The sequence below is a fragment of the Uloborus diversus genome, chromosome 8 (assembly GCF_026930045.1).
Source record: "Uloborus diversus isolate 005 chromosome 8, Udiv.v.3.1, whole genome shotgun sequence".
Lineage (NCBI taxonomy): Eukaryota > Metazoa > Arthropoda > Arachnida > Araneae > Uloboridae > Uloborus > Uloborus diversus.
The window spans coordinates 9,337,957-9,410,045 of NC_072738.1; positions in this window are offsets into that span (position 1 = coordinate 9,337,957).

The following is a 72,089-nucleotide window of genomic DNA, read 5'->3' on the forward strand; positions in this document are numbered from 1 at the left end:
TTACACATTTTGCCCCAATGATAAGAAAAAGAAAATAAATTGCGTTTTGTTTGCTTTGGATATCTAAGTGTCATTAAAGATTACTGACATACAATAGGGAAAACACTATAAAGGGCAATAACTGGATACTAATGAAATAAATAAATAAAAAAATCTCATTCCATAATTCTGATATTTCTTTCGAAGGCGTGGTCTCTGTTTGAGAAGTCGTTTGACCCAATCAGTCGTTTCTAGAGTTGACCTTTGCTTGACCTTGGCCCTGATAAGAAGCTGATAACAGCGCGACCCGTAATTTTGATACCGAAAAAAAAAAAAAAATACTAATAAATATCGCCGAAGGACTGAATGAAAAAAAGGCTATTTTCTCCTAACCTACTGAAAACAGGAAAATAATAAAGAAAGCCATAAAAAAGAATGAATGCTTTTTTGGCAGCGGCATTAAGATTACCATTCCGGGGGGTGGAATTTGGAACACTTGATGTGGTAGGATCGTCAGCTTGATGGGGCAATGGCTATTTTCGAAATCGGATGATGCGCTCTTTGGTGCCGCCTCTCCCTCAATTTACCCTCGTAAATTAGATTTCAAGTTATGTTTATTTATCAAGAGGCAGCGTTTTCTTATTTTTATTCTTTGAGACATAAATTATATAGCATGAGATTCGGATTTTCTTTTAATCCGAGACATTCAGAATGATGGATGGCATTGCTCTTTAGTAGCCTTTCGATTAAAGGTAGGTTTATTGCTCTTTACACTAAGGTCTTTAAAATGACGCTCATTGGAGCAGCATTTCATAAAAAGAGACTTAGTTTTGAAGGAAATGAAAATTTGTAAAATATGATTAAAAAAATGTTATGCCTCATTAAATATCTAAAATGCTAACTGAAAACTAATGAATAAAAGTTTCTCAATGTGCGCCACGTAAAATACATTTTGAGAGAAAACACATGAGATTAAGCTTTAATTTAAATTAAAATGTGTCACAAATCCTAGAAAAATGTTTTAAAGAATTGAACTTTTGTACTTAAATTTCTAAGTGGAGTTTAATAAATAAGTTTTCCTGAGCTTTGTGAAATACGTTATGAAAAAGAATTTAAATTTAAATAAAATGAAAATGCGCTGTAAATGGTGCAATCTCTTGCAACGGATTGAGTTTTTATGCCAATGAAACATTCGAAAGTAAATCCGAGTTTTTATACCTATGAAATATTTAAAAGTAGAAGTGAGTTTTGCGCATATGAAATATTTAAAAGTAGAAGTGAGTTTTGCGCATATGAAATATTTAAAAGTAGAAGTGAGTTTTGCGCATATGAAACATTTAAAAGTAGAAGTGAGTTTTGCGCATATGAAACATTTAAAAGTAGAAGTGAGTTTTGCGCATATGAAACATTTAAAAGTAGAAGTGAGTTTTGCGCATATGAAACATTCAAAGGGAGAAGTGAGGTTTTATGCCTATGAAACATTCAAAAGTAGAAGTGAGTTTTTACGCCTATGAAACATTCAAAAGTAGAAGTGAGTTTTTATACCTCTGAAAAATTCAAAAGTAGAAGTGAGTTTTTATGCCTATGAAACATTCAAAAGTAGAAGTGAGTTTTTATACCTCTGAAAAATTCAAAAGTAGAAGTGAGTTTCTATACTTATGAAACATTTAAAAGTAGAAGTGAGTTTTGCGCATATGAAACATTCAAAGGGAGAAGTGAGGTTTTATGCCTATGAAACATTCAAAAGTAGAAGTGAGTTTTTACGCCTATGAAACATTCAAAAGTAGAAGTGAGTTTTTATACCTCTAAAAAATTCAAAAGTAGAAGTGAGTTTTTGCACCCATGAAACATTCAAAATGAGTAGAATTAAGTTTCTTCTTATGAAACATTCAAAGTAAATTCAGTTCTTATGCTTATGAAACATTAAAAATAAACAGAATTGAGTTTTTGTATCTATGAAACATTCAAAATAAGTAAAATTGAGTTTTCATACTAATGAAACATTCAAAATAAGTAGAATTGAGATTTTATGCCTATGAAACATTCAAAATAAGTAGAATTGAGTTTTTATACTAATGAAACTTTCAAAATAAGTAGAATTGAGATTTTATGCCCATGAAGCGTTCAAAATAAGTAGAATTGAGTTTTTATACTAATAAAACATTCAAAAAAGGTAGAATTGAGATTTTATGCCTATGAAACCTTCAAAATAAGTAGAATTGAGTTTTTATACTAATGAAACATTCAAAATAAATAAAATTGAGTTTTTACTCATATGAAACATTTAAAAGAAAGCTTTTTGGAAAAAAATTTCTTTATATCGAAACTCGGCAAGGGAAGAGAAACAACTGAAAAAAGAATAAATAAATAGAAAAATTAATTTGAATTTTGACGTCTTGAATTCAAATTATGTTTTTCGCAATCAATATTGTGTGTGTATGTAGGCGTGTGGGTATGTGTGTGTGTGTATGCATGTGTGTTTGTGTGTGTGTGCAGGCATGAGTGTGTGGACATGTGTGTGTGTGTGTATGTATGCGTGTGTTTGTGTCTGTGCGCATGCATGAGTGTGTGTGTGTGTGTGTGTGTGTGTGTGTATGCGTATGTTTGTGTCTATGTGCATGCACGAGTGTGTGTGTATGCGTGTATGTGTGTAGGATATGTATTCAACCTGGAGACTTTGCTTGCTGGAGGAGCAGCTTCGGGAGGAGCCGGTCGACGGTGGTGCTGCAGAGGGAGGCGGGGGAAAAATAAAATCACACATAAGAATTCAAAAAATTCAAATGAGAACAATAAGCAATGTGATTGCTCAATAAAAAACAGCATTGGAGAAAGTTAAGGTTTCACGTAATAGTAGTTTTAAGTGATTGCGTCTCAAATATTAAGATACGCTCAAAAACATCATGCTATGATGTTTACTGGTTAACTTTTGACGTCTAAAGTAATAATGCATGGTTAAAGTTCGAAAAATTGTCTTCTAAATTAGAAAACGTGCGGTGTCATTACTGAATTATATCGAATTTCCGCCATCACGCACCAGTTACGTAAGCTAACTGTGTCCGAGTTCTTTTTTTTTTTTTTTTTTTTTTCAAGGAAAAAAAAATTGATTTAAAATCAATAGCCTAGTACGTTTTTCCTAAATTTTGAGTTGTGTTACTTTCATTGCGGGGTTGCGATATACGTAATGTGCGAAACACATACTTCATACAAAAGTTTAAAATTCCTGGAATAAAGTGCAAACATATATGTAATTATGTCTCATTTGTGCAAATAGATTAGCAAATAAACTTCGTCAAGCACATTGTGAGGGAGGGTTTCACAAAAACGAACATTGAAATAATATGAAAAGGAGTGTTAAATGATACAAAATTGTTTCAGGGAGCTAAAACTTTATGCCTACGGAATAATCTGGAATATTAAGTAGAATTTAACTAATAAGACTTTCTCAATCTGTGCTCCGTCAAGCACGTCGTGACCGAAGGAACATAATACTCCTCCGAAAGATAACATTAATCTTCGAAAAGATGGGGTCGTAGTTTGCGCCCTTCAGAGAACTTTGCGAAACTTTGATGCAGCCATTTGTTTTACTAAAAATCTTATGTCTTAATAAGAGATGTAATTAAAATATAGCCAATTATACTTACTATAAACCGAATACAAGTAAGAAATGCTATTTATACTTAAAAAATAATTTTACTTGTACCCTTTTGTGAATAAGAGATGAATGAATCCATTTTAAAAGAACCTTATGAAAGTGAAAAAAAAAAAAAAAAAAAACTAATTTTCTATTATATATATATAAAAATGAATGTTTGTCTGTATGTCATCCATGAACTCAAAAACTACCCGGCAGATTTGGCTGAAACTTTCACCGTTTATTATTTTTGGTACTGGAAATGTTTATAGACCAGTTCGAAAAAAATCCGATCGATAGTTCCTTTTTTATTCCAATTTAAGTCACAATCCATTGGATAAATACGAATAAAATTATCGGCTGCAGAAATTAATTCGCGTGAAAGATCTCATTGGTAAGAAGTTAGCTGTTGCCATTTTTCTTGAGTTTGAACAAATAAATTCTTTCTTTATTGTTTTATGGCTTTTCATGCAACGGGGGGATTTAAAACTTTTTCTATTTGATATTTTTAGCGATTGATTGATCTTGCAAACTGCGTGAGTACAAAATTTGAGTATAGTCACGTCTTCTCTTGATACCTGGACCGATTATTATGAAAATTGCTATATATATGTATTTTTCCACGGAGAAGGTGCATAATATGCTCATTGAAGCCACTCGCCACCAGGTGGCACTGCAGAGTAGGAACTTCTGCCCCGTTCAACCGATTGTCATGAAAATCAGTGTAATGATGTATTTTTTTGTTGACGTAGCAACGCGCGTCGGGTACAGCTAGTATTCTATGAAAACTATGCTACTGATTAGCGAAATTGAAATTATTCAATCCTATGTACTAAGGACAATTTACAACGGAGCGATGCAATTTGAAAGCAATTTTGTTTACTGAAAACGTAAGCGAATCCTTCATATAAACAAGAAGAATACTTCCATGAATCTACTATATTTACTAAAATATTAACGTTATGGGATCATTTCCAAAATTTTAAAAGTATTTTTATCTGAAAGAGCATGCTTAAAAACATAGGATCTGACCATTTTTTTAAATAATGTGTTTAAGTTTAATATTTAAAAAAATACTTAAATCGGTGAGCTTTCATTGTTTACAAATCTTGCCTATGACATCACAAATGATGAAATGCCATTTAGTGTTGCCATTCATAAAGCAAAATATTTAATTTGCATCTTTACTCACGTGTATTGGCAACGATAGGGTTGATAGCAAGCGTAGAGCGCAATATTTGATTCGCTTGTTGATTATTATAATGTGGAACGTGGTAGAAAGATGCGCCAAAATGCATCATTCGTGACGTCATCAAGACCACACCTTGTTTGAAAACACGGGCATTTAAAAAAAATAATTAAAAATAACTGTTGGGAAAATGAAAATATTTTCTGGGTCTATGTTATTTTTTTTATTTTTTTGCTCATTCTATCAATTTCAGTGACTAAAAGTAGTACTTTTGACTGAAGGAAACAACCCCATTGAGAAACGTTACGTAATGTTTACTATAAACAAGTATGCTATTATGACGGGTCATTTGTGCGAGCTTTATACGAAGAAGAAGTAATATTACGATTTTATTTGCAAAAATCTTCTTAACTAAGCGAGTTTATTTTCTAATTACTGGAATTCTCATGGAAATAAGAGCTATTTTCATTTGATTTATAAAATCTTTTGTAAGACAGTTAATTTACTAAAATCCTCTTGTAAGTAAGAAATGCTATTAATTCAAACTTTTTGTAACTCAATCTAGATTTACAAAAATCTAGCTTAAATAAGAGCAGATACTTTAAGCTTATGCGTAAAACCCTTTTGCAACTAATAAAATTCATTTATTAAACATATAATGTGAATGTGATTTGATATTTGCTACGATTTACAAACCTTGTTACTAAGATCGTTTATCTATTAAAAACCTCATGTAAATAAGAGATGAGATTTCGATTCTTTTTGTAAAACCTTTTTGGAACTAAGACACACACAAAAAAAAAAAAAAAAAAAAAAAAAAAAAAAAAAAAAAAACACGCTTTAGTAGCAAAATGAACTAAAAAGTTAAAAATAATCTTTGGATGACAAGTATACAAAGTAATTGATCAAACACTTAATTTTACTGTAATAAAAAAAAGCGTGGGAGGCTGCCTATTTACATTTTTGCATGAATAAACAGTGGAAGAAATTAAGACAACTGATAAGAAGCCCTCCACGCTTTTTTTTTATTACAGTAAAATTAAGTGTTTTGTCAATTACTTTATATACTTGTCATCCAAAGATTATTTTTAACTTTTTAGTTAATTTTGCTACTAAAGCGTGTTTTTATAGTTTTTTAAACTATTATTTTTTTTTTAACTTTTAGTTCATTTTGCTACAAAAGCGTGTTTTTTTTTTTTTTTTAGTTTTTTAAACTATTATTATATTATAATGGAATGTACCTTAGGATTCTATTGCATTACTTGCATCAGACATTTTGAATGCTTTCTGGTAAATTCATGTGCAAACATTATTACACTCCGCAGCTCTGATTTGTACGTTGTAAGTAATTCTAATAAGCCACTGGCTATTTGTCCAAAGGAAAGTTGGACCCACAAACATACAAGTGCCGCTAATATAAGCGTATTAATTAGAATAAACTAATAACTTATCGTTAATAAATTAATTTGATCATAGAATATTGCATTGTCATCGGGTCTGAGGTTGCATTCCAAATTTTGAAAGAATCCCATCACAAAAAGTGGGCGAAAATTGAGTTGCAAGATCATAAATTTAATTTCGGTATAGACGGTATTAGAACGCACGCCCAGTGATTCCCGGAGGTGGACGTCAGCGAAGACCCGCGCCTTAGACCGCTCGGCCACGAACGCTCATAAAGTGGTGAAATGTACTAACAGTAATAAGCCACTAGCTCTTAGTCCAAAGGAGAGTTACTCACAAACATACAATTGAAGCTAATAAAAGCGTGTTAAATGGATTTTAGTTACTTGTAATAAGCTTCCATTTTAAGTTTGTCTAGTTGTGTGTCGATATACGACGAATTGTTTGGATTATCAGTCTACCCTAACGAACAACAATCACTCAAGCCTGAATTTAACTTTATACGGCAATTTTTACTGTTAGTTGTTAAAACATACATTAGTGTTAAGTTATGACGTGGGAAGAAAGTATCGGTTAGCCCCAAAATGGCGGATGTGTCGCGATTTTTAGCCTACTTTCCCAGTAAAAGTCAGAAAAAGAAGAAAAAAGCATGAAAGAAGGCTTAATGCATCTTAAAAATATCCCGAAAAACAAAAAAAAAAACTCAAAAATAAATAAAATAATTAAATAAATATCGAAAAATTAAAAATTGGAAAGTAGGGTATTGAGATGGGGAAAAATGTCTGTCTGTCTGTCGGTCTGTCTGTCTGTCGGTCTGTCTGTCGGTCTGTCTGTCTGTCCCCCCCCTTAATAACTTTTGAATGAATAGTCCAATTCGAACAAACTTTTTTTTGTTCGAAAGATCTCGGCGAGGACACCTCATTCCCATATTTCACTTTTTGATTTGAACTATTTTTTGTTCAATTTTGAACAGTTCAATAAAACTTAACATTAGCGCCTACGGGGAAATTCAAGGCAATTCCGAACTGTGAGGCGAATTTGCTTCAAACAAACTTTGTAGGAAAAAGCTTTTGATGAAAAACTTGTATATAAAATATTTTTTTGATTTGAACAATTTTCCGTTCAATTTTGAACTGTTCAAATCCCTTAACATTAGCGCCTACGGGGAAACTGAAAGTCAATGTAGATTCCGTACTTGAAGGCGGATTTACTTCAAACAAATTTTGTTAGAAATAGCTCTTGACGCCAAATTCCTCCGACTCCGAGAATTTAGAGGCACCTGACTCCGACTCCGATTTCTGTGCCCGACAATTAATTGGACTCCGACTCCCCGACTTCAACTCTGACTTCGTAGCTTTGGCAAAAATTTATGGACAAATGACTAACTCCGATTCTTGGATATCCGACTCCGACTCCTTTATCTCAAAATGAGATTGACTCCAACTCCGACTCCGCAGCTATGGTTTTAACTGTGAAATGCTTATTGTTGATATGACTTGTTTTTATTTTCACGCTAAAGTTTAAATTTAGGTATTCAGTTACTGGCGAATAAACTCAAAGTCATTTATGTTTCTACATAAGATATGCGCAGACGATTTGTTTTTTTTTTTTTTTTGACAAAGAAAATTATTTCTTTAAGTTGACATTTTATTTATTTATTTTGTTTTTGTTTTGTTTTGTTTTAGTAATTGCATTAATTAATTTTAAAAAATGTTTTTGGCAACAGGGCAAAAAGAAACGATTTTTTCTTTTTTTTTTTGATATGATGTATTTATTTTAATGAGCTTATTAATTTTACTTATTAATTTTTCATTTTGAAAGCTATTAAAGATTTTTTTTAATCTAAAAAATTGTATTAGCTGCTTTGTTTAAAAGTTGCTGCTATTTTGCTGCTATTTTATTTGTTCGTTTTTTTTTTTTTTTTTTTTTTTTTTTTTTTTTTGATGAGTGAGGAATATTTTATTCCTAGAAATCAGCTTAAAGTATTTTAAAAGTATGTTTGAAAAAATTTGCAATTTTAGCTATTTTTGAGAATATTGATCAGGTACTAGAAAGTAGTATGGGTATACGGGAAAGTAGGCTCGTCTAGTTCTAGACAGAACTTCTTGTTTGTACGGTTCAGGGCTTTAAATGTGACAGCCTGCATGACACGGTATTTTTGCTCACGATTTCAATAATTCCTCTCGATTTAAGCTTTGTTTTTAAGTACAGTTGAGCTTCCATATATCGAACTTCCACATATCAAAATTTTCTATGTATCGAAATCCCAGCAAATTTCAATGTTCATTACGTAGAAAAATTGTTTCTATATATCGAAAAAATCTCTATATATCGAATTTTTTTCGAGACATTCGTAGATTTTTTTTTTTTCACTTTAGACAGTTTGTCTCATGAAAAATGAAGGTTAGGGGTGAGAATTATGCTTACTAAAGGTTGCTAAGAAACTCATAAGAAATCTCGGTTTGAGGGGTGTGTAGAAAGGTCGTTGTTCCGTTCTGGAGTTCTTAAATTCCCTCAAGTTAGTTTCAAATCTTAGTTGTAACCAGTAACACTGTAAAATCAGTTTCAAGTTATCTTTTTTGTCTGTTGATTATCATTCATAGTTTTTTAGCTTCATTAAAAATCATTCAAGTTAAGTAGATTGATTTTTTACTTTTCTCTCGATTACATTGTCAAAACGAAAATCCCCTCATGTTGCGAATCAAGTTGAACTGCCTAAGAATGAAGATGTATGAAGGCACAAAAATGCAATTAACTTTCGTTTAATCCGATGCTCGTATAAATTAAAAATTGGGTTTCATGCACGAAAATTAGCTTTAATTTTAATATTTTAGGAGATTTTTATGATAAAATAAGATTGTTTCTATATATCGAAATTTCTATATATCGAATTTTTCACCGACAATTTGCTACTTCGATATATGGAGGTCCGACTGTAGTTTCTTCCTTTAGCACAAACAATTTCTAACCATTTTTCATATGCAACCTAACTGAAGTTCTAGTTTAGGCAAACTTGAAGCTTTTCGTTTTCGAGATACGCTGCATGAGGCCAACTGCAGTGGGAAAGTTTTCTTTATTTTTTACCCAGTAATTCGTAAATAATAACACACTGCGGTCTCCCAGCTGCCAACCACGGTGGTTTACCTGATGGTAAAGATTTTGTTCTTTTTCGTAGAAAAAAGAAAAAAGTTGCAGAACTATGCCGAACCTACTCATGCCCCGTGCCACGCGCGCAAGTATCGGGGAAGGAAGGGGGGGGGGGCTTCCACCTCCTCTTTGCACCTCGAGTGATTGATGAAGTTTAATAAGGCAGTTGCTCATTTGTTCGAAGCATTGGTTAATGGCCGGCAAAAACGCAGTTGTCACACCATTAAGAGGAAATAATACAAGAGGAAATGATTAATTCGAGGTATTGTCATTTTTCGCTGTATCCAAGTTCGCCTTCATGCATGCCTTATTGTGATTTATTGGTTATTAGAGAGTGATTCTACATTAAGTTAGATTAATGTTGAGCAAGATGAACAATCCCATGAGCTCTGGCGGCTGAACCGTCTGAGTGTTGTGGATGGGGTATTTTCTACATTTTAAAAATAAAGAAAGTTGGCAATGAAGTAAAGAATGGATGGAATGCACAGAAATTATCTTCGGAATGTGCATATCATTAGTGCAGGCGGTTTGATTTATGTATGCGCATATTAGAAGTGCCGTGAGAGGGGTTCTGGGTCAACCCTCAGATTACTTGGTTTGAGTCACATTGCCAATTCTTGCATGGTGCAGTAAACTCCCGATTATCCACGGAATAGGGTGACACGGTAATTGCAGGTAAGCGAATTTCTGGGGATAATCCGCAAAAAGGTTAAAAAAATGACGCTGTAACGGTACCAGTAACTGACAAGGTTCCAGTAACAGACAGTCGTAAGTTAGGAATTAAATAATAATTTTAGGCGGGTAAAACTGATGTTGCTGTAGGCCATGAATACGGTACAATCATCTGGTGTTATCAGAGTGAATTTATGAGCCAGTTGATATTTACAAGGCAGGGGTGGAAGGTTATGTACAGCCACCACGATGTCTGCCGGTGTTTCATGTTCATTTGAATTTAATAAGGCTTTAGTTCTAAAAATAAAGAACTTTTGCACATTTTGAAGAGAAAAAGGGAATTTTATCCATTACTCATCCTCTCCTCATCATGTGTTACTGTGTATCATCATATTATTCGGTGTCTGTTACTGGGAGTCAGAGCAATTTTTGAAATTGAGCAAATAAAAATAGAATTAACTAGTTCAGAGGATCCAGAAGCAGCCAAGCGTTAGATGCGATGTAGTTGGATGAGAGAAAAATAGTTCAAAAAGTCTAAATACATTAAAAGGCTCAGAAGGTTCAGTAAACGTGAGAGAGATGTCTTAAGCATGTCTGTTACTGGTGACGTTACCCCTATATGCAGTAGCAAAAAAAAATCAATAACACTTGCAAACATCAAAACTCAAGGTACGAAACGATAAAAGTACGTATGTAAAAATGAATGTAAAAGTTAAACAAGCAGTGCTTATTATTGCAAATGGATTACACACAAATGGAGGCAGATCGTGAAAGCAGATTCACAAAGGCAGATCAAGCTAGGTTGCACAATAAACTTATAGGGAGGTTGCACCATAAACGTATAGGAAGGGAATTTTTAGGAAAAAAACTGGTCTGGTTACTCGTTCACGCGCGCAAGTACTGTTGATCTAAAAATTACTAAGTAGAGTCGATTTAAAGCAGTAAGTAGAGTAAATTTAAAAATCAGGTTTCAACTAGTCAGATTACGATGATCTTGGAAGATTTTCTTGCCATAGGGAGGGGGGAGGAAAAAATAAAGATAATTGTTTAAAAATATAACTTTCACCCGTGAAATTAAAATGTGTGAATTAATCAACACTCAGGGATTTTTTTTTCCCCAAACCGCAGATAACTGATAGTTTACTGTATTTTATATATTTGTGAGAACTTTAGTCCCACTTCTGTCCCTAAGAAGGTAAATTTTAGACTGCATTGATGATGCATACGATCTTAATATTGCGAGAGTGTACATGTGTAAGTTCTGGAAAAACAATAAAAGTCAAGAATTCTACTTTTATTAGAGTATATTTCTTATTCAAAAACGTATTCGTGAACTCACACTTTGTTACCTTGAATCTTTGATATGCAGTCGCATAATAATGCAATATTGCATTAGGTACTACTTGAAAAAAAGGTGTTTGATGAAAAGTAGAATTTTTTTTTCTACGCTATTTCGTTAGTTCGCACGTGGTTTTTATCTAAATAAAAAGTTTAGTGTTTTCAGCCGATAATTCGCATGTAATATTCAATTTTAGAACCAGTCCACGAAAAAGTCAACCCTTTGTCCCTCACAATGACTCTTCATGTATTTTATTAAAAAGAAATAATTTCAAAGGGTAATGACGAAAATTTTTGCTAAAGAAATCACACATAAGTTTGTAATTCGTTAAGCAGAAGAAAATTGTTCATTAATACTTGAAAGTTTTATTTTTAGTGAAATTTATGAGGCGTTACGTGCGGGACAAAATGAATTTTCGGTGGAATAGCCCATTAGAGGTTGGTGAGGTGGGCAAATTTGTTACAAAAAAAAAAAAAAAAGAAAAGAAAAAAGAAAACCTTAGAAGAAAAAGAAAAGAAAACCCTTTTCTTTTTCGACTTTATAAAAATTCCAGGTATTTTTAACCTGTTATTATTAACATGTTATTTTTAACTCGTCCAGCAAGAGTATTAAACAATTTTAAATAAACGCATAAAAATTTCTAGAATGATAAAGTACATTTAGAACATGCATGTCAAGGAATGCGATGGCACAGATTTGATTCGATCTGCGTGAAATATTTTCCAAACTCAATTCATTTAAAATAGCAAACCTGTAAAACAACGTAGAAAAGCATGTGAATCAATATTTTGTCATTTTTCTGCGAAAAGAATCAAAAACGGAAATGAAAGGAAAAAAATGGAATTCCTGAAACTCATAATGTACCTGTTTTAAAAATGTAAAAGATTAACGCGCATGGCGTTGTGTTTAAACTTAAAAGGAATGGCTAAAGCCTTTTGCAACGTACGTTAAAAATGAACAGAGAAAAAAAAACTTAATCTCATCTACATTTTTTACCCGTTAAAAGAAAAACAAAGTAAGCGAAGTGTGAAGATAGATTTAACCCCACATACACTGCTCAAAAGCTCCCCCTACATTTTTTTTCCTTTACTCTTATTTTTCACGCTTGTTTCTTTTATCGTTAGTCTCTCTACGCGGATGTTTTCTCTTTTTTTTTTCTCTTCCTTTTTTAACTCGATATTTCCTCTGCTCTTTTGTGAAACAAAAGATGGCAACATTTAGAATGGAAGATAATAAAAATGGCGAAAACTGGATCTGAAACAATTACTTTTTTTCCTGTTATTCCTGCTATAAGTTTTTTTTTACTCTTGTAATTCGCTTTCTTTAATGAGTTGAAGTTTATTTAAGCAATTTTTTAGGGTAGCAAATTGATTACAACGACTTTTTCCCCGCCTTTTAAAATAACAGTGTGTTGCCCTTGCCACTGTTTTGTTAACATTTCCATTGATTGATTTTTTATTCCAAATCGTTTGCTTGTGTGTGTGGAAAGGAATTGAAGATAATCAGAAATTTCAATAAAAATAATCTGCTTGAAATAACGTCTGTGTTTTCTTCCTGTTTCCTAAAAGTTGTTTGTTTTGTTATTTTTATAAAAGTTAATTCTGTTAATTATTATCATAGCGTAATTATTTGATCACTTGTTTGAAAATCTGTTTTATACTGTTCTAAATTTGGTTTTCAGAAATATTTAACTGGATTTTTTGGGGTTTATCAATTAAGTGTGAACAAAATTTAATTGCCATTCCAGTTGCTATTAGTAATTTATTTTTGTATTATGTTTTCAGGCTTGCTTCAGTTTCGTTCATTTTTATTTTTAATATTTGCTTTAAAGTTTTCATTTAATACATGAACTGCCAAATACATGTACTAAAAAAAATGAGAAAGCTTAGATAAAAGCACGAATGAAAGCTATAAAAAGTGTTAAAAACTCAGCAAGCAGCTATTTCAATGCTATTAAAACAATCTTATCATTGCATTAAAGATAGGTTCATGAAAACACAAACACAGTCCAAATGAACAGAGATGTATTTGGGTTTGATTACTTGTTCTGTTTTGGGTGTTCGTGAACCTCTCTTTTATTCTGTGGTGAAAGTTCTTTTTTCATAGCCTTAAAACAGTTGTTCTCGAAGTCTTTTTTGCTTTCATTAATTTATTTATCTGTTGTAATTTCCTTTACGCTGTCTCATTTTAGTCAAGCTTTTAAGTACTAACAGTAGTAAACAACGTTGATAAAGCTCAAATTATCAACTGGCGGTATGTACTTGTTTCGAAGTTTCAAGGAACCCCTTTTGTCAATGCAAAGAAATCTTAGCTTTTGATGTAAAGAATTTGCGAAAAGTCATCTTTTTCTCGGATGACTTTACATCCAAAATTAAAATGCTTTCAAAATTTCCTTACTAAATGGACAAAATAAAATTAGTTTGTTATTACGAATAGGTTGCAGTGAATCAAATTGAGCAGTTAACATTATTGTTAAGTTGTTATCTTTTTATTAAGTTGAATGAAACTAATTAAACAATTAAAGTCATTAAGCAAACTAACATTAAGTCAAAAGTTATAACATAAAGTAAGTTGCATATAAACTAATTAAACAATTGAAATAATTACGAAGTTATTACTCTTTCATTAAGGTACATGATATTATCTTAACAGTTAATTTGATTAATTATGTTAACATTAAGTTTCGTCTAAGTAACGCTTTGATGCATGAAAACTATTAGCGACACACAATTATTAATTAGAAGATAATTCTTTTCTCCTACTTTTTCAAAAATGTTTTTGAGTAGACTTTCATTTTAAATAATCCTTTATTGCATAGATTTAGCTTTACTAAGCAGAAGCATTATAGTTTGTTAAAGTTAACTAATATAAATAGAATTAATTAAAAAGGACAATAAAGAATAGACGAAAATTAAACAGCGAAAAGCTAAAATGCAAAACGGGAGGAAAGAACGATACTAAGCTAATCACCGATTCTGGTCACGTCGACAATTTAACCTCACGTACTCGTTGTGGTCAGAAATGATACAAATTTCCCTCCCCACCCTACTTTGAATCTTGGATGGGGGATTCTTATAATTAAAGAAGCGCATATATTCGTGAGGAAAAGAGAAAATGAATTAATATCATTTTGCGGACTAAACAAAAAGTTATGGCTAGCGGCACTGGAAGGGATTTTTTTTTTTTAAATATAAAGAAAGTATTTTCATTTGCGTTTTATAAAGATTGCAATTATTCAGCTGCAGTAGAAGCAGAAAAAAAAAACAAGTGTTTTTCAAAAATGTGTGTAACACAAATTTATTTTAAGTATGTGGCAGCCGTTTTTCACTGCCATATTAAAGCCCTTAGGAGTAAAATTTTGTATTATCTCCCTTTTTACAAAGCGTGTCTAAAGAAATAAAGAAATTGGCCCTGAATCTGTTTGAAATTTTGAATATTATAATAAAAAAAAACGATCTTTCCAAATAATCGACGTAGTTTGCATATAGAAAGCTGTTTAAAGTTTCACAGCAATTAACTAGTTAATTTGCAACATACTTATGACACCAACGAAACAGAGGTACAGAAGTTTGCTTTATGTGTGTTTAAATTAATTTAAATTGCAAAACAAGTTTTCTTTATTTTTTCCTTTGCATTTTTTAAAAAATAATCTACAAATGGCTGTCATAACCTTCTTTGAAGACCGAAAAATAACTAGTTTCCAGTTGAAAATGTCTGTTGTAGCAAAAAGATAAGGAAAAAGAGTTTATTAAAAGTACTTGAGTAACCAGGGCTTAACTTGTAAGTGGACTCACGAGAGTTCAGCTCTTGTAAGCTTCCACGCTTTCTTGGAGAAGAAGTCCCTACACATTTTCTTTCAATTTTAACAGCAATTTTTACCCGTAAAACGGAATTCAGGAGATTTATGTATGAAAAAATGGCCTTGAAGATGCCCTTCTTATTATACATATTTTATAATAATGTGCAGACGAAACAAATCATAGAATTAAACTTACATCTAAAAAAAAAGGAAAAAAAAAATGTAGCTTTAGAACCTGAATATTATATCTGAATATTTATACAATTCTATAGAGCACATTTCAAAAAATTATTTTTTTAAAGATAATTATATCACCTTTTACTCAATGCAAAATTAAAAAACTGTGCAAATGAAAGTTTTGGACGAAATTATTAAAAAATTGGGTCTCTAGTTGCATCAAAAATACAATCGTTTGCAGATACACGATATTTTATGAAAAAAGATGTGCTCTGAGTTAAATAAATCAAGCGATTATTCTCTTACCTTCATCAGTGTTAATTTTATGGGGAAACTCATTTCTTTTTTTGTTAAAACCTTTGAAATTTCTTGAAACAAAAGCTGAAAATAAAATCAGGCTTTGTATTTTTTTTTTCGATGGTAATTTTTTTCGAGCTATGAATTTGTTGAATGAAATGACTTGAATTTCTCTAAAAGTGCAATTGTTAAAACGTTTTAATTTTTTAGGAAATACCTTTTGAACAATCAAATTTACTTTCGACGTGTCTTACGTTCAGAAATCTTTTTTCTTTTTTTTTTGTCCCGAAAATTTGATCGTAACCATCCGACTGTGCCATCAATATTTACATATATTCTAATGTCATTAGAACGATGCTTCGTTGGTTAGTGCTAATTTTTTTTTGGACTGTTCAAATTTTAACAAATATTGATAATTAAAAATGATGCATGGCGATAAGGTATCCCAGCTGTGATCTTTTAGACAAAAATTGTTTTGTTTGAATTGCATCCTTGAAAGCAAATATTGCGCCGGTCGATAATTTCAGCCAAACGAACAGACACACATTTATCTCATCTCATAATTCTACTTTCTAATTTTTGGTTTTAAATTGTTCATCAAATTGTAGTGAAGTTTTTCTACCAGCTTTATAACCACTACTAAATGAACAAGGAAAAATTTCAGGAAGCGAAAATTATCAGGAGCCCTCATCTTTACTCCAAAATTATAACCACCCAGTAGCGATTTTAAAATTTGACAAATATCGCAATTGCGAGGGGCCCCCATGACAGGAGGCCCCAAGAGAGATAAAAAAGCATATGAGAAATATTTTACGAAGTTCTGTCAATCTCTGAGGGGTCCTAAAAATGCATTGCGACAAGTTCCCAAACATGTAGAACCACCATGTCACTGCCGCCAATAAGATAGTAAAATTTAGATTTAGCATTCATAATTCTTGATGCCTGATTTATTTTCATACTAGATGCTGTCTTATGTGTTAGACTTAATGTTGTTCTGAAGTTTGTTGAAAATAGTTTCTGACGAAAGGGTGGAAAGTTTCAAAGGAAATAAGAGATATAAAAGATAAACTACAGCAGGGCTAGTTTTTCAACTGAAGACGAACGCAGGCCTAAATTTCAATCAAAAATACGCTGAATTCTGTCGAATATGTAAAAAAAAAAAAAAAAAAAAACACTTTAATATAAAAATAAGTCCGGGAGCTCTTCTCCTGTGAACTCCTGTGAAAATTCTGTACCACAGAGCCAGAGGAACGCAAGTCAAATTATGATAATTTTGCAGTAGAGGGGAAAGAAAAACTTTTTTCTGGCTCATGCAAAGGATGGGACGCGCACTCTTTTAACCCTCGTAAAAAAATTGAAGAGGATTTTTTTTCTTTTTTTTTTCCTTTCTTTTTTTAAAGAGTAACGTTCACATGGCTTGATGTGAAATAAGCTTCTACATACAATGAACTAATAAACAGATAATCGCAATTTTTGGACTTACGTCCAACTCTGAGGGGGATCTGAGGTACAGAATTAAGCTCTGAATCAAAGTAAAGCTATTTATCAAATTCATAACCACTCGACAAATTTAAAATCAAGTAGAAATTTTTGGAGGCAAAACTAACGTGAGCCTTTAACTTCATGGAGCTATTGTCACCAACACTAATGAAAATATCACAAAAACGGTCAAAATTTAAATTATCGTATATGAATATTAATGTCGTATTTGTTTCTAACCAAAAGCAATCTTGAATGTTAAAAGTGATACTTTGTTCCAGTCTGCAGAAAGTCCTTTTTAGTCCCTCGAAAGTCCTCAGTCTCAATTTCATGGGTAGTCAGAAGGCAAAAATATGCATCAGGCTGATTTCTAACACAAGAAGTGCAGGAGCCGTATTGCCTTCATAATTTATGTTAATGAGCAATTCACTTGAATTCCTTCAAAAGTGTTTCTGTTTTCATAAAATTAGAAACTAAGCTCCCGTGAGCTGTTATGCAAATCAAGTCCTGAACTAAGTGAATAACACAAAGTAACAACTAAAATTCAAGGGAATAATTCAAGAAGAAAAACGAAAAGGGAAGCAGTTGCCTTCGCGCGATTGAAAGACATTTATAGTAAACGCGATCTAAAATTTATGGGAGGTCAGAGGGTTCAAATTTACATTAGAGCATATCTTAATTTCTAACAAAAGCAGCTCAGGAGTCCTATCATCTTCATAATTTATTTTCATGCATAATTATCCTAAATTACGTAAAACGTGATAAAATTCTCATGCAATTGAAAATAATTTAAGTTTCCGCGAGCTCTTATTCAAATCAAGCCCTGAACTAAAGTAAAACAACACATTAATAATTGAACATCAAGGAGAAAAATCAGGAAGCAAAAATAAACGGAGCTTTGCCCTCTGCAGGATTGAAAGTCATTTTTGGTGAGCTCCATTTCAATTTCATGGGTAGTCAAACTATACATTTGAGCAGAGCTTAGTTTCTAACAAAACAATTGCGGTAGCCCTATCACCTTCATAATTATTTTCATGTAGACCGAAATTTCGTCAATCTTATTGAAATTCTCACAAAATTGAAACGAAACTGAGCTCCTGTGAGCTCTTATGCAAATCAAGCCTTGAGCTAAGTACATCAATACAGTAGAAATTGAAAATCAAGGTGAAATTTCAGAAAGCAAAAAAACGGAATCCCTTGCCACCACGAAGTTGAAAGTCTTTTTTTTGGTGAACACGATTTCCAATTTTTGAGAGGACAGAGAACTAAGGGCAAGAGCAGGGGCGGATACAGACTAGCATTTTAGGGGGAGGGGTCATGCTAAAGAATGACCCCCCCCCCCACCCCAATGAACTTACTGTTTTGGGCACGAAAAATTTCTGAAAATGCTTGGGTGTCAATAAAAAGTGCAAAATCGGTCAGGAATAGTTGGGTTCCTAACTGGCATAAACGTTGCAAATTAATTTCATAAGCAGTAAAAGAAGAAAATTAAAAAATTTACTTTAAAAAAAATTAAAGAATTCAAAAGGCAACTGAAATCGTTTACATTTTATTCGTAGTGTTTTGAACACCATGTGGATGGACACTATTATCGACGGTTTGGGGGGGGGGGTCATATGACTCTATGACCCGCCCCTTGTATCCGCCACTGGGTAGGGGTTAATTTCTAGCTAAAAAGTGCCTTAGCCATATCTACAAATTTTATTTTCTTGCGTAATTAACCTGATTTCCAACAGATTTCTTGAAATTCTCCTGATGAAAAAAGCTGAGCTCCAGCGAGCTCCAACGCAAATCAAGCCCTGAACTAAAATAAATTAATCACGCGCAATAATAATTAAAAATCAAGTAGAAATTTCAGAAAGCAAAATTAACAGGAACGCTTACCAATGCCCTTACCTAAACAAGATCATTATCATCACCAGCAATAATAAAGCTGATATAAACGATCCAAATTTGAATTTATAAATAATGATGCCTCTTTTATTCTCACACCAAAAATCACTTTATATGTTAGACGTAATATTGAGTTCAAGGTCGTTGAATTTATTTTATTGAACACAATCTCAGTTTACGGGAACGCAGATAGCTAACAAAAGAAGTGTCCTACAGTCTTAAAAAGTTATTTTCATCCTTAAATCATTTGAATTTTGCCTCATATGTAAAATTTCATATGAATTGGATATGAAATACAGAGGAATGGTTCCGTTGAGCACCCATTGAAACTAAACCAAAAATCAATGTCCTATTCCTATTCAGAGTCACAACTGACTACAACTGTATTTATGTCGAAGACTGCATACTAAGTGCCTTGCCTCCATTATTTTATATACCGATAGATAGCAGCATCATCACCGGTTCGAACAGTTTTTATGAGAATTTAGAACTAGTCCAGGAGCTAATAGCTACCTGGTGCTAGCACCCCCAGAGGTATCGTTTCACTTGGAGGACATTGAGACCACGAGCATATTTAACGTCGCCCAGTCCCCTTTAATGACGACGATGGGTCTTCGACCATCGAGGTTCGAACTCAGGACCCTCCGGCCCCGAATCCGACACTCTACCGATCGGGCTACCACGGCCCCAAAATCCATGTCAAATCTTTTTTTCAGCTTGATAATCAAAGTGCCAATTATAAATAAACGTTAAATTTCAGGAAGCAAAAGAAGCCGTTACCTTCACAGAGTAATTATCAAAACCGCTAACAAAAAGCTTACATAAATGGTCCAAATTTAAATTAGCATTCATAAATAATGATGCCTCATTTTACCTCATACCAAAAGTCGTAAAATTCAGTTTACGTTCCTTGAAAGTCATCTTTCGTGAATACAATACCAGTTTAAGGTAGCTCGGGTAGTTAACAAAAGGAGTGCCCTACAGTCTTAAGAACTTATTTTCATGCTTAAATCATTTAAATTTTGCATAATTAATAAAATTTCACATAAATCTGAAATGAAATGCAGGGAAGGACTTTCCATGAAAACTAAGGCAAAAAAGTAGCGCTTTTTCTGTTTGATAACCATAGTAGCAATGGGGTCGCTTCCAAAATTTTAAAAGTATTTTTTTCTGAAAGAGCATGCTTAAAAACATAGGATCTGTCCATTTTTTAAATAATTGGTTTCAGTTTAATATTTAAAAAAAAACTTAAATCGGTGCGTTTTCATTCTTTACGCTTCTGCCGATGACATCACAAATGATGAAATGCCATTCAGTGTTGCCATTCACAGAGCAAAATATTTAATTCGCATTTTTACTCACGTGTATTGGCAACGATATGGTTGATAGAAAGCGTAGAGCGTAATTTTAATTCGTTTCTTGATTATTGATTCGCTTCTCGTACTACTTTTGACTGAAGAAAACAACCCCATTACAAATTAACGGGACATTTCAGGAAGCAAGGGAAGCCCTTACCTTCACAGGGTCATTATCAGCGCCGCCAATAAAAATCTCACATAAATGATCCAAATTTAAATTAGCATTTATAAATAACGACGCCTCATTTATCCTCATACCAGAAGCCGTCTTATATGTCAGATGTAAACACAGCAATTCAGCCCCGACCACGCAAAGTTAATAGTAAAACTGCTGCTCCATTAACATTAACCCATTCCGACGGGGTAGCCTCCGGTTTTTGTCTTGTTATATCTTCAGACTGCCCCCAGTGTTAAACTGCCATGCAAATGCAAAGCGTGATTGTGGGATATACGAATATGGCCTATTTCTGCCTCTGCGAGACGTAATTAGACACCGATATGCCAAAATCGTGACGAGGGCTTAAGGAAATGTATTTATAACTTCATATTTTGGGATCTGAAGAATTGAGAAGGAGCAAAGGTGTTTTGATGCAGGTTGTCGTGTCCAATTATTGTGGCCAGTAGTTATGAAATTTAAATAAATGAAAATTATGAGGCATGTTTCCGATAAATTATAAATTTTCATAAATCATTGGTGATCTGTAAGCAAATACTACTTAGGTATTTACTTATGCACAATAATTTTAAAACATTAAGATAGAGTCATTTGGAGTAACTTTGAATTTGAGCCATGCCGATAGCTTTGAGCCACTTCACTTTTTTTAGTAACAGTGCCCCACATCTTGGCGTTTTCTTTGGAGGGGGGAGGGGATAAGTTTTGCCCCTAAAAACGCTCTATTTGACGATATTTTAGTGGTATTAGGAACACAAGAAAGCTTCAGGACTCTGACCTGCAAATGTTTCGAAAAGAAAATCCGAAATACGCTCCTGAAAGCTTTCGTTGATGACAGAAGCGTAAATTGCAGCTCTAAAAACATAAGGTTAGACGATTTTTAGTACTGACAGCAGAAAGGAAGGTGCGGAGTGCGTCTTCTCGAAAATTTTCGAAATTGAACTCTGAAAACTTCAATTTTAAGTGATCTCTGTTGATGCTTTCGTAATTTTAATTTTGAAATTAGTAAACAGATAGCTAATGTGTTAGTTATTTTACTGCCTCCTTTCGGTGCTGGGGCTCGGGACAGACGGCTCCTTTCAGCATCTATCTCTCAAACCGGCCCTATTAAGTATACTTGACTTAGAAAATAAAGAACAAGAAGGCTCAGGGACTACACTTCTCTGTCAAGGTTATGAAGTAGGGTGTCAACTCTTAATTTTGCAAAAAAAAAAAAAAAGTTGGCAACACTTTATTGACGTTGTTGAAAGATGCCCTTTCTGTATTTCAATATTATGAATGCTATCATTGGGTCAAACCTTACCTGGCAGAATCGTGATGACTACACAGACCCTAATTACAGCACTACGTCACTGCTCCAACTATAGAAATCTTGATGTTGTGAAGTTCAAAGCGGGAGTTTTTAAGGGTATAGAAATTTACTTTGATTGTATTCAAGTTGCAGTATTTTTACTAAAAAAAATATTTTTCATTTTCTTTAAAGTGATCCTAAATCTCAAGATAGTTTTGAACCGGGAAAATGATTGATTTTAAGTAGATTTTAAAGTTATTATTTCTTAATTTTGGAAAACTCTACAATAGTTAAGAAATTTGAATACGTAGTTTGTTTTCTTTTTATCCAATTCTGGAGAACTCAACAACAGTTTAGGAGGAAGAATAGATTTTTTTCCTTTTCCATAATTTTGGAGAATCCTACAGTAGTTAGGAGTTACATAATTTCCTTATTTCCTTTTGTGTCCACAAACGCAATAAACTATTAAAATATGAACGGAGCTGTTTAAAATAGATCAATATGAGGCAGTGAGAAGCAAAGGGATGCATGTGGACTATTTTAAGTTTCGAGTAAAACCTGTTTAAAGATAACATCCTAGGTAGGCTTTCATTGATTTTTTTTTCTAAATCTTGCTGTATAACAGCAACTACCAGGGTTACTAATACCATCTCTTGCACCAAGACATAGGAGAGGTTCACCTACCATGTGTACTGGTTATCTCCAAATTTTTAATTTTGCCACTTGCATCCCTTTGCTTCTCACTACCTCAATTGTAGCTGGTGGTTTTTCTGAATGATTGTACATAAACGGTAAGAACTTGATTTTGAATGCAAAGAAATGAGCTTACAAATAAAAGAATATTGGCGTTTGCTTTGCTACTTTTTATTCATAAGCTCATCTTTTTCCATTGAAAAAGGAGTTTCATAAAATTATATCAAAGCATTGAAACGCAAAACTATCGTTAAACTTGCAGACCGTGTTTTGTGGCTATAATGAAAAACTTTTTCAATGAGCCTATGGCGGGAAGGTTTTGAGTTCTGTCGGATAGTTTTTTGGATTCGTTTGGTAAACTGTTTCCGCATAATTGGTGTAGAAAACAAAAAGATGTTTCAATGCATGTTTTCGATTATTATTTTTATTCCCTTTTTTTCTGCTATAATTTCTTACAACTTTTCTGCTATTTTTTTATGTATGTATGGTATAATACACAACAGAATTTTATTACTACGGTTTCTGTAATCCAGAAATATATGTAATACAAAATTTCTTTCTTTCCTTTTGTTTTGCTATTCTAAGATTTTTAACGCTTTCTAAAGTTGATTTTCTTTGAGTGAATGTTTCTTTTTACCACGTTTGTAACAAAACATAATTATTTGACGTAAAAAAATAAATAAATGATTGTAAAAACATTTTTATTTCATGCATAATTTGCATTTTATTTTACATTATTATGTATCAATTATTTATTTTCAAAAAATAATTATAATTAAATACATTTATATTTCATGCATAATTTGCATTTTATTTTATACTACTATATGTCAATTGTTTATTATTAAAAATCAAACAAATAAATAATCTTAATAAAATACATTTATATTTAATGAATAATTTTAATTTGTTTTTATATTATTATACATCAGTTATTTATTATTAAATATAAATAGTTATAATGAAAAACATTTACATTTTATGCATAATTTACATTTGATTTTCAAATGCCTAATCTTATTTTCATAATGATAGTTGCATATTCCTATATCGCAGGCCAGACCTTTACTGAGCGACAGAAACCATTCCATTTCATTTTAATCATTAGTTTTAAAAAATAAAACGAAGCTTAGCATTTCTACTTAGTGAGAAAAAATAATCTACACAACTTGGTTCTTTAGTTCGTTAGTTCAGATTTAAAATACCAAATAAGATCATAGAAGGTACCCGTGTTATTTGGGTCATTCTCCTAGAAACGGTCATTTTCATGTCTTTGTTAAAAATTACGAATACATTTTTATGACTCATATATATATCATTAAAAGTAAAAGTTATTTATTTATTTATAAATGTCTTTAATATAAGTCTAAAGTACCCAAATATCATTCTCTCACTTGTCCCCACTGTTACTAAAAAATAAGCAAAAATTATTTCTAACCAAACGCACAATAAGTTCATATATTTGTGCTTATTATTTAAAATATTGAAGAGTTTAAGTTAAAAAAAAACTTTTAAAACTAAATGTTCATTAAAAATTAGTTCACGAAATTACTTTGAAGTTTGTCCCCAGCGGTTAGTGTCATTCCCTCACAACAATCAATTTCCTTCCCAAAATTGCAACGAAATATGTATATATTTTAAGTAAATGTGTAGTAATTTACAGCTGGAAATCCGCAAACCCATTACACTATAGTTGCGTCTTTAATCTGCCGGAAATTTTTACTTGTCATCTATATGAAAGTATGAAACCAGATAATTTTTTTGCATACTTCATTCCCTCACATCTGTTTGAACACAAAAATAAAGTAAAATAATGCATGATACTAATAATAATTTTAATTTACTGGTATGCGAATAAACTCAAATATCAGTTTCGCATAACTACTACTCCAATTCTAATAAATTCGTCATTCTCTCACTAATGAGGGATAAACTCTTAAGTAAGGGTGCAATGCTGAGCATATTCAAAAAATATTTTTCTTTTTCAGGACAAATAATGTTTTTCCTAAAGCCCTTATTATCTTACCTCCGAAAAAGTTTCATCTAGATTTCACCCGCTTAAATGTCTCTAAACTTTGTAAGTTCAAAAATCAATGATAATGACCCATTTAATAGGTTGAAATGTATTTTCTGTTTAGAGGTGCGATATCGATGGCAAAACATCGGTGTAAGAAATTAAAACATCGATGGTATTGATACATCGAACCAAAAATACATCGATGTTTTAAAACCTTGATCTTTTTATTAATATATAACATACATTTTTCAAAAAACTACACTACACTTACATATAGTATGATAATCTCTAACAATTGTTTCAAAGTGAATCAGTAAATTCTTTTGACATTGCGTCAATTGGTTAAGCTATAGCTATTATTTTAGAAATTTTGAAGTAAACCCAGTAACAAATTATACATACAAACATATTTGAAAATTTTAGCAATGCAAAAGAATACATACTCGACAAATATATTGAAAAAAATTAACTTCAAATCATGGATACGATTTAATAGGAATAATTTCGCAACATACGTATGAAATGAGATCTGCATTTGAGAAATATAGGACTTCAGTACTTCTTTCGTCAGACATTAATTCCTTTTGTGTGTAGTATAAGGGGTATGACATTGATGTCGATGTTTCCAAGGGTTCAATGTTTTTGATTTCAATTTATAGATACCATTTTTTTTTGAGGATCGATGTTTTGAAACATTCATGGTTTTTCATGGTCAATCGGTGTCGCTTCGCTGTGAGAAATTTTACTATATATAGGTGCGATATTTATTAGACTCAAGGAGCGAAAAACAGGAAAACCGATTATTTCGGTTAAACAATAACCTCTGGATCCTTTCTAAAAGATGAATTATGTTTTTCGAGAATAATCGAAGTACTATATACATTGTTTCGGCGCAAAATTTCCTGTATTCCTTAAGTTTCTAGTCACTGGCAGCATTGAGTGTTATCTGATAACACCTGCCCATATGTTCTGTTGTTGTTTCCAAACTTTTTTCTGCAGCTGTGATCGGTGTGAAGCGCTTTTTTTTTCTGTAATTTTGCGCAAAGACCACCAAAATGACAAGTTAATGAGTGATTTTGCTTTGCACACTGGTTTCAGGGAGCAGTTCTAGTGTTCGTTTCATGTTTTTCCCTTCGAACATCGATTTTGGTGAATTTTGTGAAATGGTTAAGCTGCCTTACCTCTCACCATGCAGGAAAGCATTGGTTATGTATATCTTAGACCAAAATACTTTTTTCACAAAGGGAAATTAAAAAAAAAAAAACTTACTTTTCCCCAAAACTACCGGCAGAATCAATGTTTCTGTCAAAGAAAACGTACTAGTAGTCTCAAAGAGACTGGGAAAGCGTGTTTGAAGGCCATGCAGTAAGGCCAAAATCACCCCAGATATGGCCAAGAAAAGGACTTAGCGCTACTAGAACATCTCTGGAACACATTTGGCCCAGTGAATCCTTTTCTTTGCCATATCTGGGGTGATTTTAACCTTCCATAGTGGCCTTCGAGCAGGCATCCCATTGGCGATGTGTCTTCGCTGGACCAATGGTGGGTCCACCTCTATATGCTTCAGACTGTTAGCAAGGTTTTTACTAGTTGCTCTTCCTTTGGCCTTGACCATCTAAATAAGTTTTCTTTCCATCCTTGGAGTCCTTTTACATTTTTTGCCATTTTCTCTGCCTCTTTGAAACAACTAGAATTGTTTCTTTTGACAGAAACATCGATTCTGCTGAGTTTTTTGGGAAATAGTAAGTTTTTCTTGCATTTCTCTTTATGAAAAGATATTTTGGTTTAACATACACATATGCTTTCTTGTGTGGTGAGAGATCAGACAGCTTACCCATTTCACAAAAATCACTAAAATCGATGTTCGAAGGGAAAAACATGAAAACGAACACTAAAAATGTTCCCGGTAACCAGTGTACAAAACAAAATCACTTATAAATTTGTTATTTTGGTGGTCCTAGCGCAAAAATACGCGAAAAAATACTTTACACCACTCACAGCTGCAGAAAAGTTTTTGGAATTTGCAACAGACCATAATGACGGAGGTTATCAGATAAGACTCAATGCTGCCAGCGAGGGGAAACTGAAGGCACACGAGAAGTTTAACGCCTAAATAATGTACATAGTACTTCGACTATTCTCGAAAAACATAATTAGGCTTTTAAAAAGGATCTACGGGCTATTTTTAAGCCGGAATATTCGATTTTCCTGTTTTTTGCTCCTTTAGTCTTATAAATTTCACACCTCTGTAATTTTCAATTAAAATAGAAAAACATCAACATCGAAAAAACATCGAATCTAAAACATCGATGTTAAAAACATCGATGATTTAACTAAAGCATCGATTTTTCCGAAACATCGACATCAATGTCGCACCCCTAGTTCTGTTATTTAAAAAAAATAATTTTTTTCGTTTTACAATAAACGCATGTTTCCCGACAGATATAACCTGTATATCATTTTTACTAATGTCACCAATGAGCGTACTTATATTTGGCTCTATAAAAGATGTTAGGCTTTCACATAGGAGGAAATAAACAGCCCAGAACTCATGAAAGATTGTCGAATTGACATCTTCTCAAGCCATTACGAAACACGATTACCATGGAAAATGTACTCCAAGAATTGCATTTCAATCTCAGTCACTCTGACCAGATCAGAGCGTTTCAAGATATGCTTACAATTTCAAAACAGCCAATATCTCCTCAAGGCCATTCACTTATACATAAGCAGTCTAAGATTAATATATTACTGGTAGCTAAGCAATAGCAGATGAACTAGTATATTTAAATTGATTTGTAAGTTATTATCACTATTTGGCTTTCTTCTGTTTCTAATTCTCATTTTTTGAAGAATAAATTATTCTTTCAATTATTAAACGAGCATTTAACCTGTAGATAATAAGTTACTTCACAGATGGCGCCACCTAAATCAATACTTAGTTGAGATTTACTACCGTTATCTATAAACAGGTTTAGAAACTTTGATTGTTGGACAAGTGCCACTAGTGTTTTTCAAAGTAAAATGAGGGTTAGAAGATGTTTTTAGAACTAAAAGTTTTGGAAAAAGAGAACTAGAAACAGTAGAAAGCAAAATATGTTATAAATTAATTTTAATTTACAAATTCATCTGTCGTTGTGTAGCTACCAGTAATATATATAACAAGCTACTTATAGAGTGACTCTGATAATTTGAGCTATGGTATTGACAATGTTTACCTCACTTTAAGGTATTCAGCGAGAAAAGGAAATATTATTGTCGCGGATTTAAGTTGGAATACTTTAGCAAAATTAAAATAAACGTGATCCAACTCAACTCAGCGCGAATTACCCTTCCCTATTTCCCCAAAGAGAGGTAAACATTGTCAAGGTCATGGCTCAACTTGTCAGAGTCACACGTTATACAGTACAGTAAAAATAGGAATCGGACCCGAACATCCAAAAGAAAAAGTTCTAAACCAGTTGCAAATTATTTACTACCTTTCCAAAAAGAACAGGTAAAAAGTCCCACCCCAGTGTGCGTCGGGTTTCGGAATGGGGGACATCTAAAAAATGCTATTGTAGGTATTTTTTTCGGAATTTTTCGAGTGCATTTCAAAGGTGGGAATATTATGTCATACTAAAGTTAAAAGCACTAAACTAAAGGTGTTTACTCCCATGAGGGATGACACAACACACTAATGCTGCATCCCTTTCCCTGTGAAACGAAGCAGTACCCCTTAACCCCCCCCCTATGCATTTCAATTGGAAATATTATTTCATACAAAGTTAAAGTTCGAAATCAAATGTGTCTAGTCTATCCTCCAATGGATGGCGCACCTCCTCCCAAAGCTACTGCACTTCCCCCCCTCCCCTCAAAATAATACCCCAATCCCCCCTTCTTTCCATTTCAAGTAGAAGTATTATTTCTTGCAAAATTAAAATGCATTAAATCGGGACGTCCATCCCACACGAATAGTGGCTCACCTCCCAAAACGAAATAATATACTTAAAGATCACCCTCTGACCCCCCCCCCTCTGGCTGCACATTTGATTAAGTAGTCATAAAAATTACGCTGAACCGTTTTTCTCTTACACTAGATTGCTTTTTTGCAGTACTTAAAATCAAAATTTTTAGTTTACGTTATATATACATGCATGTGCCTCACGTCATTAGATTGAGATCAACTGTCCGTCAGAACTGGAGTTTTCAAATGATTTCTCGTAAGCTTGTAACAAAAAGTCTTTGTTATCAAGATCTTTTTTGGTTTGACTCCTTGGTAAAATAGTTATTTTTACAGCTATGTCTAACACAGTTTGGAATATAGTTTTTCAATCCACTTTCAGACTTTTAAAGCATTTACTATATCCAATGCCTCAAAATTTGTGCTTGTTCTGAGGAGTTCCCTTAGAGTAAGCACAAGATATGAGGCATCGGACACAAAAAGTCTTCTAGCGCAGAAGGCTTTGCTGTTCTAATAGGAAGCAGAAGATATTTCTGTGGTGCTTTTTCCTTCTTTGTACTCATCAAAAATGACACTAGCTTTCCCATATTGACAATAACATATACACTGCTTTGCTGGCATATTTCCTTGAAGCTTGCAGAACATTACCGAAAAAAAAATATGATGGAGAAGCTATCTTCCATCTATAACATATATGACACCAGCTGTTTGTTTTGTGATGTTGGATGGATCTTTTGTTTCAAGTCATAACACTTTAACGATGCAGGATTTCTTTCCTTATAAAACCAGATTCATCGAATACTGATGGAGGATCAGCGCATAACTCGTACCAGAAGGTTTTAACAATTTGTTATTCCATCCTTACTGTACATATCATTCGGTGTAAAAGATGGTTTGTGTCTATACATCTTTACCGATAGTAACTAATCTCGTAACAGAAGCTTGAAACTTAACTGCATACTTCCTTTACAAAAAAAAAAAAAAAATGCCACTAAATTTTTTGCCTTCAATATCCTTTTATATTGCTACCTCAATGTTAAAGGCCTCTTCACAACTCACCTGATTATCATCGATCGACCAGTATCAGCGAGCAATACCACTACCAACTTGAGTCAATACCCATAGAAAGGGAATAAACTTCTGTTTGCTTTAGAAACGGATTGTGAGCTCCAAACGGGGTGACTAACAGGTGTAAGTATTTAGCATTCTACTGTTGTATTACTTATTGTTCTCATCAAGACTTGTTCTATCGTTGAATCACTACAGGTTCTGAACTACCAAAATTTTTCACCGCCTTGGATCGTTCGGTAGCCTGATATGTAACACCTTTATCATTTTTTTTATCCCATAATGCACTCAAAAGTTTCAGATAGTGTTGCAAGCATATGTGCGCATATTTAGCATAATTCACATAACCGGCTGCGCCAAAGAGAGGCAGCTTTGGTGTTTACAAACTAGAGCTCCCACCGACTTAGAGGGTGCGGAATTGCAGCACTGCTGTCTCACTATTGGCGATTTCGGATTATCCCGCCGGACGGTGATGACAAAAAAATTGTAGAAAAGTTGACGTAAATTAATTAAGAAGAAAGAGGGAAACTTCAGTCAATTTGGACCTTTTTTTATGATACGCAGGGATTTAGTTTTAGATCTCACTCCAGACTCTAAACAGTTAAATAACTCCAGTCACAACTAAATTGATTACTAAGCTCGTTTTAGATCATTTTAGGATGAGCTTTCTAACACTACTATATCATTGTGTGGCTTTTTGTACTTCGGAAAATCAGTGAAATGTTTTCGTGAACTTCACTGCAATTGTTGATTTTAGGATGCAAATTACTGGGTCCCCCCTCTCCCCAAAGCGATGTCGCATCCCTCAAATGTTCCGGAGTACCCTTCCAGAATAAATGCCTTTAAAAGAAAAAGAAATAGCCCTTGAAAAAACTGCTTTAAAAATTCCAATGACGCAATCTGCGCTATGGAACCTCCCCCTCCCTCGTCAGTGCACCCCAGTTAATTAGCATTTTTGTCTATTAGTTTATTATTTTATGTCATTAAAGAGTGTGGTATCAGCGAGTTTTGAGTAATTTTTTTTAAGTAGTAGAAATTATTTAAAAAAAAAAGATGATTATTTCTCCTCTCCTCCCCCACCCCCACCTTTTTCTCCAAGTCCGACTCGCAAAATGCTGGGACTTTTTACCCCTTCTTACTGGTAGGGTAAGAAGTAATATGCAACAAGTTTAAACTTTTTTTGGGGGGGGGGTAGGGATGTTTGGGTTTGGCCATTTTTTGGCCTAATTTTACTGTACTAATATATGTACAAATACATGGAAATCTTATAAAAAGTAAAATTTTAAAGACGCTTAAAGTTATCGTAGATCTTCCTGAAAATTGTGCTGAGTAACTGGGATTGAAAAGTAAATTTTCGAGTCCATAATCTATGAGAATCGTGTGTTTTTAACGGTTTGAGAAGATCTGATGTCGACACTCAAATGTTCAGATGTCTAGATGTCGGTAACCATCAGTGGCGCACACAGAAATTTTGTAAGGGGAGGGTCCAAGATCAAAAGCCTTATTCTCCTATCATACCCCAATATTCCGTCAAATGTATTGGCTTGGTTTTATCGATTCCCGGGAATGAAAAACAGTAAAAAATAAACTATTGAAATTGAATTAGCATTGTTTAATGAAATATACTTAAAAAAATAAACAGAGAGCAAAATAATTTATGCTTTTACTTTTCTTATAATTAAAAAATTAATTCGATTTCATAGACTCTCATTTTATTCTCTAATTACAAAACTAAAAACATGGTTATTGCGGTGTATTCATTTATAATCACCATTCTGCTTCTTACAAACAATTCGTTAAAGAAAAAGAGCACAACTTTTTTTAAAATATTTTAACATGAGGATTGTATTATTTCACTTATAACAACTGAACGTATTGTTACCTTTGTTTAAAATTATTCTAGGTACAAAATACATAGAATCATTACCAATTGGTAAAAAAGCAAGAAGTATGGGAAGGGTCCGGACCCCCTGGACCCCTCCCTTGCGTGCGCCACTGGTAACCATTCTTGAGTCAAGAACTGTTTATTTTTCCTCCATGTGGAAAACAATGTTCTTTTTGCACTAGAACTACGTCGAGCGTCATATTGACCCTCTGCAAAAAAAAAAATATATATTTGTAAAAATAAGTTTAATATAAACATTTTGAAACAAATATAGCTTTTTTTTTCGTGAAGGAAGCACAGATTTTAGGGACAGATAAAGAAGAATTCAGATTTAAAATTTAAAAAAGAAAAAAAAACTTTAAAATAACCAGTGCTGTTTCATTATAAATGAATAATGCTTTTCATTTAAATATTTTAACAAAAAATTTTAAACTATTAGCCCACAATTTGGTTTCTTAAAACAACTTTATGTTTTTATCAAGATAGCGATAAGAAGCACTAAGTATTCAGCGTTTGCTTCTGATACCTCAAAAATTGTCCTTAATCTTAGAAATATCTCCTAAATCGCCAGATTTAAACTTAATGTAACACTTAGAGAAACCTGGAGGCTAGATTACGAAAATACAGCATTGGAATGAAAAGTGAACTAGAAACAGTAAGATTCGAAGTGCGGTCGGACACTTTCTCAGAAATTGCACAAAAAAAGAAAGAAAAAGCAATGAAATATATTCCCAGACGATTAAAAGCTGTTGTATATAATGCATGATACTTTACTAAATAATAACTTAGTAAAGAGTTAGATCATTTACTAATTTTTTGATATTTTTTGCAAAGTGTACGAAGACTTTTGTGAGATAAAGTTTCTGGCACTTTTGACTATTTATTTCTTAAAAACCAAGTTTTATTATGTTATTAACAATTTTCATGTAGTTTTGTAGAAAATAGATCTTATAATTAAATACCCATTCAAAAATGTTAATTTAAACCAATGGATAGGGGCGTATTACATTTAAAATCGCAAGTGTACGAACACTTTTGGGAGCCACTGTACTTGCTTAAGTTCTGCCTTGAAATTAATTTGAAAAGTTTATTAACAATATTAACTTTATAAGAACTATTATTTTGCATTGTTGTTATCCACCGGAAGTAAAACGCGGGCATTCTGGCAGAGAATGTAAGTTAAGAAATAGTCTTTATAAAATAGACCAGGATATTAGTGTCAAACTGTACGGGAATTTCGTAAAGGTCAAACTTCTTATGAAATATGTCGCTTTTTTTCTTAATATACTAAAAAAATCCTCATTAAAGAACGAAAATAACGAGCGCGGGAAAAAGCAGAAGCTCCGAAGTAACCATTCTACGCGCTCTAAATTATCTTTATTACTAAGGCTTCAATGTAATTAATTTCGAGTTCAATTTGAATTTCGTCGATCCAATTTGAATGAAGTAAAGTGAAGTGATTGCAAAGGCTAATGAAGTTTCCTCGCACTTTAATCACATCTCTACTTTTTTTACTCAAAATTTTGTGGAAAATTTGCATCCTTCTCCTTTTTGTACCTTAATTGTAGAGGAAATAAAAGTATAATAAAATGTTCGAGTTTTTTTTTTTCTTTTTCTTTTTCAATTTTTCGTTCTTTTTTAATAAGCAAATATTTCCCTATGACGCAATTATTTTACAAAAATCTCTATTCGCTTACCAGTACTCAGGTATAAATTGATTGAGGCTAAATTTTGGAATAAAATGAATTGTTTTACGAATAGTTATGGCATTTTAAAGATTTAATACATGTGAAGAATCAGGGATTGTTCACAACCATTAAATTGTTGTCACAAATTTCAGCACAGATACAATAAATGATTGCGTCCAAAAACTTTAAACGAGGAATAAAAATTTGAACAATTAGATAAGACGTTTTTAGAAACACATTTTTTGTTTTTGATCTATTTGTCAAAATCATTACAAGCCAATATGATATTAATTTTCACAAGTCAATGTAACAAATCTGTACCTCAAAGCCTCAAAGTCACATAATCGCTACTTTACAGGAGATGGGAAAATCATTTGTCTGACGCATGCAAAGGGTAGGAAGCGCGCTCTTTTAACACTGGGAAGTAATTACAGTTTTTTTTTTGAGCAATCACATTGCTTATTGTTTTCATTTTTCCTTTGAATGGCGTTCATTTGTGATTTTATTTCCCCCCCCCCGCCTCCCTCTGCAGCAGCACCGTCGGCTGGCCCCATTCCGATACTGCTCCTCTAGCGAAAACAGTCTCCAGGTTGCCTCCATATCCTACACACACCTACACACACACACACACACACACACACACATACATACACACACACCTACATACATACGCATACCTACACACACCCACAGACATACATATACACACACCTACACACACACACATACACACTCACACAACTACACACACACCTACACACATACACACTCACACTCATTCACACTCACACACATACATACTCACACACCTACACACACATACATACTCACACACCTACACACACATACACACTCACACACACACATACATACACATACGCATACCTACACACACCCACAGACATACATACACTCACATCTACACACATACACACTCACACACCCTACACACATACACACTCACACACCTACACACATACACACACACCTACACACATACACACTCACACACACACCTACACACGTACACACTCACACACACACCTTCACACACACACCTACACACGTACACACTCACACACCTACACAAACATACACACTCACACACACACATACATACACATACGTATACCTACACACACCCACAGACATACATACACACACACATACACACACACCTATACACAAATACACACACACACACCTACACACATACACACACACCTACACACATACACACACACACACACCTACACACATACACACACACCTACACACATACACACACACACCTACACACATACACACTCACACACACACCTACACTCACACACACACCTACACTCACACACACACCTACACTCACACACACCTACACTCACACACACTCACACACCTACACACACATACACACTCACACACCTACACACACGCATACACACTCACACACCTACATACATACACACACCTACACACATACACACTCACACACCTACACACATACACACTCACACACCTACATACATACACACACTCACACACATCCACACTCACACACCTACACACACATACACACTCACACACCTACACACAAATACACACACACACACCTACACACATACACACACACCTACACACATACACACACACCTACACACATACACACTCACACACCTACATACATACACATACCTACACACATACACACTCACACACCTACATACACACACCTACACACATACACACTCACACACATCCACACTCACACACCTACACACACCTACACACACATACACACTCACACACCTACACACACACACACAAACACACGTACACACACATACACACTCACACACCTACATACATACACACACCTACACACATACACACTCACACACATCCACACTCACACACCTACACACACATACACACTCACACACCTACACACAAATACACACACTCATGTCTGCACACAGACACAAACACACACGCCTGCATACACACACACACTCGTGATTGCGAAAAACCTAATTTGAATTCCAGATGTAAAAAATTCAAATTAATGTTTTATTTCTTTAGAATTACGTTTGCATATAGACTGGGTTTCTACATACACTGCAGTAATAAACAGAAAATAATATTTCAACTTACGTCAGTCTAGCTCTGATGTACAGAAATGATTATTTAGATTTAGACTTCTTTGGCCATCTGTATAATCAAATTTGTCTTTTTACCGAGAGGTGAAGTAAATCGGTCGGGACTGTAAAGGTCAATCCGGAACGTCTGGCAAACCTATCTATACGTAATAATGTTCGTAACAAATAATAATTGTAGAAATCAGAGAAAGATAGCTCATGTGATTTTTAACATAGACAGCGTTTACAGACTTTCAGGGCAGATAGAGTACACCTAGACAATGGGAAATCACATAGCAAAGCATGGTCGGAAACGCTTTCCTGATGGATGGTGACGACACAAAGCACAAGAAAGACATGACACGAATTAGAGGAGAATACATGTTTATTATTACTAATCCAGCAAAAATTCTGGTAAGTTTTTGTCCAGAATTGATTTCACCAATGTTTTCTCGGCTTTATTTAGTTTTCATAAAAAAATACCAATTTTAATGTAGTGTCAAGTAGTCACTAATAGCATTTATTAACCAGATATTAAAAGTATATATATCAAAAGTTTCAGGCCTAAACATGAAAACTACCAGTTTTTAAAAGCGACTTTTTTACATTTATGATATTTGCATGAGAACTCATGGCATTAAATTCTACAAATAATTCGTTCTAATGTTGTTGATGCAATGTCATGTTTGTTACGTGACAGTATTTCAGTCGTAGTGATGCTAGTAAAATGCTTGGTAACAGAGTGTTCGAAAAAATACAACACAAGATTCAATTCGTCAGTAGAAATGGTAAAACACTTTGCATCTCAATATTGTTTACACGGGACGCTTTCTCATCAGGAACGTTTTTTTCCAAGGACGTTTTGGAGGGACGTTGTTTCCTATCACAAAAATGTTTAGTCTCTGTGTTTTCTACTCTTATGAGTCATAATGTATTCACTGCAAAAAATTCGACCGATTTTGTCAAAAAAAATCAGAATTTCGTTCCAAATAATTCTTTTATGGCTTCTTTTGAGGTGAACTCATTATTTATAAACGTTCTGGTCGAGGGTTCATTGTTATGCCTTCAGAGTAGACTTTCTGAATTTCATTTTACCTCTAAGGAAATTGAGGATTTAGTTTTCCTTACTCATACATGTCTAAAGCAATGTTCCTTTGTTTTTAATGGAAACTTTTATACTATGTCACATGTTTTGTCTATGGGAAACCCAATGAGTCCCATCCTTAGTGATATTTACATGCATTACTTTGAGGTCTAGTCTTTTCAGAAACTACAGTTTCAATCTATGTTTGCTATGTTGATGGCTGTTTTGTCCTTATGAACCACGATCAACTTAGCATTGATGAAGCTTTATCGATTTTAAATTCCATTGATCCTCACATTCCATTCTCTTGTGAAAAAGAATAGAATAATTGCCTTCCATTCCTGGATGTTCTCGTTTCTCGAACTGAGTCCGGTTTTGAAACAACGGTTTATCTCAAACATTTTCCTGTTTCCTTACCCCCACATAGATTATCGTCTCATCCTCCTGATCAAAAATATTCAGCCTTCAACACATTTGTTTATATTTGTTCTTTACCTGAGCTTCTTAAAGCGGAACTTAACTATTTAAGAACTGTGGCTGTAGATAGAGACTATCTGCCCACCTTAGTTGATTCCATTTATAAAAAACTTTGCAAAAAATCTCATGTTCTTAATAGAGCTTTTAACACTAAGAATTTTCATGTCCTGCCTTTCTTCCCTGGTATTAGTTTTCAGGTTGATATGATTCTGAAGTGATTCGAATCCAAGTGCCGGTCCAAAAATCGGCCTTAATTTCCATTTTACTCGCCTCCCGAATGAATATTGAGTTTTTTTTTTTTTTCTTGAACCCGATCACACGTGGATATATGCCTAAGAACGTATAGACACCCAACATATCCATTTTGACGATCCCCGAATTAATTACAACGAGTTTTCTCGTGACGTCCGTATGTACGTATGTATGTGCGTATATGTGTATGTGGTTACGTACCTCGCATAACTCAAAAACGCTATGTCTTAGAATGTTGAAATTTGGTACATAGACTCCCAGTGGAGTCTAGTTGTGCACCTCTCATTTCGGTTGCATTCGGATGTTCCAAAGGGTGTCTTTTACACCTTTTTCAGGGGAAATCCCTTTTAATTTCAATGCAAACTCAAATGGTGATATAATTTGGCAAACACTTGGCAATATATCGCCAAGTTTTTTCGCCAACTCGGCGAGAAATTTGGCGTTTAAAAAAAAATCTGGTTTTATTTTGGCCACTATTGGCGAATTTAGAAAGTAAACCATTGAATCACATTAAAATGTCCAATATTGGGAACATTAATCTGTATAAAACGTTTTTTTGCTTCAGTTCGCAACAAACTTGAGGTAAAAATATTTGAAATGTTTCTTTGCTTATTCCAAGGTACTATTATCATTAAATTGGCCGTGAAAGGAAGTCATGTGATGCACAATCAACTCGTTTTTTGTTGGTCTCTTTGTTTAACATACGTCTTTTTATTAAGCAGTAAGTTACAACCCTTAAGCCAGAACTACACGCAAATTACCCGCAACTCGATTATGAAAGACAGAGACTGGCGTTTCGTCCCGGTTATGGGCTCATCAGTCCGGAATAGTCAATAACCGAAATGACGGCAGATGCTCTCTTATTGGTACTCTCGGTATTTCTCGTGTAAAAACCTTTTTTTGTAAGAATCAGTTTCCTTTTTGCCTATGTATTTAAATTTTTGCTCAATTTTCTCCTGCGTGTTATTCATTTCTAGCTTTAGCTATCCTCTTAGTTCGATGTAGTAACTAATTATTTTTATTTTGTTCCAATTTTTTGTATTATATTTTAAAGGTTCTTAATCTTGCCATATACATGTGTACTTATTTATGCACCAATTTGTTTACTTACCAAAACCCAGCTACCAGTTTAACGAAATTATACAGTTAGCTAATTATCCATTTGATGGTACAGCTACCCGTCAATGAATTGATAGAAAGTTTTGATAAATTACGTAGTGGAATATAGGGCAAAGTGAAATAGTTAAGATAGTTTACCTTTTTAAAAACGAACCAATTGGAAATTTGTTTTAAAAAATAGTTTTCCCAAGGAAAGAACAATGTATTTTATAACAAAACTTGTATCAAAATACTTTTTTTCATTTTTGGCAATAGCTGTGTATGTTCAAGAAAAAGTGGAAATTTTTTATTGTTTTTTTTTCATGGAGGAAATTGAAAAAATATTTTACCAATAAAATATTAGCTTTTTGGTAATTAATAGTAGTTTTGATTAAATAAATGAGTAAATGAAAGGATAATTAAATTTTTAATGAAAGAATAAAATTAATTACTTTATGTATGAGAAAAAATAAACGAGTGGATAAAATAGAGAATGAATTACAAAATAAGTGGATGAGTAAGTAAGTTAATTATTTAATGAAAATAACTTAATTAATAAATGAAAACGTAAGTGATTTAATAAATGATTGAGTAAGGACACTAAATTAATTTACTTTCGCTCATCCGTTTTGCCACTTAAGCAATGAACTATTTGTGCAAAACATTTCAAATAAAAATGTATTTAACATTAAATAAATAAATACTGAACCGATTATTAGTACGTCCCAATTAATATTTAAAATGATAATAACAAGAACTTCATTTTTTAATTAAAGAAATAGTTTTTGACTTACAACAAAATATTACAATATGAGTATCAATTCTTGAAAATGGTTTCTATTGTTATATGCTTTGATCTTCAGAGAAATATTTTAATGACTGGAATTGCCTACAGGTGTTACTACATAGTTAAAACATTACCAGATAGGTGGCGCTAGAAACGGTAATTATTTCACCATTCCATTTTGCCCCACATTCCCTTATGCAGATGTAAACACTTTAGTGCAAGAACAATTTAAAACAAGAATAATAAAGCAACTTAATGATGCTGTAGTTTCGTAAATTCGTGTTATAATGGGATCGTTTGGGGTCGTTTCCAAAATTTTAAGAGTTTTTTTTTTATGAAAGAGCACGCTTAAAAACATAGGATTTGAACATTTTTTAAATAACAAATTCACAAATGATGAAATAGTATTCACTGTTGCCATTCAGAAGAGCACAATATTTAATTCGCATCTTTACTCGCGTGTACTGGCAACGATATGGTTGATAGCAAGCGTAGATCGCAATTGTTTAATTCGCTTCTCTATTATCATAACGCGGAATCGTGGTAGAAAGATGTGCCTAAGTACATCATGTGTGACGTCATAAACACCACGCCTTCTTTGAAAAATCGGACATTTTAAAAAATAATCAAAAATTAGCTGTTGGGAAAATGAAAGTATTTTCTGGGTCCATGTATTTTTTTTTTGCTTATTCTATCAATTTCTGTGACAAAAAATAGTACTTTGACTGAAGAAAGCAACCCCATTATGATTTGCAATAATGAACCCTTTTGTCAATGCAAACACATTTGAGCTTCGACATCTGCTCCGACGACATTATCTCTGTCTTCTCAACTTCACTTGTATGACTGAAGATCACACTTTCATTCATTGATGAAAGGCTTTTGTATTACGCTGACGCAAATTATTTTATTTATTTATTTTTTTGTTTTGAAATTTGTTCCTTAATTATTGTTTTTCAACAGAAGACTGGGCGCTTTAACTATTTAAAGTAAAAGCGAGCTTCGTTGTGTCGTGTTGAGTAAAACTAAATTGTAATAAAGTGTTTTAAAATTTGGCGTCAAAATGTTCGAAAGAGTCAGTTTCAATAAAAATAAAGAGTAAATTATGGTGGCTGTAAAATCAAAGATAACCATCGGTGTCAGACGTGCTCTTATAATTAGATGAAGTATCACGGGTTTCGAAAATATAAAAGGCTTTAAAGGAGGATAGGACTATTATAGTTTGAAGTAGAACAGTTATTTAGTTTAAGCAGAACTAAAGATTATCTTTAAATCTCGTAAAAAAATACATAATTGTTGTATAGTAGTAACGTGTTTGTAAAAATAACATAAATTACACTGTAAATAACACTGCACTGGAAGTAACATAAATGAAATGATATTCTGCCAAAATGCGCATTCTGTTTCAAATTAGGAATAATAATTAAAGTTGAACCCATGATGATAAAGAAATAAGAAATAAATTACTTTACACTGAAGAATAAAAATTATAAACAGCATAATTTAAAAGCACATAATGTTCAAAAAGTTGCGTACATATTTTTAAGGTTTTTTTCTTTCTATCTTTGTTTTTTTGTAGGATGCCTTTCAACCAAAAACTCATTTCGTTCCCTATTGAAAAATTATTTCCGTGTTCGTTTCCTCCCCTTTTTTTGGCAAACTTTGTCTGTATAATATCGCTTTTTATTATTCTTACAATGCAATGCTTCTTGATTTGTGTCTTAAAGCTTAAGATCAACAAGTTGTACTACACTCGACGAAGGAAAAGTATCTTTGAATATTTGATGATTTTTTTACGTAATTTTCATTCTGATAGCCGTTTAAAAAGTGGAGTAAAGTAGTTTTATTCCAAGATCAAATGAGGCAGTGAAGAGCAAAGGAATGTTAGTACCAAAATTAAAAATTTGGACATTACCAGTACAAATTGTAGATGAACCCCTCCTCTGTTTTGGTGCAAGAGCTAGTACTTATAGCCCTGGTAGGAGGTGCTGTACAGCATGATTTAGAAAAGGTTTTCTTTGAAAGTATACCTAGGACCGAAACTTTAAACGCGTATTTGTCAAAACTTTAAAATGTCCACTTACATTTCCTTGCTTCTTACTGCTATAAGTAAAATTCAAGTTTTTGTTTTGGCATTTTTTTCTGCCTACCTTGCATTGTATTACAGTTGCACTTTGTTACATCGCACCTCGTTATATCGCGCTTTTCGTTTGTCTACCAGAAAAAGTGTTGCTTTGCATTTGACATCACAGAATTTTTTATAAATATTTCTGAGAAAAAATATTTTCTTCCCAGAAAAATTTTTCTTCTCCAGTTTTGTTGATCAATAAACAAAATTGGCATGTGTTCCATACGCTTACTTCGTTACAGTTTAAACTGCTTCTTTATATTCCACCATAAAAGAATAAAAATATTTTTTACGTATTTTTTAAAGAAAAATTGGTAGACTAAATTTATTTTGATGCTTTAAAGAAACTCGTCCTAATACAAAAAAAAAAAAACCTAATATTCTCGTAGTGACACATGTAATTAATTTTTACACTGATTAAATTGTTTCTTTTAATGAACTCGGTTGTATCGCGTTTTTGTTTACATACCGCGCTTTTTTTTTCTTATCTCACAACAAGCACGATATAACGAAGGGTTACTGTATATCTCATCCAGCTATGATTCTATCCCAAACACAATATTCGTTTAAGTATGGCCTATATATTCTGCATACAAATTTTCAATGCCGCTGCACACTATTTTCCTTTTATTCTTCCCTCTTTCAACTTCTTAGTTCTTCTTGTTCGTGCTGGTCAATCCACTTCGCGGCATCAACACAGGAACTGCGTTTGCAAATGACCTTCTAAAGTCTATCGAAAAAAGAGAACATTTAGAGGGTATTCCCTTGCCTTGCATCCGCGATCATTTAAAGCTATATTTCCTCCGCTTTCTTCCAAGCTGTGTTACTAGATGACACAGACGGGTTTTCAGGCCACATCCATTTTACGCCGTTAACCCTTCAAAATCGTTCGCCGCTAAGTGGTAATTCGTGTAGCTGGAGAGTTTAGAATAAAAAAAAAGTCGAATGTAGTACCGCTCTCTCTACCTTTCGAATCGAATTCGTGGAATACTTTTTTCTTCTCGAGTTCTGGCAGACGTTTTTGGTTTTTTCATCGATAGAGGAAGAGCACTTACTGTTGTTCTTTAGTTCTTAGAGTTGGGATGCGGGTATGATACAGGTGTGTGCTTCCATTAAGGTATAAAGGGTTTTTTAGTTTTTCTATCGATTTTTTTACTATTGACTACCAAATTAAATTTGTCAATAGTTTTTGTTTTATGATGGATGAATTCCAAGTAAAATTATACATATTAGCATTCGAAACCCTTGAAACCACAATCAAATACCCATTCTGGAATAGTGATTGCTAGAAAAACTTTTTTTTAAGACAGGCATTGAGTTTTTTAAACAAAAAGTGGTTGAAAAATATGTCTGGCAGATTAAGTAGTTAAAATTGTTTGTGATTATAGTTTCCTAAACAGGATGCGTGGAATTAGAATGAAAAAAGTAAAATTGAAACCGATTTTCAAGTGAAGCTTTGAAAATAAATAAAAAATCGTAATATGATTTCTGCACGAATAGGCATTCAAGTTAGAATAAATTGCCGTTTTCAGTTATCTATTCTGTAAACTGAACAATTAACTACGCAGATTCGAGAAATGTAAGATTGTCTGATAAATATTTTCTCTTAACAACAGATAATGGAATTTATAAAAGATTAAGAGGGAAATTAGTATTATTATGAGTACTAGAAGTTAAAATAATTTCATCCACTTAAATATTTGGAAGCTTAAGTTTTACCACATTTAACCAATTACCACTCCTTTGTTCAAAGTACGTGGTTATCTAGTTTTATTTAATTAATGCAATTCACTATCACTTTTTAAAGTTAAGATGCAGGTAGGATGCCATTTTATGCTTTGAAAAACGGTTCTTTTAGGCACTACTAAGCTTGAAACATAGACTTTTTTATTTCTTAAATAAAAAAAAGGAAACATCTTTCAAGAGTTTTTACTTTTGTCACCAACTTTTTCCGTGTACAATTCTATGTTAGTAATTACTTTCAATAAACTTGTTTACTTTGAGGATTGAACGGAAAAAATGCTTGCTCAAGTGAAATACAAATCACTATGTCATCGTTATTCTTCTGGTTTTTCACAATATTTCACAGGGATTTCTTACTGAGATACCTTGCTGAAGTCTTTGGTATTGTAGAGAAACCTAAGCTCTATGCTCCTTCCCGCCTATTATTCCTATAGAGAGCGCTGCAAGCGCTTAATGAATTAAGTAAGTAGATTATGGAAAAATTTAGTGGCAACACTGAGAGAGTTTTAGAGATGGAATAGAATTCGGAACACGGGCGCAAGCTCCGTGGAAGCGAGTAATTCGCTGTTTAGAATAAATGGTTTGGTTTTATCACCATTAGATAAATATGTACATAGTCTTCAATAAAGATGTTAAGTTTTCTTCGAGTCGTGATAATCTGAATCTATCACTGAACCACCGGATTGACAAGAATTCATTTTTTCCCACAGGTATAGTGCCGTAGACTACGAAATTAGGAGGCACAAAAATGCTCTTTTTGTTTTCTGGTATTTGCATCAAGAAATGTTTTTCAAACATTCAGGTTCTTTTGTTCTAGCTTCAGTATAAAGATAGCCGAGTATATCGTCGAGTGTGTGTATGTTTGGTGAAATTTTGCGGAAGAAAACATAAAAACTAATTTGACAATTTTTATAAGAAACTTTTGTGGCTTCGGGAATTTAGGGTAAATGACTAGTTAAGGACATGGTTAAAGTTTTTTTTTTAATTTGAAGTTTTTTATGAACTGTGATGTTACAGTTCCAGTTCATCAGAAAAAACTAATATAAACTAATAACTTGATATTGGAAATGCAAGACAAATCTGCCCGTTACTGGTTGGGTGCAGACAACTAGTCATTCATACCCTGTGTATTAATTTTACGGAAAAGCGTAGAACAAAACGCCAGTAGCCTATTCTATGAAATGTGCATTATATGAAATTCCATTTAAATTATGATACTCGGTGATCAAAAAATTGTTTTCGTCCTCAATTTTTGTTGCTGCCCTAAATACACACGTGACTGACCATTTACCGGACAGAGAGAGCTGCGATTATCATTTATTTCTCTAGAAGTTTAAATATATGTTTAGTATTAAAAGTGACCAATGACTTCTGGTTATGTTGTGCAGTTGAAACTATTTAATATTAAATGCTCCCAAGAAGACAAACTTCAAATTTTAATTCAAAAAACGTCTTTTTCAATAGCGCGTTAGGCCAGGGTGGGCCATGGCCTTCCGCAGAATCGATTTCCAGGTTGCCTTCTTTTTGCATAGACTCCTCTAGTTTGTAATTTCAAGAAATTTCAGGTCTGCTTCGAGACTGTCAGTATTGTTGCTAAATTCAGATTGACATTTCTTCAGGGGGAAAAAAAACATATAAATAGCAATAATAATATGTAATTAGCAGCAATATATAATAATATTTCGACTGTTATAAAAACCACAGATCGCTGTTCAACTACTAAGTTTGAGGTACGAGCCACATTTTTGTGGTGTATATATTAATTTTTCGAACAATTAAAAAAAAAACCGTATGACTAACTATTACTTTTCCGGTTTTGTTTAAACCACTTAGGTTACCATTTTCAAACTCTGAGTTTCTCAAGTTGCTGACTTACCTAAGTATTGCAATGGGAAAAAAACTGAAAAACACACAAACACATTTGTGTGAAAAATTATAATTGGAGATACCTACTTTTGCAGCAACACGCTTCACTTAGTTTTCGAATTTCTTACGAAACTAAGCGTCGAGATAATTTTTTTCCACCGCAGCCTGACATAAAATGCATAAATCTTTCTATCCAACTATCCATCGGAGCACACAAGGGGAGAAATTAGGTGGTTAACTCCTTATCCTATGGTTTAAATTCATTTCAAAGTGTCAATTCTAGTAGTTTAATAAATAGGCTCGTATGAACTGCAATGAGCCGATTTTACTTCATATAACATGAACGATTCAGGCTATATTCATGTCCACTTTGTTCTTTCAGGACCTCCCCCGTGCCCCCCCCCCCTCCCCCAGGAAAGTCTTGTTGCACAATAGATGGACACAACACACAGACCAAGTAATAAAAACTATCTCCAAATAACTGAGAAACATACAATCTTCTTTTAACTTGTTTATTTCTTCCAAATAATGATCATCCAACCAAGTACAGAGACATAGCTACTGGTCCTTTTATCATATTTGGCAAAAGTGGAAACATATATATCCGGTGACGCCAAGGAAAAAAAAAAAAAAAAACACCTTCAAAATCCATCATCGCGCTCTCCATAGATTTCTCCAACTGTCGATGTCTTTTAATTCGTTCCGCAAACAGGGAATTCCGTCCACCAGTCATTCTCCGATTCATTCGAAGCTGTGAATGATGACCCGCCAAAGAAGGTTAATTAAGTCGGCATCATTTATCTGAATTCTATGGATTTTCTTCCTCACTTCGAGGAACTGTACAAAATCGAAGGACAAGACCATCTGTTGATAAAGCCATTATCAGATTGGGAAAGCATGCAAGTACTGTTCCTGATTTTTATTGAAGATTTCAATTACTTCCTCAAAGTATTTTTTTTAATGAGTTGATCGATTTTTAAAATGTTATTTAGCTGTGAATAATCGTATTTAAACCTACTTTTTTTTTATCGTCTAGACATTTTCTAACCAAAAACTATTTAAAATGAACTTTGTCTGAAGTTTTTTTTTTTTTACAACTTTAAAGTTTTTAAAAAATTGTATAGTTTTTTAAAGACATCTAAAACAATAGATATTTAATAGTAGAGCTTTCGTTGAAAAGGTCTCATTTTTAAGAGAGCCTCCATTGACTCTGTAATCTACTACTGAGTAACCTTTGACTTGCTGTAATCTATAAAGTTCTTGAAACTCTATAAACCAGAGGTGGCGAACGTGCTGCCCTGGTGCCGCATGAGGCCTCCGTGAATTTGTTCAGTTATGTGCATAATGTTCGTGCTTACAATAAAACTGAGTCTCGCGCGGCCAGATTAATCTTTACTAATAACTAATAAGGCTGAAAGTCTCTGTCTGGAGGATGTCTGGATCTCTGTGACTCGCATAGCGCCTAGACGTTCGGCCAATTTTCATGAAATTTGTCACAAAGTTAGTTTGTAGCATGGGGATGTGCACCTCGAAGCGACTTTTTGAAAATTCGATGTGGTTCTTTTTGTATTTCAATTTTAAGAACATTTTCCAGAGTAAAATTATTATAAGATGGACGAGTAAATTACCAAGTTATCATAACGTGGAACCGTAACATGGACAAGTCAATTGGCGAGAAATACATTTTTTGTAAATATACAGGCGAACCAAAAGACCTTTTAATTTTCTACTACGAGCAAAACAATAAACTCCCGATTATCCGCGGAATAGCCTGGCGCGAAAACCGCGGGTAATCCAAATAATGGGTACAAAACGATGCTGCGTGTATACAATAGCTAAAAAATATTAATAACACTCACACATACATTTAAATTATAACTAAAAACAATGACACATTGCATCTACTAACATTGAGTATAAAATATATATGTAAAATCTAAAAACGAACAACACAATCATAAGTTTTAAAATTAATATTGTGAAAAGACCTGCGGGTAGTCCAAACCGCGCCGACAGCCAATAATCGGGAGTTTACTGTATATAGAGAGCACTCCCCCCTTTTCCAAGTGCGATGTCGCACACCCTTAAATGTTAGAGTACCCCTAGAATGAGGCCTCGATAAAAGGTAAAAAAATTCCCTTAAAGCCTCTCGCGCCTAAAAAATTTCAGTGGCGCAGTCTGCGCCATGGACCTCACTTTGTGGGCCCCCTGTTTTATCAACGCTGAAAATTTTCTATTTTTTTGATGACAATAATTTTTTCTGCCCAAGAGTGTTAAAAAAAAAACTATTTTCTCTTCTTTCTAAAAAGAGTGCAGTTTGCGCCATCTGTCGCTCCTGTGGGAAACTGGTAGCAGGGTTAAGGCGATACGGGGGTTTCAATTTTTTAAAAGTGATTTTCAATGAATTTCTTTGAAATTTTCACCGTAGTTACATGATGCTAATACCAACTCAAATATAAAATTTCATTGAATTATTTTAAAATTTAATTTTTTTATTTAAAATTTTAGATTTTATAACGCTTTTGTCATATTACTCCTTGCAAACGAAAATTCATCAAATTTATGAAATACTAACTAAATATAATACGTAAAACAACCGAAATTAGGATGTTGGAATTTCTTTTTAAAATTTATGTGGCAAGGTAAATAATGAAAAAAAAAAAAAAGCCAAAAACTAGACGTTTTCGATAAAATGTGTCCATGTTTCAATAAAATATAGCAAATATACAAATATACTCCACAAAACTAATCAAACAGAAAAATCTTTCACAACAAAATGTTAACAAACCACTTAAATACTTGGCATAAAATTTCCAGCAAATTTAAATAATAATTCGTTTGCGAGGAGCAGTTTGAATTTTGTAATTATGTCGAAAATTAGGTTTTCTGGAAATCAACATATTCTATTCTACTATTGCAAATTTCATTATTGAATAAACAATTTAGTTTTTAATATAAATTTACCACAAATAAGGTTTTACGATTCATTTGAAATGGTATTATTACTAAAAAATTAAATATTATATGCTTTTTTTTACTTATGCATTTTATATGCATTTCTTTTGTGCATTTTTTAGTAAAAAAAAGGGACGTGCTCCTACAAAAAGTGTCATAACTTCGCCAGTTTTCCACCGATTCGGTTCTTTTTTTTTAAACGGTTCAGCTAAAGGTTTAGCTCTTAAAAATATAATGAATGAAAAAACGTTTGTTTGACCAATTTTTATTCATCTGAAAGCTCCTTATCGCCTTAAAGAGTCACGATAGTGAATTTATTTCTTTGACATTATCTAGTTCAGGCCTTAAGTAAGGTTTAAGGTTCTGAATTCACGGCTGATCTTTCAACTAACATGATTACTTAAATTGACTACTTTCGTATAATAATTTTACTAACGATAGTAGTAAGAATATTGCAATAGTAATTTTAAAATGTGAAGTAGTTTTGTATTTTAATTACTAAAAGCCCTTACAGTTTATTCATTTTTTTAAAAACCCTCCAGCAGACGAGGCATATACACCAAAATCAAAGGTCAAGCTTATTTCTCAGATATATTAATTGTAAAATATAATAAGTTCAAGAGGTTAAATATTAAAATTTTCGTATTCAGCTCAGAGTTGAAAAGTACAATTTATCTGTAAAAAATTCATTTCGAAACACGGAATCAATTTGCTTTAATATATATATATATATATATATATATATATATATATATATATATATATATATATATATATATATATATTATTACATGACTTAAGCATTAATTCGCATAAAATAAAATAAGTAAAATTGTTGTTATTTTGACTCAACTATTTACATTTTGTGTGTAAAGGTATTACGAAAGCAAAATAAAAAATGCAAATTTAAATATTAACAACAAGTTCCGTCCAGATTTGAACAAGCCTAATGTCCCGTATACCAACATCGACTTTCTAGCTTCTGATCGATATTCTATCAATTGGCTAAGACTGCAAAATATGTCAAACACGCCTTTTTAACATTTTAAGCTGATTTGCAAAAGCAAAATATGCCGCTCTCATCTGATTTGAAATGGACGTAAGAAAGAAATAAACGAGCAAATGAAGTAGTAGTACCCTTTAAACAATGAAGCTAATATACATTTTTTGGCAATAAAAAACACCAATCGCTTTCCCAAAAAAAAAAAAAGGTAGAAATAAAAAGCACATTGAAATAAATATTTTATCCAAAAAGGAAAAAACACCAAATTGTTTGTTGCTTTTTCGTTTGGGTAAAAATAAAGCGCCTCTGGTTTTATTTTTCTCCCGTTGCCATGTTTTCTTTTTGAAGTATACTTTTAGTTAGAAAATAATAATAATAAAATGTAATCTTAAATAAATTTGCAACTCCAGAGCTCGAATACGCCACCTTGCGGTGATCAACAATACTGTCGAAAAAGGTAAAACATTCCATTCCACGTGTTTTGTTTGGGGTAAATTACAGGCTTTAGACAGTTTGTGGTGTAGTGTGATTTTAGAAGAAAAGAAAAGAAAGCTTCCTACAAACACGATAAAAAATTACTGTCATTCACTAAGCTTCAAAGTAAGTTATAAGCTACGGCATTTGTTTGTTTTACCTTTTTCGTCCACCATTAGACAGTAGCTGCAACGCCCCCTATAGTTTATTGGAGTTGCAAATAATCTTTTCTCAAAAATCACAGCTCTTTCTTTCTTTTAAACAATAAAGTACCCCAAATTTCCTTTTAATTCCCGCTGTCAAAAATACAGAGATTAAAAAAGCAAATCATCTCAACGTTCATTATTTGACAGTTAAAATCATTGCTCAAAGTCGGAGTTGGAGTGAGCGCCGGACTGATTTTGGGCAAAAGGAGGTGGACGTCGAAGACTTTAAAACTCCAAAAGGCAGATTCTGTCATTTCCCCTTTGAGTCTATTTCTGCCAAGCTGCGGAGTTTTGGAGTTGGACTGATTTTGAAGTACAGGAGTCGGAGTCGAAGGCCGTAAAATTCTACAAGTCGAGTTTGATTTTGCAACCTTGGTAAAAATATTTGCGTTTTTAATTGATATAATTTTGATTCAGTCACATTTATCTCTGACATGTGTCAATGTTAAGTCTACGGGAGATTCGAATTCAGTTTTTAACATTTTTTTTTCCCTTTCTTGAAACTAAAAATTAAGAACATATTCATAATTTGCACAGTTTTTTCAATATCGTAATATTTTTTTTTTCCGTAGGCACTCTCGTACTCCCACGCCCCTGTTCAATAGTTGAGCATCGTTGTATCTGCTATTCAGATAAAGAAGATCGATTTGCATTTGTATTACCAATCCTAGTATGTAAAGGGTGTCCCAAAATTAACGCAAGATTTGAATTTGCCGCCATTTTTGCAATAAATGGTTGGCAACCCTGAAAAAAGAACAGTTTGACAGCTGAGAGTTTAGGGTAATCAAAAATGGAGCGTTATACGATACAATAACGCGCTTTCATTATTGAACAATTGTTTCAAAAATAATGAAAGTTGAGGCTGGTTATAGAAGAAATTTAAATGCCTCATGCAGTAATTGAAATGTTTCACTCTCTCTAGCTGTATGGTACAATAACACCCCATTTTTACTAACTCTAAACTCTCAACTGTCAAATTGTTCTTTTTTTCATGGCTGATAACAATTTATGGAAAAAATGGTGACAAATTCAAATCTTGCGTTAATTTTGGGACACCCTTTATATACACCAACGTTTTAGGATCAGTAATTCGATTAATTCTAATCGAACCCCTCCTCACATTGCAATGTCATATGGTACATGAGTGTTATCGTACCTGATATTGGCATAATGAGGATCGATTTGCATTTCCGAATAGCAGCACCAACCTCAATCTCATGCCAGCCATCTCCAACCCAACGTTTCAATTTTCGGAGCAAAAAGGACCCCTACCTTCTGTTCAGGACAAGGACTGCGACGTAACAAAATCCAAGCTGTTGTCAAATCGGTTCTCTGACACGAAGCGTAGACAGAATAAGGGACTCATTATCCACCTAATGAACTTCCTGCGTTGACATTTCCAATTTTTTTTCAGCCACAGAGTAACTCAACCTTCCCCCGCAACCAAGACCACCCGCAAAAATTTCAATCAGCTTCCGTTGTGGAGACTTCATGTGGAAACGGTATTTCACAGACAGTAGACTTTTTGTGCGTACAGATGTTCTCTTGGGACAAATGAGTTCATGGTTCGCATGGTTGGGTCATGCGACTAGAGTCATTTTTAACTCGACTGTAACTCGACACTCGGATGATATGTATTGTTTCCGAGTCTCGTTTGGCCTGTTCTATTTAAGCTTTGCTGTTATAAACAGTTTCTGTGGTTCAGGGACAAAGGATAACGCGGAATTGTAGTTGCTTTTTTTTTCTTTAGATGTTTATGAATCGAATTTATTTGAATCGGTTTTGGGGTTGGGTATTTAAAGAAACACTATTGTTTTGTATTAATTGAGCAAAGCTTTGTTGAATGTTGCTGACACTAGTTAATATTTTGAGGACATGTATCTTTTGGTAACATAATCATTTTCATAAATTTTACAAGGTATCCCTTGCTTTCAAGACTAATTTTTCTTCTTCTTTTTTTATTTCTTGAACTGTTTTAAGTTACATTTTTCAATCACTTATGATTTAAAACCTACTTTGCCTTCATTAAATTCTTACGTTTTTATAGTTTAAGACACATTTTAACAAAAAAAAACTAACTGAAATTAATAGCAATGTAACTCTATTGAAAAACACTTAGTCAGTATCAACAGCATACTTGAACACTGTGTGAGTTGTAGGACAATAATAGCACTCTTTCCTAAGGTTCCTTATTGTATACTCATGTATACTCATGTATACAATCTTATTTTTTATGAAGAGGTTACAGTTCATGTACCAACAAATATGAAAAATTCGGAATATACAGTCAGTTCAGATTGAACGCTGCTACAAATTAGTAATATTGCGGCGTTCTCTGTAAATCATACGTTATAATAAGCCCGATAAGTTTCAAAACATTTGAAAAGCATCCTTTTGTTATGCCATGTTTAACTGCATCTAAACGAGCAGGAAAACCACTTGAAAATAAAGTTGGGGAATTCAAAAGTTAGGAATCGTGACGAGTGGTTATGTATTTCTATCGATGATGATTTTTTTTTCATTATTTGCAAAATAAATAAATAAATAAAAAAGAAGCAATTTGTTTCAATAAATTTCTATTTCGGTACACAAACAGATTACATTTCCGGCAACAATTTAAATAAATGTAACAATTTAAATAAATGTATTAAACTTCTTTCATTTATGGCTACAGTTCCAAGTCTTCAATGTTGATGTCAATGTACCTTTAAACAACTGAAACTTTAACTTTCAATTTGAACTGAATAAGATTGACGTAGAATTGTGCCAGTTGAAAAGAGTTTCTCCTCTTTCAACTCAATTATAAATGAACTTGTCCAAGATCAAAGATTTTTTTTTTCACCCTGTAGAGTGAACATTGTGCTTTTTAATAGGCAAGTGATTAAATTTAATTACTTACCCTGTAACAAGTGTAAAAGTTTTTAATAATTCAATCATTAAAAATAGTTTTTAGCTAAAAATAGTAAGAAGGTATTGAGAAAATCGAATGCTGGTATTGCTTTTTTTTTCCAAATGATCTTTAACTGTTTTATTGAAAAGTTTTTTGAAAATTGTAAAATAAAATAAAACATATGAAAAATATTGGAAGACGAGAGAAAAGCTACACGGACTTACAAACTGATTGACCTTTTTAAGGGGGTCCGGGACACATTTTGAAATTTTTTTTATTATGTACTTTAGAGTTTTGAAATTTTTTGAACTGATTCATCATTTATTTAATAAGCAAAATCATAACATAAATATGAAAAAAAAATTTTTTATTTAAATTTAATTAGTTTTTTTCAAAAAAATGGGGTTGCTTTAAATTGCTATAACTCAAAATATTGTTGGTCAATTTTCAATTTTTTTTCAAAAAAGTATGCACAAATATCTAAGCTTTAGTTTTTATTCGGCGATTTTAAAAATATTGATTCAATAAAAAATAAAAAATATTTGAAGAAAAATTTCGAAAAATTCGAAGATACTTTTTTTTAAAAAAATCATAATTTTTGCAGTAAACGTTTTTTTCAAATTCGCCGAATAAAAATTAAAGTAAATTGCTTGAAAAAGATATGCTCCAAGTTTCATTACTTTATCTCTATCGGTTCTTGACTTATAAGAGTTTGAATGCAAGAAATCGGGAAAAATTGCATCATGGAGAAAAACGCGTTTAAAGTTTTAAAGTTATGTACATATTCGTTAGATGCATGCAACAAAAATAACTATAACTTTCGTTCTATTTAAGGTAGAAACAAGATTCAAACGTCCTCTTAAGCAGAAAAAAACGGAGCAATTTTTCAAATTATAAAAAAAAATTGCAAAATTTGAGGATTTTTGTGTCCCGGACCCCCTTAAGTGCCTTGATTGTTTTAACATTTTGTACTTTTACATTTTATATTTTTACAATTCTTCAATTTTACATTTTTATTTGTACATTTTTACATTTTACCTTTTTATTTTTTACCTTGTTACATTTTACATTTTTATAGTTTACCTTTATATATTATACCTGGTTGCACTTCTACATTTTACATTTTTATAGTTTAACTTTTTATATTATATCTGGTGGTACTTTTACATTTCACTCTCTCTTCATACGTCAGTGCTGAGTGTACTATCTATGCGCACTCTGGTCAATGAATTCTATGTGGAAGAGCTACTACTCTAAATAAAAAATAATAATGATAAAATAAACTTTGGTTGGAAATGCTTAAATTTTAGTTTTGTCATGTACTATTCAAAAATACTCATGATCAATAATTATGACAGTAGCTCTGTAGAAAAAGTAACTGACTACAACACAAAATTCAATTTAAAATGTATCCCTTAAACATCTTATTCCAGTCGACAGCAACAACCCTTTCCGGAAAAAAAAGCCTAAAATCAAATTCATAACTAAAGACCATTATCCTCACTTAACAATTCCAACTGCAGATGACATCTAAGTGTTGCCATTCCGCACAGCGTAATCTTCAGCCGCAAGTACATGCCTCGATACAATTGACCGGTTGCAACATTTCCATTTAAAGTGGACGTTTTCAATTATTCAAGTCGGTGTCAGCACGAACGGCCACGCTAATAACTTGGAAAAGCCAGCGTGGATATGGGGGGACCGAGCACATATTTTAATTGGAATGCCAAAGGCTATGTTCGATCCACCCTTTGATGTCACAGCTCGGAACGGAGTGGTCAGAACTCTATTTCTGCCGCGGAATTGTTTCAATTAAGGAGACAGCGAATTTTAAATGAAAGGAATCTGCTGGCAGTGCGAACAAAAGTAACTTTTCGTCAATTTTCTGAAGCGAGTTTGGGGAAAAGGGGTTGTTGAAATGCATTTTTAGTCATTTCGTTACTTTTCTGATTTGTGAGCCAGGAGCATATTCACAAATGGTTTGAAATTATCACTGCATATATATATATATATATATATATATATATATATATATATATATATATATATATATATATATATATATATATATATATATATATATATATATATATATATATATATATATATGTAGTGCAACCAAAAGGAATATTAATCAACAATAAAACCCAATATTATATAAATTGAGATAAAAAAATTCAATTGAGATTGGAAACTTTCCATTTTGTTTTCCTTTGCTTTATTTAAAAACTGTTTAATATTCCATTTAATTTAACTTTCGATTATACTTAATATACAAGTAATTTATCTAATATACTTGTATAACTGTTTTACTCACATTAAACAAATAGCTCTTTTTAGAACAATGTTATACATTAGCATTTTATCATGAGTATGTATATGTGTGTACGCAGCGGTGTAGCTACAGATTCTGCTGCCCAAGGCGGTCTCTCTATTTGCCGCTCTTTTGTTGAAAAAATGTTAATTCTTTAAACGGTCAAAAGTATTTTGAATAAAACGGAAACTTAATGTAAGACGAAAGAAAATTTATTTATTTCCATATGTTTCTCACAGATGAGAAAAAAAAGTTCATGTCTTCATCGGGAATCTCAATTTTTGACAATTTTTAGTAATGTGAATTTTTAGTAAATTAGGAAAGGAGGATTAGGGTTCCCCCTCCCGAATTTATTTTCAAGTTAAAGTTAGTTTCAGTCCTTCTTTGATGGCGTTAAAGGGTCGGCGGACCCTTAAAAGGATCCCTTAATAGGAGGGAAAACTTTCATTTGAGTAAAAAACTGGCTGACCGGACGGAAACAAAGGGTAGTTGTAAGAGGAAATTATTCTAATTGGAGTGAGGTTTTAAGCGGGGTTCCTCAGGGATCAAGGTTAGGGCCTGTTTTGTTCATTGTTTTTATGAACGATATTTATAAAAATATTTCTGGGAACATGAATTGTTTTGCTGATGATGTCAAAGTTATGGTGAGTGTAGAAAATGAAGAACAAGCAAATCAGCTGCAAGAGGATCTAGATCATATTACGGAGTGGGCTGATAAATGGGGTATGGCTGTTAATGTTGGGAAATGTCAAGTGCTACATTTAGGGCATGGAAATAAGTGTACAAGTTATTATTTGTAAGGTTCAGTCATTAGTCAGGCAGAAAAAGTTTCTGATCTGGGCGTCTTAATAAGTCAGGATTTAAAGTTCAGCCAACAGTGCAACATAGCTAGTAACAAAGCCAATAAGATGTTTGGTTTATCAATAGATCTATTTCAAACAAATCTAAAGAAATTCTTCTGCCCTTATATAGAAGTTTGGTAAGACCTCATTTGGAGTATGCTGTTCAGTTTTGGTCTCCTTATCTTAAGAAAGATATTAATGTATTGGAAACGGTTCAAAGGCGGGCTACAACGCTAATAAATGGACTTTCTCATTTAGACTATGATTCCTGGTTTAGAAGGCTAAAAATGTACAGTCTTGAGCAAAGAAGAGACCAAGCGGACATGATTCAGTTGTTTAAATTTATTAAAATGAAAGATGTTACAGGGCTGAAGTTTAGCACTAAAAACAGGGCAAGGGGTCATTGTTTTAAGCTATTTAAATCTCAGGCTAGCATGGATATTAGGAAAAATTATTATTTTAGCAGGGTAGTGGAACCTTGGTACAGCTTACCGGAAGAGGTGGTAATGCGCAAGGGAGTAGATAATTTTAAGAGGGCCATTGATCTTCGCTGGGGATTGTAAATTTACTAGGACCAGTCTAGCTGGGCCCAGAGCCTGTTGCTGGTCGTCACTTTTGTATTTGTATTTGTATTTAAGCAAATTTACCGAAATTGAAGTGTTAAAAACGCAATTTTAAGCATGAGGAAAACAGGGACTTCCTCCCAAAGTATTTTCAAAATTGAATTCCATTTTAGGCTATTCTTGGTGACGCTAAGAGAAAGGGAAAAGTTCGCGGACTCTTTTTGGAACATTTTCGATACCGAAGTTTCGAAAACGCAACTGTAGGATATTTTTTGGGGCGTTAAGGGGTAGCCAAATCTTACCAAAAAATGGAAAGTCAGACGGCTCTTTCTTGGAAACTTTTTGAAAAAGACATCCTAAAAACGCTACTTCAGGCAGAAAGCCTAACTTGCTTAATGTGAAATTAAGTTATTTTTTTTTAACATCAAGTGTGTCAAATTGCCGCTCCCGAAATAGTGTTGTACGGGGCGGACCGCCCCCTCCACCCCACACTAACTACGCCACTGCGTGTACGTATATAAAGAATGTAGTTAGAAGATTGTTTCAAACTGGTTCAGTAGCAGCTGTAGCCAAACTATATTTCAAAAAATTTAAAACTTTTTTTTTAATTTTGTGTTTTTCTTAATTTTATAAAATTTGGGTGAAACTATTTTTCTTGAAATTATGTATTCCACCTTTTCTAACGTTACAGAGAGCCAAAATTAAAAATATATATATTTGTGTAAATAAAATAAATTCTCGCTGCTTTAATTGATCATTAATTAAACTGTTTTTCTCTTCTAAAAATGCCTTTCAAGAATTTAAAAACTACTACTTTTATCATTTTTTATCGATGAATGAAATCGTGTACTTAATTTAAAACACTATTAGAAAAAACTCACAATTATCTTAATTGATAATTTGCTTTGATTCTGCTGTTAAATTATTCAGTCAGTAAATCAATAGTTTGTTAGAACGGGATATCCAATTAAAAAGAGATTAACGGCACTTATTTATCTAGTATGTTGCTTCTCTTCGCAGTTATTTAATGAATAGCATTTGAAATTCATGCAGTAAAATAATTGAATTTTCATGTGTTTTACCGTCTGGTCTTAAAGTTTACATTAAACTTAGTCACCGTAGTGAGGAGCCCGAAAATTGTGCGAATCCATTTAACTGAAAGATCATTACTTCTATCCAACTATCAATTATTCCAACGTTTCCTAACTACGGGAAAACAAGGGAACTCCATGACACAATTTTAAGGGTTCCACAAGAGATAAAGAGGCATGGTTGTACTGATTCTTAAAATTCTGATCTACAGTGATCAGAATCTACAGATCAGTACAGATAAGAATCTCAGCTGATTGTTTCACTTTTTCCATTTAACAAAAATGTAAAAATTGAAACTGGTATAGCTTTAAGACAGTTGAATCGATTAGGGCATAAGTCCTACGGAAATCTATTGGACGTACGCCCTTTCTGAAATAATCGATTTAGTTGTCCTGAAACTCAAAGCGCACTCCGTACATCTCTTAAACTATGGATTGATCTAGTGTTTCTTGCGTGGGATTCGTAAAAAAACTGTAATGCTCAACAAGAAATGAAAATTTTTGTTTGTACTGATTCTTACTAAATTGAAAAATTGAAACTAGTAATAACTTTAGAGCTTTTTGCTCAAGAACTCAAAGGACACTTCTTACACCAGTTAAGCTGTCGCTTGATCCAGTGTTTGCTACATAGGTTTTATGAAAAAAATTTGTAAATACTCTGAAAGAAATGAAAAGTTTTGTTTGTACTGATTCTTGCTAGATGGAAACATTCAAACTAATAAACATTAATGCATTTTTCCAGAAACTCCAAGGGCTCTGTGTACTTCCACCAAACTATCGATTTTTCCACTGCTTCAATAGGGTTCCGGGAAAGAATTTTTGAGCTTCCACGAGAAATCAGGAGTCGTGGTTTTCTTGCGAAATGTGCTAGGTTAAGATTCTGTATAAAGTGAAAAAATAAAATTATTATGCATTTTAATTAGAGTTACCAGTGTAATATGTAGTTCTTAAATTCATATCGCACCTCAGCAAGGAAAGTGACACAACTCAAGAAAACAGCATTGGAGCAAATCTTGGATTTACGCAATAGTAGGTTTAAGTGATGTTGTGTGAAATATTACAATACAAGTAAAAACATTATGATGTGATGTTTACTGGTTAGTTTTTCTTGTCTGATATATTAGTACATACTTAAAGCTCAAAATGTGTTCTTCTAAATAATGAAATCTTAATGATGTGTCAATATTGATGATATCAGTTTTACGTCACGACGCATGAATGTAAGCTAACTTTGTACGAGTTTTGTAGCAAGAAAGAGCATACAATGTAGATTTTAAATCAATAGTTAGTACGGAAATTTTGAGTTGTGTTACTTTCCTTGAAGGGTGCAATATGTTGATTACACTTACTGTAAAGTCTAACCTAAATAGCAGATCTTAGTATAGATACATAGCAATAAGTTCCTCAAGTAATTATGGAAATTTAGGGTACAAAGTGAGCATCCAATCTGGTTTAAAAAAATAAATAATTTTTGTATTTATGTAGTATCTTTAGACGTTTAGAAGTAGAAAAACTCTGTTCATTTTCGGGAGGAAGAAAATAACGTATTTTTGGTTGGTTGGTAAGTGTCGTGCCTATTTGAAGTCAAAATGATCGATGTGCCAAAATCACTGCTATGGTAATGTTCACTATTTTCTTGACTGCCGATGGTTGCCATCGCTTTGTAGAGGTTGGAATTCACCTGTTAGTCCACGGAAGGTGTTTTATTTCCCTTCCCGGTCAGCCACCTAAGGATGCGCATTAGGTTTTATTAAAGATTATTGGAAAACTCTAGCTGTTTTGACTCAAAAAATTGTGAATTGAATTTTTAATTTTGGAAGAAATGTATATCTTTTCACAATTGCAAGTAACAATTTTTCAAACGGCTACAGAACAACTCCGTGGTATAGGGTAGTAGCTGCAAATGCCTCAATGAACTTTGTTTTGCATTTTTGTCCTCTTTTGTACGTTTTCTATACTGTACAAGCTTGTTTATTTAGTTTTCTTTGAAATGAAACCACGAAAAAACCTTTTAATTCCAACATTTCCCTATTGTTGGTATTCAACCCATAAAGCATTTTTTCAAATGTCTCGAAAGTTCATTTCTGCAGATACTGCCGTTTACCGGCCCATGGCAGAATTGTACGTAGCAAGTGTAAGTAATTCATGACATTTATTGCTTTTAATTAGCTTTTCTTATGATGCAAGATGATTTAAAAAAATACATTTATTCTTCTTTAATTTGTTATGACTCACTCACTGTAATTGTGATTTAATTTTTGCTGGAAAGTAGAAGCTGAAGACTAAAGTTCATCTTCAAGTGTTTCTCCAGAAATTCTAAAAAATGACAAAATTTAAAAGTGCTACATTTGCTGCTGACTATGCGTAATTGTTATACAGGAATGATTGTACTGCCGTGTTCAGGTAAAGGGCAGTAACTGCAGATTTTACTTCCTTTTACAAAAAAGGAAGTATTGTATTCGCGAAAAAAATTTCCCCCAAAAATCGGCCTTAATTTCTATTTTGCTCACCCCCAAATGAATGCTGAGTTTTTTTTTTCAACCTGACCGCACGTGGATATGTGCTTATTAACATACAGACACCCGAAATATCCATTTTGACGATCCTCGAGTTAATTACAACGAGTTTTCTCGTGACGTCTGTATGTACGTATGTATGTGCGTATGTGTGTATGTATGTCGCATAACTCAAGAACGGAACGTCCTAGAAAGTTGAAATTTGGTACATAGACTCCTAGTAGGGTCTAGTTGTTCACCTTCCGTTTCGGTTGCATTCGTATGCTTTAAAGGGAGTCTTTTGCCCCTTTTTTGAGGGAAATCATTGTTAATTTCGATGTAAACTCACGTGGTGTTATAATTTGGCGGACACTTGGCAAGATATCGCCAGCCTTTTGGTTGCCAAGTTTTGTCGCCAACTTGGCAACAAATTTGGCGATTTAATTTTTTTTTTTTAAATCCATTTTCAATTTGGCCACTGTTGGTGATATTTAGAGACTAAACTATTGAATCATATTAAAACTGCCAATAATGAGAAAATGACATTAAATTGGAGTAAAAGGAAGTCATGTGATGCACACATCAGCTCGTTTATTCTGCGGTTTTCTGCATTTTGTCATCTATTTCACTTAAACGTTTTTGTACAAGCTTGAATATTTGGTTTCCGCTGATTTTTTTTCCGTCTAATAGGGGCTGCGTTTTAGGCTATTTAGCCTTTAGCAGACCTAGTGCGATCTCCCGATACGTTATCCAGTCTTTCATGTGCCACCGTTAAGGTTTTCCAAAATTTCCTTGTTGCTAGTATTGAATCCAAAATTCGTTTCTTCAACTATCTCTAAAACTTATTTCTGCCGAAAGTGCCGTTTACCTGCCCACGGCAGTACTCTTGAATGCTGATTTGAAGGGGTTAATATTTACAGACCTACAATATATCATTATGGGCATTATAATTACTAATAGAAAGTTTGTGATACTATAAAATAATGATTTGAAGGTGTTACTGTTAATATCTATCGACTTACATTGTTATACCATTCTATGCAATATAATATCTAATAGGGAGTTTGTGGTACTATAAAATTAGAACTTGCTATTATTCAAAATTTAAAAACATGATTTTTCCGCATTAAAAATTGCACTTCTATTAACCCATTAAGCGCCAAGTCTCCCATTTTGGGAACCTTCAGTTAAGATTTTTTTCTTCATCAAGTAATTAAGATATCATTTTGAAATTTTTTAAAATGAATGATAGAGAGCCAAACTTTACTGGTAATTTTTTCAAAAAGGTTTGGAATGCAAATTCTTTTTTGAAAAATTTCTAAATTTTGCGAAAATTTCTTGTTTCTGCATTACACGGGGAAAAAATTCCCTAAAAATAATAAATGCAAATGCAGGAAATTTGGAACATGGAATATGAAGCTCAATAGACCTTTTTTCAAATCACAACAAACAGGGGCCAAGGAAAATAATTTAAAGTAGTTTTAGAGGACTTTATTTACAGAAGTCCCAAAATGGGAGACTTGGCGTGTTCTGATTAGCAGAGCAAGTCATGCCCAGTAGAAATCGTCCTCACCCATTTTGCATGAATGAACTCTCCCCTTTTTTCCTGTTGAAGCCACAGCCCCCTTTGTAGTTTCTCATTGTAAAAACTCTTTTGTTGTTCAAGGTCAAGAGCAGGTGCTTTTATCAAAACAAGTAACATTCCATTCGTTTAGAAGAAAGTTCTGAAAAAACAGGGGTGCCAATCCTCCCTAAGGAGGATGACGCATCTCTCTGAATTTCTACAGATCACGAAAGATATTTCCGTAAAAAGAGTTCAAATTCCCTTTAAAACTATTCCTCCCCCCTCCATAAAAATATTTTGTAGCTCAGTCAGCTCCATGCTCCCCTCCCCCTTGAGGGCGCTCCCCCTTCAATTAGGGAGATTGAATTTCAATAGAGAAATTTCTCCACCTTTTTTTTAATCAAAAATATAGTAAGAATTTTTGACTTTGCTACGAGCTTCAAACACTATTTAAATAATATATTTTAGCTTTAAACAAGAAGATGAGTGCAGTATCACTTGTTTGTGAATCGCCAAATTCTTTTCAGATAGTTGAGAGAAAAAAAACTTTAATCGAAACGTTTAGATCACAGATAATGCGATAACTGTCTCACTTTATATTTTTACCATTTATCGTAATTTGTTGGATGAAATCGGAGAAAGTGTGACCGTTGATAATTCTTCAATGCGAAGCATGCTAGACATTTATCTTTAAAAACATTATGATGATGAATAAATCATGTCATCAAACATGTTGTGAAGCAACCGAAATGTTGACTGCAAAAAAAAAACCCTTGCCTATAATAACACAATTACACCATCAGGGAGCCCAAAAATATCTTAGTTCCATTTTATAAGATACATTTTATATAGTGTGGTAGTGTGTAATGGTAAATGACATTTCATGTCATTGTCATTTACCATTGCTCGATCCCCCTACATGGTTAATAAAAAAAAGCTACCTCTTCTCTTTTTGTGTATGAAAATCCTGAGGCTTTTTGCTAAAAGGTAGTAAAATGTGTGGGAAAAGTTCCGTTTTGTACAAAAATGTATAAGAAGAAGGAATGCAACAAGAATGAAAACCAGACACGGAGTGATGTACGGGCAGAGGGAGGGGGGAGACGTTTTAAGGGCCCCAACGTTTCAAGAAATTGAAAATAACTAGCATACTAATACTTATTAATGTTGCAAATATACACTGCTAGCCTCTGGGGCTGGCCTCCACAGCTTTTGTTGCAAGGGGGCCCAAAATGTATAGCATTGGGTGTCATGAAAACTTAAAAGTTCTACATTTTACAGCTTGAATATGTTAAATATGTACATAAAGTACCAATACCTAGCCATATTAATTATATAAAAGCGATTTTAGGGCTTTCTAATTGGATTTAGCCAGAAATTATTCAAGTATCAACATAATGGCAGGGATATGTATGTTGTCCCCATTAAACGCCAAGTCTCCCATTTTGGGACCATACCATATCTCTTAACCTAATAAATATTTTAGCGAAATTTCAGCTACATATGATTAGAGATGTGTATTGAATATCAAAACACATGAAAACTTAAGTATTTTCAATGTGGTTCATATAGCGGCGCCTAATGGGTTAAAATAGTTCATTTTGCATCCATTTCCGAAGCAGCTAAAAGTGACCCTAAATGAAAGAATCGCTTTGGACTAGTCTAATAAATCATTTTAATTATTATTTCTCAATTTTGGATATTTGTTCAGCAGTTTAGGAGTGCTTCTTTCCGTTTTATACCAGTAAAAAAATATAATAAAACACTTAAAATAAGAGTGGGACAGTTAAAAATGGAGACATTATAAATCAAAGTTACCTGGAAGAGCTGTGCTTAAACAGTAATTTTTATTTAAAAAAAATAATGAGATTTAAAATAATATTCTTTAGCGAAAATATTTTTTTTCCAATTAAAAAAAATAATGTTGACATAAAATAAGTAAGAGTGACTCAATTTTTGAATTAAAAAAAAAAAAAAAAAAAAAAAAAACTTCAAAGCTGGTCTTCTTTAGAAATGAAACGCTGTTTAGTACTTCTATTTAAAAAAAAAAAAAACTTTATAATTATTCTTTATGTTCAGAAAAAAAATACTGCTTTTTATTTTGTACCATCTTTGCAGAATAATCTGTTTAAAAAGTGTTCTTGTATTAAAATAAATGAAAGAGTACTGTACATTTAAAAGAAAAGAAAAGAAACTTTTACATAAAAGGAAAGAAAAAAAGCTTCAAAGTTATGTTTTGTTTGAAAAAAAAAATTATGATGCACATTTTGTATCACGTTTGAACAAAAATATGGTTTAACATTCTTTGTCTAAAAATTTGAGACTTACGTCGGTACTTTTTAAATGTTCGTTTTTCAAAAGATGCTTGGTTCTTTTTTTTTTTCTAAGATTAACAATGAAATCTTTATATGCTTTACCATTCTGTCCACAGGAAGCGATCTTCATTTCTTCTTATTAGGAGAGTGCTTCTTCATAACATCAGTGAAAGAAATCAAAACATAAGTGTTTTCATGGAAATGGGTTGATATTTTTGGAGCACCCTGTCTTAAGTTGGCGATCGAAAGGGTTGGAAAATTAATATCATTTGAAAATTATTCTGGCAAATTATCTTGTTTTGAATTAAGGTAATTTTACTATTTCGTACTATCATTTCCCAAAAAAATTTGTTCTTGATGAAAAAAGAGGGGCAAAATTAATTTTGAGTTTGGGCTTTTGATAATTTGACTCAGGTTCTGACTGGGGTGGCCAGTCGGTGGATTTTCGAGGTGCAAAAAATCATCAGCACCCATGTCGTATGAGTATGCGGCATGTAAAAGAACCTTAGGGTATTCATTTGGCTCTGAATTCCCCCATCAAAATTAAATTCCTAGAGCAGTTTCGCATCGAACAGAGTTCAGGTGCCTCCATCTTTTGGAAACTACATGTGTCATACATTAGCGCCTTAATGATGGCACATGAAAGACTGATGCCTGGTCGGGGTTTGATGCCCCAAAGTCTGGTAAAAGTCAAATGGCTTCTTACGCAGCCCCATTGGAACAAAAAAAGAACCCTTTAATAATAATTTTTAAAAAAATGCATTTCATTTTTTGGTGCAAATCTTTTATCTGAGGGTGCAAAATTTGGAAATCGACATCACAAGTAAATTTGTAATATTAGACCAAGAACTAATAAACGATAGATTCATTTTTAGAATAGTATGGAAGAAAGTAATAATTTAAAATTCACTGAAATACATGTAATAAAATAAATATTTCAGCAAGTTTTTCAGACGCAAAATATTGCAGAAAACTTGGACGTATACGATAATAATTTATTCATTGAAAATTAGAATTAAATAAATTATTTCATTTTGCGTCTTGAACACAAAAAAATTAATTGTGATAAATGAAGACATTTCTTCTTCTGACCAGGAATTTACATAAATAGTGTAATAATGAAAAGTTTTATATAGGTAGCAATCAAAAGGGAATAATTAACATTTTCTGACGCAAAAATTATCTGCCCTCGTGTCTACCGTTATCGTGATATAAGGAAGCCAAGTCTCGCAATTTAATAAAAAAGCACTGAATTTAAAAAAAAATCCAAAAATTGAAGGCACTACGAAATTTTATCGTCTGCATGTGGCAGGATATCCATTTGCAAAATGTGTGAAAGATTTTTTCCATTACTTACTAAAACTCACAAAATTTGGTGACTTTTCCTATAATTTCGGTGAGTTTAAGAACTCAAACTTCGATAACGGGGAGACGAGGGCAAACAATTTATGCATCCAGAAACATGTTTTACTATGCCCCCTAGATTGCCGCTTGTTTTGACTTTTCTTCATTATTACTCTATCGTATAGTTTCCTGGTCAAGTGCCAAATATTGAGAATTTCAATATTAAAAGATTTATTTAATTAGAAATTGCGCGGAAGCAATAGATAAAAGGATGTGTGAATAATTTAAAAACTTACTGACAGATACATTAGTAACTTAATAATGGGAAAAAAATAGAATGAAAGAGAATACATTTTTTTCAAAGATGAAATTAACTGGAAAGGCACATTAGCTAACAAAACTTCTACTTATTTTTGAAGCAGAAAAGGGATTTAAAAATAATAATAACAATAATAATGATAATAATACTAATAAAAAAGAGGAAAAAATTTTAAAATAGAAGTTTTAAAGGAAAAATCAACTTTTAAAAATACATACAGTGGCTCCCAAAAGTGTTCGTACACCTTGGAATTTTGTAGTAAAACCAAAATAACGCAAAACAGAATTCGAATATGAAACCCATATTTTTTCACACCATTCCTATGCCATTCTAAATAAAACCCAGTCGTTTTTTTCAAAATATTGCCAGATTTTATTTTTGAAATTTGCCAAAGAACGAAGAAACAGAGAAAACATACGCCACAAAAGCATCATACACTGAAATATTTTCGAATAAATTTATAATTAAAATTATCATATGTGGATTTTTTTAATTATTTTTGCATTGTAAGAACACTGTAAAGTCATTTACCTTCAATTTTTTGTTTATTTATTCCCCAATACTCTGCTTATTATTTTAAAATGGCAGGTATGCGTAGAAAACAACAAACACGATTCGAAATTTGATTTTTTTCCCTCACTTGGAAATTTGGAATTTTTTGGTGAAATAATGAATCATGCTGTTCATTTAAATATTTTTTAAAAAAAAACAATTTTAAACTAATAGCCCAAAATTTGGTAATTGGGAACAACTTTGTTTTTTATCAAGTTAACGGTAAGAAGCACACGTTTGCGCTTGGTGCCTCAAAAATTGTCCTTAAGCTTAGAAATATCTCGTCAATCGCCAGATTTAAACTAAATGGAACATATTTGGAGATAACTGGTGGCTAGATTACGAAAATACATAATTGAAACGAAAAGCGAACTAGAAAAAGTAAGGCTCGAAGTGCGGCTTGAACGCTTACTCAGAAATTGCACAAAAAAGAAAGAAAAAACAATGAAATCTATTCCCAGACGTTTAAAAGCAGCTGTTGTTGCTACTGCATGATATTCTACTACATAATAACTAAGTAAAAAGTTAGATTGTTTACTAATTTTTTGACATTTTTTTCAAAGTGTACGAAGACTTTTGTGAGATAAAATTTCCGGCACATTTTGGTTTTGATTTAAAAAAAAAAAAAAATTTTAATGCTTTATTAAAAATTTTCATGTGGCTTTGTTAAAAATAGATCATAAATCTTATAATAAAATACCTCTTCCGAAATATTAATTCTAACCAATGGATAAGGGCCTATTTCATTGAAAGTCGTAGGTGTACGAACACTTTTGGGAGCCACTGTATGTATAAAGCTGCAAAATATTTCTCTGATATTTTATTTTTCAAAGAAACCTCGTGGTTACTTTTTGATTTCGTTTCCTAATTAAAATGTAATTTTATTCCTTTCTTAAAAAAAGTGTGTCATTTTTAAAACCTGTGTCCAACGTACTTCGTTGCTTTTGGAATGAAGCAGTTTCGAAACATAAATGAAGCTCTTGACCTCTGACCAGTAGATGAACACTTAAGAGCAATTTCATTTTAGGAGACGAATCGATTGCTGCACAAAAAAATTGTTACATCAGTTAAAATCGTAGTGATGGGACAAAGTAATATTCAACTATTCATTAAATTGTCTATCGATATATCTGTCTGTCTGTATATTTAGCTATCTATCTATCTATCTATCTATCTGTCTGTCTACATATCAGTCCATATATCTATCTATTTATTTATCTATATATTTATCTGTCTACCTGTATATACATCTGTTTATCTATTTTATTGTCTATCAATATGTCTATCTACTTAACTATTTGTCTATCTGTCTATCTATGTATCACTTTACCTTTCTACCTGTCTATTTATTTATCCATCTGTCTATCTATTTATCTGTCTGTCTATTTAATTACCTGTCTATCTGTCTATCTATTTACCTAGTCTGTTTCTCTATCTATCTTTTTATTTGCACCGAGGTATTTTCAAGTAGAAATCTATTTTTTCCCCGACCCTGCTGGTGAAAAATGGCAAAAAGGAACAGGTCGAACGCAGGGGATTAGTTGTAAAAAGCAATCGTGGGTATCCAAAGAACTAATGGTTCCTGAAAGGAAGCAAAACGAACGAAATGAGACCGCTCGCCGCCATCGATCAGGTCAAGAGTTTTATTGTGGCGCGCTGACAAAACACACCAGGTTATCCCTCACTGCAAATTTCCTGTCCAGGATATTTTCTTTCCCCATTTCTCAGTGTGCTGCACAGTACTTTCATCAGTTGTTGTGATCATGAAATCTTAAAACAATCTTATGTTCCGGGAGTCGTTGGTAAATTTAAACTTGTTTTTGCATAATTTCGTGAAATTTTACGTACGACAAATTAATGCAATCGAAATTGATTGAAAAAAAAGCAACGTGAAATGTGGAAATCAGACACTTACAGCTTTTTAGTTTTGAATAAGACGAACACAAATGATTAGCACTCAAATTTCGAGTTTTGCTCTAACTTCAGCGAAACTATCTTAGTTCCTAGCTACCTAATATTTCAAATCTTATGACTTAACTTTCAGACTATCATATATAATTTCATTTATTTAAAGGTATCCGTTTCATTAATCTTCAATAAAATTTTCGTTGATTATGTTTACATTAGCAGAAAAAAGAAAGAGAAAATGTTACTATTCTTTTTCAACCCATTTTGTGGTCAACTTAATAATTAATGAAGTAATCGGTATAAAACTCTCCACACTAAGTAATATCTATAAGTAAAATATGTAAAGTAAGTATATGTTCCTTAAAGAAATCTTCCTTTTTCGTCATATCTTTATCATATTAAGCAAAGAACAAAATGGCAGTTCATATAGTTTAAAAATGTTCTTAACTGATGAGATGGGGTCTCCGTGGCTCTGGGGTAACAGCTTCGCTTCGAATGCCGGAGGTAGTAGGTTCGATTTCCACCGGATCCCTGGTTGCTATTTCCTCTCTTTGCTGCAAGTCTTCATAGTGAACGTAAACAACTATGAACTCGATAACAACTGCTGGGACTTTAGGGCCTTAAGATGGCACAAAATTGCAGTTACCTTTACTAATGACTTTCTGTATCATGCGAATTTTTGAATTTCAATAACCCAGAAAAATTGCATGAGATGAAATTTAAACGAAGATTGTAAATCATTACAATAATTAGAATAATTGTTTCCAATAAAAAACAATCCAAGGCTCACAAGAATTTCTAATTCTTCATGCAGACGAGCTATGAGATATTTCAAAAAAAAAAAAGAGATTATCCAACGTAAAATATGAGTTTATTTGAAATGTTTCAGTTACTGAAAAGTCTTATTTTGTTATCTATGCTTTTAACGAAAATATAACTAAGTTAAATAATAAAAGATAAATTGAAATGCAAAAACTATAGACAGATCTGTTTTGAAAAAAAAAAAAAAAACGAAATCAGAATTTGTTCGTTTTTGAACAATTTAGAACAATACTAAATCTTTAAAAAATATATTTTATTGCTAGTAGTTTTTTTATATGCTCAGTAATTCAAAAAGTTGTGTTCCCGTACAATCCTCATTACATATTTTGTTATTCTAAATGTTAAAGGTATTTTTTTTATTCCTTGTGGAATAATTTTCTTCGACTCACGTTTAGAATTAAAAAAAAAAAAAAAAACATTATCCCCCCTCCCCCGCTTTACGTTTACCCGGTGTATTCAAAGATCGTTCAAAGTGAAATGCATCAGGTTGTGTACATTTATTTACAGCTGAAAACATAAATCTAAATAAATAAATAAATAAATAAAGCTATAAGGATGGAACATGAACTGATACTTTACTGTAAACCATCTTGATATGTTTTTAACACACTGTCGTTTTTTACATGCATATGATGAAAAATAATACAGCTAAAAGACTAAACTGACTGAAAAATCTTTTCATTGTTTAAAATTTTGAGTTTTTCTATTCATTCAAATATTTGTTGAAAACTGTATGGATACTTACAATAATCAATTATCCAACGTATTGAAGCACAAAACATGCAATACGTTGGATAATTGATTATTTTACTTTTCAGCAGGTAAAGGTATTTGTTCGTTATGTGGATACTTACCTATATGAAAGCAATCGTTTTACATGTCGCAGAAGCTAATTGGCGATAAAATATTTTTTTTCGAAAGCAGCAACTCAGATCAGTTCATTAAAAAAAAATCATTTAATGCAATACTTTTTTAAATTTAGTATTTGCAGAATATATTAAAGGTTGCGCTTAAAATATTTTAGAATTTCATAAAATTTGTTCACTTTCGAGTTGGAAAACTGTACTATTAGATAAAAGTAACGGAAGGTTTTAGCACCAAACTATTAACTCTACTTTAAAGAACCTGAATAGCAAAAGCAAACAAGCTGATGTGTGCTTCACATGACTTCCTTTTGCTCCAATTTATTGTCATTTTCATATTATTGGTAATTTTAATGTGATTCAATAGTTTACTCTCTAAATATCACCAACAATGGCCAAATTGAAATCAGATTTTTTAAAAAAAATCGCCAACTTTGTCGCCAAGTTGGCGACAAAACTTGGAAAAAAAAAACACTGGCGATATATCGCCAAGTGTCCGCCAAATTATAACACCACTCGTGTTTACATCGAAATTAACAATGATTTCCCCCTAAAAAGGGACAAAAGACCCCCTTAGAAACACCCGAATGCAACCAAAAGGGGAGGTGCACAACTATACCCCACTAGGAGTCTACGTACCAAATTTGAACTTTCTAGGACATACCGTTCTTGAGTTATGCGACATACATACGCACATCCGTACATACATACGTACTTACATACGTACATACAGACGTCACGAGAAAACTCGTTGTAACTAACTCGGGAATCGTCAAAATGGATATTTCAAGTTCTATACGTTCTTAGGCACTTATGCACGTGTGGTCGAGTCGAAAAAAAAAATCTCAACATTCATTCGGGGGTGAGCAGAATGGAAATTAAGGTCGATTTTTGAGTGAAAATCTTTTCGCGAATACTTCCTTTTCTGTAAAAGTAAGTAAAAGGAAAAACTCTTAGAATATATCGCCATTAGAATAAAAATACACGTTAACTCAAATATTCGGAAAATTATTCGTAAAATGTATAGTCACAAGTGATTCAGGAATTGCAAAACTAGAACTCTTTTTTCCTAATTCAATTTTAAGCACGCAAACGGATTTCCATGTCCACTTTTTACATTTAGTCGATATCAGGGAACGAATGTAGCAGAGGTTTTTCCTGCTGGGTATTACTTAGTTTTTGTATGTTAGTGAAGTTAAATCGTTCAAAATCAATAATGACCGAGTTACTCGTACTTCTGTTTTACGAAATTCATTCATTCATTTAATAAAGCATTTGATGTGCTTTCTAATTTATTTTTCCCTTGGTATCGCGTAGTTTTGCGTAGTTTGTTTTTAACAAAGAACTGAAATTTGAGATAACATAATAAAGTATTTTTATTTTTTAAAGTAATAGTAGACTTAAGTGGTTGATTTTTTGAACTCAATTTTGAAAGAGACTTTAACTAAGAGTAGAGAGTTTTAACAAAGGTGTTTTTCCCTCAATTTTTGATATTTTGATCGTCGGGAAAAAATTATTATTTTAAAGAGTTAAAACTAAAAAAAAACAACTAACTAAAATTAACTTTTTGAGAGCTAAGAGTGTTTGATTTTTTGAACTCAATTTTGAAAGAGACTTTAATTTAAGGTTATGAATTTTAACAAAGGAATTCTATCAATTTTTGATATTTTGATCGTTGGAAAAAAATTAATAACGCATTCAAGATTCAAAACGTTGAGTTTCTGTTTTGAGAGATGCTCATTTGGGAAGGCCATGCATCATTTTTATTCCTTTGTTACGAAAAGGTCGGTTCTTAAAAAGGGAATAATCTAAACGCTTTTCTTTTAAAATAGAAAAATGCTTCTTTATTTTTAGAGATTTATTCAAAACATTATTTACATTTAGTACCTTGGATGTTTTGTAACTCTGTTTTGAGAAATATATTTTCTTTTATGAAGTGAGTTTTTGAGCAATAACGAATTGCTTATTGTTCTGCCTTGACCGTAGTTGATGTCCTATACTTTTTTTCGATCATAATACATTTCTTTTCACGCTTTGATTGAAATAAATTTGCCGAAAAATGAAATCCAAAAGTTCAATCACACTGTAAAAAATCCTTTTGACTGCTGGATTTGAAATTTCTCACCAATTCGACATGTCCTAAATCGGGGTCCCCCCAAAAGTCCCTTAAAATGTAAAAAATCGAGCAAGCAGTAAATTCGGTTGTCAAGGAAAAAATCCATTTATTCATCTTGTATTGAAAATATTTGCTATCAATATTTTTTTTGCAACGGTTAGCTTTCTTAAAACAGAATAAACTAATACATTTTAACAACCAACTATGATAAACAAAACCAAGATTTGCCACTAAATTAACTACAGCTGAAATAGCAATGAAAATTATTTTTAAACAATTAGACGCAGACAATACATGTTAGTTGAGTCCTACGACGTCCTTAAATTATAAACTAATGTTTATTATGATATTTAAGACTTAAAAAATAAGTAGGTAAACTGAAATTCGAATAATATTACAACTTTTAAAAACTTAATGTGAACTACAATTCTTAATTGCGAAAACATTTAATTTGTCAGAAATGAACTTCATGTTTTTTCCCTTAATTTCTTTTTTATTCTTTCTTTCATTTTTATCTCTGTTTTTTGTGCATACTTAATCTGTAATTCTCTAATTTATGCATAACAGAGATTCAGTATTTTCAAAAATACTATTTTCAAAAGTTAATTTCGCTTCATTTTTTTTTCAAACTAATTTTAGAATCTATAGATTTTTTTGAAAGGATTAAAGTTTGAACGTTACGCAAAAAGTTGAGCATTATGCAAGCACAAAATCGATACATAGCATAACTTCCACGGATTTTGTACGCTTTACAACAAACACCACAAG